We start from the raw sequence: 58,576 nt of genomic DNA, 5'->3' as shown, positions 1-58,576 counted from the left end.
GCCCCCCTTCAGACTTCGCCTACGCATCCGTGACTTCCGCATGGACCGGGCAGCCCCGGGCGATGTCCGGTGGACCGGTACCCGCCAAAAAATGCCCGGACCCTCCCTCTTCCCCACATCCCCGCATTATGCAGCTCAGGAGTAACGGTCCTGGAAAGGGTCACTTAATAACGTTGAGGAACCGGGGTGCTACGGCTCCCAGGGGCTCGCCTCTCCTCGTTTAGTGGGTGGCTGTGAAGAAACTAGGTTTATGCCCCTTCCCTCGTGGGGTGTATTTTTGGGGGAGAGAATGGGAAGGACACGGAGTATATTTCGTCCCCCTGACCTGGTGCGTCGGGGCGAGAGGGAAGAGCGTTTATTTTTGTAAACAGTGGGTGAATGTGAAGGAGCGGGGCGGGCGGGAGGGAGTCTTGGGCCCAGGGAAGTCTCCGCACGGAATTGCCCCCTTTCCCCTCCCCCCCAAACCTCCCACCATAGCGGAAGCGCCTAGGAGAGGACAGAACCCGCGGGATTGACAGGTCTCCCGTTCCAATCTGCTCTCTGAGATGTTCCAAATAAGAACGTTGATTTCTGGGGGCGGGACTACGGGCCCTCGCTGGGCCAATGAAGATTGGGCGGGAGTGAAGCTGACAATGTACGCATGGAATTGGAGGGAAGAGGAGTGTAAACACGGAAGTGGCTGAGGGGTGGGGGATGTGCAGCGCCACTGCTGCAGCGGAAGGGCATGGACTTAAGTTACATAGAAAAAGCAGCTTTGCTTAATAGCAGACGGCACAGTGAGGGCCCTAGGTCGTTGTAGCATGGCTTGAATATTATTTGCTTAATGTAATAATAAATATACATGTTCCTTTCTCCGGGTTCTGTGTCATATCACTGTCGATGGGAATTGGAAAATGAGAAATGTCCAAGGAATAGTAATGCTAAGAAAGGTCTTGCACTTTTTCTATCCATTGTTTTTAGGTAGGGAGTCTTGAAATTAGTTGTTTGGCTGCAAAACTATGTAATGCAATTCGATTGAGGATAAAACATGAACACGTGTATCTTTAAATTTAACGGAACTGGAATCATGTAACCATATGTATTGTATAACACATGGTGAATAGCCTTTTATTCTATGAATCGTAGTATTATACTTTTCATAAGTTCCAAAGACAAATCACAGTATTCTGAGTAGTAATTGAAATGAAGACTTTTAAGTTTTTGGACTGGAGACATAGCTCAGTTTGTAAAGTGCTTGCCTCGAATGCACAAGGCCCTGGGTTCAATCCCCAGCATCTCTCTCTCTCTCTCTCTCTCTCTCTCACACACACACACACACACACACACACACACAGAATTTAATGAATGCAAGAAAGCACAATGAAAACTTCCTTTTTATGTTTCGGTCCATTAATAATACAATATGAATTAATATAAATTTTTGACTTTATATTACAGTCAATAATTACAATTGGTTGGGTCAGTGATAATGGTGACTGCTGAATGAGAGAGGTTGTTTCCACTGATTGAATACTCCACAGAGAACCTTGAAATAGCTTCTGCAGTTAGATCTTTTAAAAAGTACAATAAAGGTGAGAGGGCTTAACTTCATCAGTAGGAGGCATTTTTTTCATTAGTCCTTGGGAATGATCAGCAAAATGAAGTGACCTGTAGATATAAACTGTGTTTGGTTTGAATATACAGAGTTTTGGTTTTTTTTGATAATGGTGTACTTCCCACCCCTCCCCCTTGGTGCTAGGGATCTGAGCCTGGGGCCACAGCATGCTACACAAGTGCTCTACCAGTGAGTTACACCCACAGCCATGATAAAGGTTTTTAAAGAAATTAAATGTCCTTTTCCAGCTTTACTGAATTTCTTTAGTACTGCAGATCTTAGTTATGTCTTTTACTTTTCATGTTCTGGCAAGCTGTGTACCTTGTTTTCATAGCTCCAGAGTGCGCAAATAAGAAAGATTATGTGTTATACAATACCATTTTCGATCATGATGATCTACAAAGAATATGTTTGGGGACAAGGGTTGTACTTCAGTGGTAGAGCACTTGCCTTGCACTGCGTTTGATAAGTTAGAAGAGATATCCCAGAAATTAAGATAACATGGTTCTAAATTTTTGTTGCTGCCAGTTTCTGTCATGTTAGCAAATTTTGTATTTGTAAAATGGTCAGGACACACTTTTTATCTCTGAGGGAGGTCATCAAGAGTGAGAGAAAATTCTTCCTCACAGAGATTTTATGATCTAGTTGAGAAGATACATGAAAATCTCTATGATGTATAAATGTAAGAATAGCTGTGGTGATTATAATAATAGATTGATGATTAGTGTGGAGTGGTAACTACTGTCACATATTAAAGTACAAGAGAATAGACTTGCTAATGTTTTCTTCCTTTAGAACTTAATTATCATGTATATGTACTCCTTCAGCCGTCAGTATTTATGCTGTCAGTGGGATGAAATAAATGAGCTTATTATATATCACTATCATTTATATACACAAAATATCTTTTTGTGGTCAAGACTTAACACACTTTATAAAACTTTCACTGACAACAGGATTTGTAAAAGTGAGCCTTGACCCTGAAGCAAGGAGTTGAGGATCTTTATCTAGTTATCACTAACACTAGGTTTTCCTGGTGACTTATGGCTTCATTTTCTCTGACAGGGTTAAGTAAATGACCTCTAAGATTTTTTTAAGCTCTAAAGTTATAATTGGCTCGACTATTTAATGGAAAGTTAAAGCTCTTCTTCTTTTTTTTTTTTAATTATACTACGAGTTTGTGGTATTACATATTTAAGAGGTTAGTTTATTTATAAATGGGTGACAAATTGGAATTTGAGGCTATGTACATACATTAAGTCTATTTATATAGTTTAATAATTAAGGCTTGGTTTTAGTATAGTTAGCTTAATACAGGAAAACAAATGTCTGGCATTAATGCTTAGAATTTATGTGAAAGTATTGTGTGTCTATGGTCTGGATTTCCTCAAAGATTTTGGTTTAAAATATGCTACCTTTGGGGCTGGGATTGTAGTTCAATGGTAGAACTCTTTCCTAGCATGTGAGAGGCACTGGGTTTGATTCTCAACACCATATAAAGGTTCATCAACAACTTTTAAAAAAATGCCACCTTTGTATCACCACATATGCATTCCTTGACTTCTTTTTCTTTCTTTCTTTTTTTTACATTTGAGAAGTAAAGGCATCAGAAGTTCTGTTTTATAATAGTTACTAAATGAAGGGGAAATTTTTCTCTGGAAGGTTTGCCTAAATATTTTCACTTGACAAAAGAAAAAGTTGTATTTTGTCAGCATTTGTCATGAAATTTGAAATTGTAAATTTTATTTCTGATTTACTATGAATTGGAATATCTAGTGAAGGTTAAGTATCCTTTATCTTGAAGTGCTTGGGACCAGAAGGGTTTCAGATTTCAGAGTTCTTAGGATTTTGGAATATTTGCATAAATGCCAGAGCATTTCAGATTTGGAGTGCTCAACATGTATCAATAGGAAAAAAAAAATAGCAGTATGTGAAAAAAGACAGGAAGCATGTGTTGAAATAAAAATTAAAATGGTATTAATTTTCTTTAAAAAAATTTTCCTTTGGGGGCTGGTGGTATAGCTCAGTGATAGAATTCTGTCAAACCTTCATGAGGCCCTGGGTTCAGTCCCTTGTATTATTAAGGGGTGGGGGTGCGGAAGGGGTGCTGGTTGGGAATTGTATTGAAATTGACCTTCAGAATTCATTGCAGCATTAATACTAAAATTTATATAAAAATGAGTTACAGAGTAACATTGTTGTGTAAAAAGTCAACCAGGATAATTCAACATAAAGCAATTTAATTTTGAAACCAATTTTATGGGCAGAGAAGGATGTCTTGACATTTAAAATAACTGTTTGTGTACTCTGTAGTTTAAATGTTCAAAAAATTGCAGCTTTTAAAAAATCCTTAATATGTAAGTGGACAAATAATGTTTTACTTATAGAAATGGAATAGTAATTTTTCATTTACATATTGATATTTATATTTAGAAGCTAAAACTCATAGAAATGAGTATAGAATGTAGTTATTATTGATTACATTTGATGATAAATAAACAATTGTGTACCTTAAAACCCATATTCTCTGATCTGGGGATTCTGAGAGTCCCAAGAGTCTTATCTGGGAAGTTAAAACTGTTTTCTTGATGATACTAAAAGATCATTTGTTTTTTCACTTTCACAAGTGTGCGAGGAGTTTGCTAAAGGCTGTGACACAGTATTCCAACATATTGAATGAAGGAGGTAAATCTGTCTGCCTTCAAATAAATTAAGTATTAAAAAGATGTTCAGGGATGGGAATGTAGCTCTGTGGTGTAGTTCCTGCTTAGCATGTGGGAGGCCCTGGGTTCAGTCCCCAGTGGTGTAGGTGTATGCATGCACAACAAAAAAGATTTGCAAAAATGTAAAAAACAAAGCTACTCTGAATTTTTTGTTTTAAAAAAAGTTTTTCATTCATTGTACTGTAATGTGTAACTAATTAAAATAAATTTTTTAAAAAAGTTTTTCATAAAAACATTTGTTTACAGGGCTGGGGATGTGGCTCAGTGGTAGAGCACTTGCCTAGCATGCATGAGGCACTGGGTTCTATCCTCAGCACCACATGAAAAAAAAATAGATAAATAAATAAAGGTGTTGTGTCATCCTACAACTTAAAAATAAATGTTTAAAAAAGAAATTTGTTTACAAGTAATCTGTTTATAAAAGTTTACAACATTTGTTTAGAAGTTTTCACAAAGGCGTTTGTTTACAAGTAATTATTTTAAAATTAATTAGTATTTTAAAATTTCTTTTGTTTTAATTTCAAATATGATACATATCTATAGACAAGACCTTATATTATCAAACTCTGGGGTCCTCTGAATAGAAACAGTTTGAGAAGAGCTGAATTACAGTATTCCTGTTCAGTCCCTGTTCAGTATGGTAGCCAGTAGCCTACTGAGTACTTGAAATGTGACTGAGAGTTTTAAATTTCTTTATATTGATTACATGTTGAAATGGCAATGTTTGGGATGTATTGGGTTAAACAAAGGTGTTAATTTTGCTTTTTGAAACGTGGCTACAGGAAAAGTTTATATGTGTTGCTGTTATTATTGGACAGCTTTGGTTTGGAAAATAGTATTTAGTTATTTTTCTTGGAAAATAGTATTTAGTTATTTTCTCTTTTATAGTTTATAACACAGATACATTAATTAGGTCAAGGGCAAAAAAAAAGGTAGAGTACCCAAACTTTTACTTTCCCCTCTTTTCATTGCCTTCATTTGTATTCTTTATTACTATTGTTGTTACAGCCTGTGCATGACATAAGTTAAGTGTGTGGTGGTTGAACAGTGATGATCTTGTGATACTGGTTTGTGGTGCTGTTTGTAGGAGAGTACTCTGTCACTTAATGGAACATCTTAACATTTCCCTCCATTGCTCTCAAATGAAATTGCTACTAAATTTTGTTTTTGACTTGAGAACATTGTTATGAACTAGATCCATTGCCAGCATTCTCTTATGCAAAGCTGAGAGGTATGCCTCTTGTCAGACTTAATTACCAAGTTTGGTATTTTGTAACAGCTGTTGAGTGAGTCTGGAATAGTCTACCATACAAACACCAGTTGATTAGAAACATAGAAATGGAACAAGAATATTCCTACCAGTAGTAAATGAAGACTTGGGCAATTTTTAGTTTTGGCACTGTGTTTAAAATGAAAATAGTTTTTGAAATGTATTTGATGCATTTATTTCTTCAAGGAGGATTGACTAGTAATATGAACTACTAGAAAATGATACCTTTCTGGTTACTTTCAGCTTCATTTGTTTCTATTTAAAAGGAGTTGCTTGTTTTTCCTCTGTAAATTTCATACACAGGTTTAAAAAGGATACTAGTCTCTCACATTTTAAATAAGAGGTAAGGAGTGTTATTTTTCAGCTATTGCTTTTAGTTTACTTACTTTGATTGCACAACACTGTTAAATTTATGCTTGTGCTTTAGAATTGTGTGTAGTTTGAGTTTAAATTTTAATTACTGATCTGAACAAAATAGTATTGAAAAAAAATTGTTTTAATTATAGAAACTTGTATAAAAGAGGTGGCTCTTAAAATTTCTGTTATCAAAAACTACTTGTTGCTGGGCTGGTGGCACACAATGAGGATGAGGCAGGGGATTCAAAGTTCAAGGCCTGTCTGGGCAACTTGGTGAGACTCTCCTTCAAAAAAATAAATAAATAAAAAGGACTGGGGATGTTCAGCTTGGTAGTAGCATACTCCTGGGTTCAGTTCCCAGTAGTGCAAGGGAAAAAAAATTACTTCTGTTAACAAAAGTATAGACATAGTGCCTGTTTTTACAAAATAGGTATTCTTGGAACTGTCAGTGGTACATTATTGTAAATTGAGAGTGAGCTCTTGGAATTTTGTGTTTAGCATTATTTGAGTTGGTAGATGAAAGTGAAAGAAGTAAGCATCGAAAAAGAAGTGAAATCAGTGGTCTCCTTGAGCTGTTGTCTTACAGAGTAACTTTTAAAATTATATTTTATTATACTTAAGTTTTTGACATCCTCTGAACTATTAGCTTCATGAAGCTAGACAACCTATTCACACTGTATCCCAGATTTGTAGCATAGGGCAGACACTGGTGAAATACTCAGCAACCACTTGTTGATTATCCTTAAACTGTTAGTTCTCTGGTCGATAATTCTTAGATGTCATATACATATTTTATATTCTCATCCTAAATTGAAGATATAAATTTTCTTATAATATGTATTTATCTTACCAAATAAATTTTTTAAAAAGGCATTTCTAGGATATAATATGTTGCACATTGGGGAGAAGGGAAAGGTCAGAAATATAAGAAAATAACACTTTAAAATTTTTTCTATAACAACAAGAAATTAAGGTTTTGAAAATATGCCTCAAACTACATAAGAATTTCAGGCACATAGTATGTGTTAGGCAAATTTCATTTTGTTCATAAATTAATTACTTAAAAATCTGGTAAATTACTAATACTGAATACTTCAAGTCTGATTTTAATATGGTAGAGTTTTAGGGTGTGTCTTAACACAATTACATAAGGCATTAGTTTACACAGGATAGTTTATTAATAGCACCTAAGACAACAGCTAAATTGCAGCACCAAGCAGACTTTTAAAGAGAATGCTCCTAGATTAAATTTTTAAAACCTGTGTGCGCTTTCCAGGTTCAGTAGTATATGTGAGTATTGTAGGGAGGCACTTTGAAAAAATTCCTGAGAATAGTAATATATTTTATACTTACTACTAAGTTTCTTAAAAATTTGAGCTAGAAGGACTGATTGAATCCTTTGCTTTAGTGAAGCTGCAGATAAGAGTAAGCAGGGTCACCTAAAGATAGATTTACTTAGAGGTTTGGCTGCCTCTCTGGAACCATTTAGCTTTGAGCAGATTTCCATAAATGGAAAGAGCAACTGGAGAGACCTAGTACCTTGGTTGAGAGTGTGGATGATGTGCAACAGGTGGTGGAACCGTCTCTGGATTTTTAAAATAAATGCTCCCCAAATGACTGGTGCTTAAAGCTGAAGCTTTAGCATTGGTGAATTCTGAAACCAAGTGGATTTTTCTCCCCAGTTATAAGTTTCCTGAAAATAAAGATTCATGTCATTAGTGAATAGAACTTGTGAATTTGAATATGATTTTATGAAACTTGTATAAACATTTACTTTCAGTTTCTTGAGAGGACATCTTGAGAAAAATCTATCAAATTAAAAACTGCTACACATATATGTTTTAGAGCCTTTTACCAAGGAAAGTATTCAGTATTTGAATATATAATGCAAAATTAATAAAACATTAAGAAGTTTGTCCCCCACTTCCCTTGGAAGGTCAGTGGGTTGTTCGACATTCAATACATAAAAGAACATTGAGAATTATAGCAGCTATAAAGTTGAGTTAAGATAGCTCCCTTGACCTCAAGGAGTCTATTAGTATCTTGTGGGAGTGTTAAGTTGTCACTGTTTATCAAGTTATTTATATGCCAGGCACTGTGCTAAGTTTTTTTTTTTTTTTTTAAATGGAAATCACATCATTTAATTCCCAAAACTATTTGAGGTTGAGGCTGGGGTTGTGGCCCAGTGGTAGTGCTTGCCTCACATGTGTGAGGCACTGGGTTTGATCCTCAGCACCACGTAAGAAAAAAATAACAAACAAAATAAAGGTATTAAAAACTATTTGAGGTAAGTAATATTCCTGCTTTTTGAAGAACATTGAGGCCCTAAAGAGATTGTGGCAGAGACTAGAACAATTTCACAAGTAACTTAATATCAAAGCATGAAAAGAAGCGGTAGAAGAGACACCCAAAAGGTGATGGAATTAGAAAAGGCTTTGTGGTGGGGGGATAACTGTTAAAGAAACTTAAACATCTCTTAAGAGAGCCAGGTGTGGTGGTGGGCCTCTGTAGTCCCAGCTACTTGAGGATGAAGCAGGAGGATCACTTGAATCCACAAGTTTGAGACCAACCAGGGCCAATCTCAAAATAATGAAACAAAAACAGAAAAAATCCCCAAGGTAAAACCTAGCAAAGTCAAGTGAAGTTCCGAGGAAAAGAACAAGGTTATTGTGAAGAAAGTTCCCAATTGTCCTATAGCTAAAGTTAATGGGTGTTGTTATACATCTCAGGCAGCCCTGCTCATTCAAGAGAGTCTCTGTAAATTAAACTAATTTATTAAAATCACTTAGAAATAAAAAATGTTTCTGACCGATTCTGTTAAGTATTTTCTTACTTGTAGTTTTTAGTGGCAATATATCAAAATATATAATTGACCTTGTAGGATTGTTAATCTACACCATCCTCTCCCTGCTTCCCACCCTCAAGTTAATTTTGGCCTAAAATTGATACAGACTTCAAATTTCAAGGGAGGGTCTTTTTTTGTTTTCCTTTGGATAAGATCCAGAAACTTCTCATTAATTTTTCATCAGCCTCATTGGTTGCTTTTTAAATGCACATTCATTAAGTGTAAATACTACCTTATTTTGGTTTTAAGTTATTTCTGTAAGTATTATCAATAGAGTTGTTCACATAGAAGATAATTTATAGTTATGTCTTAAACAGTAATGTATGTAGTTCATTTTTAATTCAGTAAAACTTACTTTTCCCCCAGTGGAAGCCTCAGTTCATAGCAGTAATGCACACTGTACAGATAAGACGATTGAAGCTGCTGAAGCCTTGCTTCATATGGAATCTCCTACCTGCTTGAGGGATGCAAGAAGTCCTGGTATGTGAACTGTTCATCTTACTGTCATATTACTTCATATTAGAATGAAGACTTTTTAATGCCAGAGTATTATTGTTGGACTTCTCAAAGGTCTATTATACATAAAAACCTGAGAGAATGATTGATCTTTATTAAGGTTCCCAAATCCTACTTTGAATACTTAATCTCATAATAAATGATGCAGAAAATGATACTGTAGGTATATAGATTTTTATGAAATAGCCTTTTATGTTATGTATGTATCCATAATTCTGGGTAAATTTAGGCCTTTTAGAGTCCTTAAGAGTGGCACATTGGGCCATTGCCTTCTGTGACCACTATCAGTCCTTTGTTCAGTTATAAACAGGCAATAATTCTAGGGAACCCTTGATGGTGGAGTAGGGAGCTTATGCCATTTCCTTCATGCCCCTTCAGCCTCTGAGTTAACTTTTTAAATCTCCTTTTCCTTTTTAGACTGTAGTGCTAATTTTAATAAAATGTTCAAATATTACTTTGATTTGATAGAGATAGATACTTAATACCAATTTATGATAAATGCTAAGAGCAGCTATACTTTTTAATTCAAATAGGGATCCCTGTGTTTTATTCAGGGATAGGAGAAGTAAATTATGGCTTATTGGTCAATATATTAATCCATGATAGTATATCTTTAAATTTGAAATAGAAATGTCAAATACAGATTAATCACGCATATTCAAAGGAAGCCAGAGCAACATTAGTGTGTAATACCATACAAGATAGCAATTTGTATGTACTGTTTTTATTGACCTAAAAACCAGGACTATTTCATTAAATATGAATTTGAAATATTGAAATGTAATCTTCATTGATCTGTAATGAACAGTCTTCTTTTTTATATTCTAAAATGAACTATAAGTGCATACTTTTTACTGAATACATATTTATAAATCTGATAAATTTGCATATATTACCTAAAGAATAATTATGGATATATGGAAGGAAAGTAATTACTAAAGAACTGTTAGACCATAATTTTAAAATGTTTTCCCAGCTGTCAAAATTAATCAAAAGTTTACAGAGAGCTTAAAAGTGTGAAGAAGCCTGGTGTGGTGGTGCATGCCTTAATCTGAGCTACTTGAGAAGCAGAGGCAAGAGGTATTGAAAATTTGAGGCCAGCCTCTGCAATTTATTGAGACCCTGTTTGAAATAAGAAAGGGCTGGGGATGTAGCTCAGTGATAGAACACTCCTGGATGGTTCAATCCCCAGTAACACCCAAAAAAAAAAAAGTGATTGTTTACCACCTTTAAGATAATTTCTTTCACTTTTATTTTCTTGCATACTTTGGATCATATTGAATATTCAACAAATTAATTTCTTTAGTATTTAGTTTTTATCCTGCTTTGATTCATGGTAAACCTTACTTCTAAATATTGAACTATCCCTATAAGAAATATTAATAGGGGTGGGAAATTTTAATTTTTCAACTTTTTTTTATAGTGGAAGTGTTTGTTCCTCCTTGTGTATCAACTCCAGAATTTATCCATGCTGCTATGAGGCCAGATGTCATTACAGAAACTGTAGTGGAGGTGTCGACTGAAGAATCTGAACCAATGGATACCTCTCCTATTCCTACGTCACCAGAGAGCCATGAACCAATGAAAAAGAAAAAAGGTAGAGAATATTTATAAATTTCTGAGAAAACAGATGACTTTTTTTTTTTTTGCTGGCACTTTTTCCCCCCCTTTAAGGGACACACACAAAAAAATAATATATGCTATCTAGTCTTAAAGACAAATTGGGGATGGGGTTGTGGCTCAGCAGCAGCGTGCTCGCCTAGCACGTTCGAGGCCCTGGGTTCGATCCTCAGCACCACATAAAAGTAAGTAAATAAAATAAAGATATTGTGTCCAACTAAAAAAAAAATATTAAAAGACAGATTGAGTTTTTTGTTTTTATTATTTTTAAAAAATTTGAATGGCTTTACTTTGGTGCCATGAGTTTCTGGACTTGAGCCTCACTGATGACAAACTGAGATTTTAATTTTGTGTTTTAACATTTATACTGTTTAAACAAGTTTGTATTTAGGCTCTAATGGTACTTATCTAAAAAGGAGCTTTTAAGCCTGGCATGGTGGTATAGTCATATAATCCCAGCTACTGAGGAGGCTGAGGCAGGAGGATTGCAAGTTTGAGGCCAGACTGGGCAACTTAGTTTGAGGCCAGTTTTGGCAACTTAGTGAGAACCTGTTTCAAAATAAAAATTTTTAAAAAGGGCATCTCCAATCTCACATGGAAACAGAGTGATACCAGTATTCTTTCCTATTGAAACTAAAGGAGCCAAAATTTGAAAGGAGTAAAATCCTAAGTTAGGTACTCATCTAATTTTAGTTTCTTCCCTGTGTCTTTGCATTTAAATAGAGGGGGAAAAGAAAGCAAAAATAAGGTAAAGGTATGTTAGAAATAATGGTATTTTCTTTTATTCATTAAACCCAGTTTAATGAATAAAATTCATAAATTGTTGCCGTGTACTCACTGCTGTAAGGAAGAAATGGACAGAGCACCAAGCTGGGAGGTGGTGTGCCTCAGGGATAGGGCACTGGCCTGGAATGTGCAAGGCCCTGGGGTCCACCCCTCCCCCATAGTATACCTGGAGGTAGCTGGGTCTTGAGAAAGATAGGAAAGAGAATTTAGAAGCAAGAATTATTTCCTACTATAAATGTTTAAAACCAAATGACATACATATAAGCAGCTTTATTAACTCACTACCCACTAAAAGCCTTTGGCTGGTTGCATGTAACAAAAATAGAACAAAAAAAGATGGGAAAAAACATGAACAGCGGGGGTCATATAGAGAACCAGGATGTGTATGATATAAATCAGGAAATAATTTGCCAATTTACTACTATATCTTTGAAAGCTCTTCTTGAATGACCATCTAAAAATTACATATAACTATTCTATACTCATTGCCATTAGGATGTCAGTGAATCATCAGAGTGCCATTACTTTTGTTTTTTCAAGTACATTTTATTTTTTAGTAGCAGAGCTTTTTTATTTTCAGTGCCTTTAATTACTAATGTATGTAGTATATTTCCAAGAAAGGATAGGCTTCAGTGTCAGTGTTTTAAAAGTTAATTTGATAGAGCCCTCCTATTTCCTACTGAGGAGTACTCTGTTAATTTCTTAAGGAACCTGATTTGGAAATGCTACCTTCTAAGAAAAGAAATTAAGCCAACTGTTTTATTAGACAGGATTTCATTATGTGGCCCAGGATGGTCTTGAACTTGTGTGGTTAGCTGGTCCTCCCACTTTAGCATCCTGAGTAGCTGAAACTGCAGGTGCATGGCACCACACCTGATTTAGCCTCTTTTTCACCTTGGGCTTTCATGCTTGAATTGAGGAGATGGTGAAGATATTAGATTTATTACTGACAGAATAAGTATTATTTGAGAAATTAAGCTTTATTCTAATAAGGACACCAGAGAACTTGCATTCTGGTTTTTGTAAATGCAGAGTTTCATTTATTAGTTACCAAAATGAAGTCCTAGAAAATATCTATTTTATAATACGTATTAAGACAATTTAGGTCTTTATGTGGTTAATCTAAATAAGCCTTGCTAATGGAGAAGAGAGAATGACATCAGAAATCCTAACTGTATGACAGTCACCAAATCAGTAATTTTTTTAATCTGAAAACATGATAGACTTGTTTCCTTCAGACTTCCTCTCTGCCAAGTAGTCATTCATCTGTGCTGAGGATCTAATGTAACTCATTTTAGACTTATGCCTTCTTTAGTGTAGATTTAGCCCTTGCTTTTCTCTTCATTGTAGATGCTAGTCTGTCTGAGAGCCTAATGACAGAAATGAGAAACAAAAGAGAAAGGCACAGACATTTATTAGACATATAAAACAATCACCTGGAATTTTTTTTTTAAACTCTTAAAATATATGTGCATGTTGAGGAAGGGGAATTTAAACGCTTTTGCTTAAATTCTGGTGAATCATCTGTTTCAGAGCAATAGAGAGTGTTTTAATATTTTTTATTTTTCCTCATTTGAGCTCAGAGGACTTTATAGATCATCATATCCTCTGCAATAAGTAGAGCTGTTTCTAACAATCCCATAGAAGAGAATACAAAAGCCGGACATGGTGGTGCAGGCCTGTAATCCTAGTGGCTGGGGAGACTGAGGCAGGAGGATTGTGAGTTCAGAGCTGGCTTCAGCAACTTAGTGAGGCCTTGCCTCTAAATAAAATATTTTAAAAAAGGGTTGGGGATGTTGCACAGTGCTTAAGCGCCCTGGGTTCAATCCCAGGCACCACAAAAAACATTATACTAGGACTTGTTGGTATTGCTACATTAATGTAAAAAGGTTAGCAGATTGAGGCTCTGACCATAAAAATAGATTGGTAGTATCTTATTTGCTGCATACCTTGAAGAGGAGCTAGCTGCTTCATTTAAAATTGCAGAAGTATTTTAAATGTTGCTTTTAGAAGCAACTATTTACATACATATACTGAGTATTTTAGGCCATATGTTAATGTGTAGTTAAATTAATAATATGTTATCAGAGGGTCAGCTAATCATACTTCTGTTATTTTTCCTGTTTTCGATATCTTATTTTTTTCAGTTGGCCGTAAACCAAAAACCCAGCAATCACCAATTTCCAATGGGTCTCCTGAGTTAGGTATCAAGAAGAAACCCAGAGAAGGAAAAGGTAATTTGGGGAGGATTATTTTGGAGATGAGCATTTTCTTTCTCCCCCAGTTAGGTAACATGTTTACATTAGTGGTTTAAAAAAAAAATCATTTCTACTACATGTGTATATGGGACTACAGTTGCTAGTAGTGTTTCTAAATTAGGGATGGATCAGCATTACCTGGGGAGCCTTATCAGAATATCTAGACCTGGTCCTCCCTGTCATCCCCAACCTCCACTGGGATTCTATAGCCATAGCAACACTGGGGGGGAGTATCAAGAGGTCCTGACATCCTTAGGACAACTTGATGCACATCCTTCTTAGGGGCGCTGGTTTTGGGGCGCGTGTGTATATACTAGCACTCATCCCCACACAGAGCCACTTGAATTGAAAGAGGTTACAACTAAGACTTGTTTCTGAAACATACTTTTTTAACTTGTTTAAAGCAGTACAAGAATTTAGGGCAGGCTGAATTTAATTTTCTCATCAGCAAATTTCAGTCATGAGACAAAACTTAAGATTTGAAAAACTTTTTGCTTGAAAATATGTGTATCCTCACTAAAAATAAAAAACTGCAATAAGCTTCCCCCACTCTGTTTTCTTAATTCATTGAGTAAAATGACTTCAAGTAACATTTCAGTAGTGGTTTTAGATATATTTTGTCTCATAATCTGATAGCCCCAAATTAATCACTTTAATGAATAAATGTTTTCAGACTAAGATTTGATAGATAAATTATAATTCTTATCAGTGTCAGTGGTATCCTTACACCCAAAGACCTTATGCTTACCCAGGCATGGTGGTACAAGGCAGTAATCTTAGTAATTTAGTGAGGCCTTCAGTAATTTAATAAGATCCTGTCTCAACACTTAAAAAAATAAAGACTGGGTATGTAGTTCAGTGGTAAAGCCCCCATGAGTTCAATCCCCGGGATCCCACTCCCTTCACCTCTAAAAAAGACCTTATGCTTAACTCTGGAGAAAAATTTTGTGATGACCTATTTTTACCAGTCAAATCCTCCTCCTGCACCCCTTGTTTTTTCGGTGTTGGGGAATGAACCCAGGGCCTCTCATATTCTAATAAGCGTGCATTCTACCATACAGTTACACCCCCAGCCTAAAAATTGCTTTTCATTAAAATTTCAGTCTTAAACTTGAGGCAGATGTTACAATGTGGACACTTGTTTTAGGCAAACCTGGATTCAAAATCTAGCAGTGTCTCCTCCTTTACAAAATGACATAGGCTTTACCTGACAAAGAAGGCTTCCCTTTCTGAATCTTGTTTTCCTTAAAACCAGAACTAGGATTGTTAATTAACTTGGATGGAAACTTGAGTGGAGTTTTTAAAGATAACCAAGCAATGTTGATGAATTTAATTAATTCAACAAGCATTGAAGCAAACTCCTGCTATGTATTAGGCATTGTCTCTGCTGTATAAAAATTTCTTCCAGCATAAAGCCTCTGCTCACTTTTACTATGTCTGCTTTAAGGACCTGATAATCCCCTGGCTGTGAATAAAATAAAAATGCCCCCAGCAACAAATTTTAATGTAGTTGATACATGGTTCATCGGTTTCTAGGTTAATGATGCTGATGTAATAGAGCTTCAGAGATAGTTAATGTAATATTGTGAAAATTGAGGGTCAGTCTTTTTAGGTTGAGAGATGCATACTTGGTTCCACTCTGGAACCATGAATTTGTTTAATTGTGAGGGAAATCCAGATTAAAAATTAAATACCAGAGGAAGAGTGTCAGTGTGTCGATTAAAGGAGAATTGGGTTGGCAGCTTGGTTTGGAAGCTTCTCAGGTAGCCTGTAGCTTGGGTCTGGGTTTAAGGTTATGGAGACTGCTTGGTGGCCCAGTGGTGGTGTCTTCTCCTTAGGACGCTTCTGTTCTTTCATCAATTTCAGAACCTCTGCTTCTGAAGGCTCCACAGGGAATAAAAGAAACCTGAAAAGCCTGCTTTTCTCATGACCCCTGCCCACTTCTCTTCCCTTTTCCAGTGGGTGGGCGGGGTTTCTTTCTTCTTTTGGGGATTAAGTTCCTTATTTTATTTGCCCAGATTCCTTCCTTTTATGCAAACTTCAGCCAATTTCTAAGTCTTTGTGATGTTTTGCCAGCCTGCTTTATTCCCATTCCTGAGGCCCCATTGTTTTTTGTGATTCATTTGGAATGTAATTATGCATTGCCTTCTGATATACTGTTCCTGTAGTGTTGTTTAACTTATCTACTTTTTGTTTCTTGTCTATTAAATTGTAAATACCTTGAGGTAGAAACCAGGTTTTAAATTTTATTCTGTATCCTCCACTGCACTTAAGCACTATATGTGATGAATAATGTATTTCCTCAGTTTCAGATTTTAATATTAGTTGTGCGATCCAGAGCTAATGATGTAGCTGACATTTGATAAATACTAATTTTAGGGATCACCCTATTTCTTTCTAGTAGTCCATTTAAGAAGCTCATGTTTAAGACTGAAGCACAAATGTCTTATACAATGAAATTATTTAAATATATTACTTATTTTTGTTATACCGGTATAACCAGCAGAAAGAGATGAGAGGAGTTTTTTAAAAATCTGGTTTCAAAGGCAATAATTTGTTGCTGGGTTCAGTGACACACACCTGAAATCCTAGCTACTCAGGAGGCTGGAACAGGACGATTTCAAGTTTGAGACCAGCCTTAGCAACTTAGTGAAACCCTGTGTCAAAATAAAAAAAGGACTGGGGATGTAGGATCTTAGGATCGAAAAGATCCTAAGACTGATGCCAAAAAGTTTCTCACATTTTATTATATATTGCTGGCCTATTTAATAAAACTAATAGTGCCTTTTGATTAGTTTTGATATGGAATTTAGGCTTGTATAATACAATAAACACAGGTATATGTTAACTTATTCAGATTTCAGACCTTTGCAAATTAATAAATTTGATTGTTTAATTCAGGTTAACTTTTGTGCTAAGAATTGTGTCTTTCTCTTCACTAAACTCAAACTCTAGAATTCAGTGATACATGATAGTACAAAACCCAGGACATTTATTTTATTAGTATCATAATTGGAAATGTGCAGTTTTTAAGATCAGCAAGCAAGTATATTTAGGATTCTATTTTATATTTATTTTGGAAGGGGTGGGTATTGGGGATTAAACCCAGGGACATTCTACCACTGAGCTACATTCCCAGCCCTTTTTATTTTTTTCATTTCAAGACAGGGTCTCACCAAGTTGCTGAGGCTGGCTTTAAATTTGCATTCCTCCTGCTTCAGCCTCCCACATTGCTGTGTGCCACAGAGTTCCGGTAGGCATTCTATATTATAAAAAAGGATACTTTATTTGCCTTTAATTGTGTTAATGAATTGTTTTTGCTTTGTTTTTAAAGGAAACACAACCTATTTGTGGGAGTTTCTTTTAGATCTACTTCAAGATAAAAATACGTGTCCTCGATATATTAAGTGGACTCAGAGAGAAAAGGGTATATTCAAGCTTGTGGATTCAAAGGCTGTCTCTAAGCTTTGGGGAAAGCATAAGAACAAACCGGACATGAATTATGAAACTATGGGACGAGCTTTAAGGTAAGAACACAAATGAGCCAGTTTTCAAACTCAACTTGTATATATCTCTATATTGTCTGTTAGCTGTTTAAGAGCTCAAAAATCCCTTAATATAACTTTAGAGGGTATTTTAGAGGAGCTTCTTAGATTGGGAAATAGGTAAAGAGTGAGGAGTTTGATCCACATGCCTATAATTTCAGCATCATTGAAAAATACAGAAAAAAAAATCCTTTTTATAAGCTGTAGGCCTTTAAAAAAATTACCCCCCCTCAAAAAGTTTCGAAAGTTACTTAGCTTTTTAATTTCTTGCAATTTTGTTACAAATGGATTTCTCTTGACATGAAAAATTTTCTAAGTTTTGTCTGTTTGAGAAATCCACAAAATTTTCAATGTGGTGGGCATACTAAGGGTATTATAAACAAACACATTGGGTTTTATGTGATAGTAGTCACAAATCCCATAGATTCATCTCACTTAGTAAGTGTGACTCAAGTAATTTGTTCATATAATGTCACATTGTTTTCATAACCTTTGTAAATCCTAATAGAATTTCTTCCAGTAATTATTTCATTTAAGAAAGAGTTGTGGCTGAGCATGGTGGCTTATGCCTGTAATCTTATCAGCTCTGGAGGCCGGAGGCCTGAGGCAGGAGGATTCTAAGTTTGAGGCTAGCCTCAGGAACTTAGCAAGACCCTGCCTCAAAATAAAAATGGGAATATAGCTCAGTGGCAGAGTGCCCCTGTATTCAGTCTCCATTATTGCCCCCCTCCTACATAAAAAAGAGTCAAATTAGCCACCTGTTTAACAGATCTCACCATTATAGGGCCTATGGTATCACGTTCTACTTCATTTCTGCTGCATATCTGAAACCTTTTGAGCAGTCCACGCCGTAAGCTCTTCCTTCTCTTACAGGGATAGGAGAATGTATGCTGGTGTTTGCTGTGCATGTTTTTGCATTTTTGGACAGGGGGCTGATAATACACTTGATTTATTTAGTAATCTTTCCCCTTTTCAGATACTACTACCAGCGGGGAATTCTTGCAAAGGTTGAAGGTCAGAGGCTTGTGTATCAGTTCAAGGATATGCCCAAAAACATAGTGGTCATAGATGATGACAAAAGTGAAACCTGCAATGAAGATTTAGCAGCAGCTGCTGATGAGAAATCATTAGAACGAGTGTCACTGTCTGCAGAAAGTCTCCTGAAAGCAGCAACTTCTGTTCGTGGTGGAAAAAACTCTTCTCCTATAAACTGCTCCAGAACAGAAAAGGGTGTATCTAGAGTGGTGAATATCACTTCCCCTGCTCATGATGCCTCCTCCAGGTCTCCGACCACTACGGCTTCTGTGTCAGCAGCAACAGCTCCAAGGTGAGGGGCATATAGTTATTTGTAACGTGTACTGTTTTTGGAAAAGGCTCCTCGGGAAATGCCCCTTTTGTTTAGTACGTATTATAACATTCTACAAACCCACTGTTGTCAGGACTTTAAAAAGTGCTTGATATTTTAAATACTCTTGTTGTTAAAGTAGATGCCTCAAGTAACTTGAATTGGTTTTTCTGGTTGCATAGATTTTTTTCCTTTTCCACAATGGTGGGGTTGAACCCAGGGCCTTGTACATACTAGGCAAGAGCAACACTGGATGGACCTATAATGTGGGTTTTAATTTTTTCTTAAATTTGTTTTGTTGTATTTCATATTTTAAGCTTGGATTGCCAGTTTATCTGTAAAATTTTACACATTTTGGAGTTTTATTCATCTTTTTGCACAGACTCATTTCCTAATTAAGCATCGATTATAACCAACTTTTTTCTTAATTTACTAGGACAGTTCGTGTGGCAATGCAAGTACCTGTTGTAATGACATCATTGGGTCAGAAGATTTCAACTGTGGCAGTTCAGTCAGTGAATGCAGGTGCACCATTAATAACCAGCACTAGTCCAACAACAGCGACTTCTCCAAAGGTAGTCATTCAGACAATCCCTACTGTGATGCCAGCCTCTGCTGAAAACGGAGACAAAATCACCATGCAGCCTGCCAAAATCATTACCATCCCAGCTACACAACTTGCACAGTGTCAACTGCAGACAAAGTCCAATTTGACTGGATCAGGAAGCATTAACATTGTTGGAACCCCATTGGCTGTGAGAGCACTTACCCCTGTTTCAATAGCCCATGGCACACCTGTAATGAGACTATCAGTGCCCACTCAACAGGCATCTGGCCAGACTCCTCCTCGAGTTATCAGTGCGGTGATAAAAGGGCCAGAGGTTAAATCAGAAGCAGTAGTAAAAAAGCAGGAACATGATGTGAAAACTTTGCAGCTGGTAGAAGAAAAACCGGCAGATGGAAATAAGACAGTGACCCACGTGGTGGTTGTCAGCGCCCCTTCAGCTCTCGCCCTTCCGGTAACTATGAAGACCGAAGGACTAGTGACATGTGAGAAATAAAGAGCAGCTCCACTGTGGACTTTTAGACTGTTAGTGGTAGTACTGACATAAACGTTTGCAAGGGAAGTCATCAAGAAAAGTCAAAGGAAGACTTTAAAACATTTTTAATGCATATAAGAAAACAATCAATCTTACTGGAAATAAATTACCTATCCCATGTTTCAGTGGGAAATGAACTACACATTGAGATGCTGACAGAAAACTGCCTCTTACAGTAGGAAACAACTGAACCCGTCAATAAGGAAAAGGATTGAAAGGGACCAAGCAGCTCACTACAATATCAAGTTACACTAAGACTTGGAACACTAACATCTGTAAGAGGCTATATAGTTTTCAGTGGGGAGGGGTTGGGATGGGTGATCTCATTGTTACATAGAGCAATTTTTGATGCATTTTATATGCATACCAGCAATTATTACTGTGTTCGCACAGTACTCACTTAACTGGTGCTATGTGAAGACTCTGCTAATATAGGTATTATAGAATGTGAATTGAAGAATGGATCCAAAAGCTTCAGAAAGAGGATAGCAAAAAAGATCTAGTGCGACTTTTTTTTTTTTTTTTTTTTTAATATCATATAGCTTAAGCTGATTTAAAACAAAGGCCTTAGACTAATTTTCGGTTTTCTTTCTTGAAATAAGCTAATGGCTTGTTTGTGTAAAGCTTTTTTATTAAAAGAAAAATTTTAAAAATCTTGTACCTAGCACAGTATTGTTATAGAATTTACATGTAACATTTTATATGGTAGTTTTAAGTCTGTCAGTTTCTTAATTGTGGACAAATTAACAGTTGGCTCTGGCCTTTTGCTGTAACATGCTTGTGTCATTCACTCAGCCCTGGTATCTGTGCAGACACGTCAGTTTCAGTTCTACTGTCACTTGGAAGTTCAGGCGCAGCATGAATTTTTGTCAGGTAGCTCTAGTACCTGGCATTTGTTTTCTTTCTTTTTCTTTTTTTTTTTTTTTTCCTTATTTCTTTTACTTTTTCTTTCTTTTTTAGTTAAAAGTTTAAGAGGGAAAGTACCAGTGTTCAGATTTGAACTATAATAGTTTGTATATTCAACATTTGAAGTATATTCTATTTTGTTGTACTCTTGTTTCAAAGTGTATTCAAGTAGGTTTTCTGAAATATAGAAATGAAATTTATCTTGTCTCTGGTGATATTTTTAACAATATTTACAAGTGTGAAGAAATGCCACTTCTGTTGCTTCCTAGTATAAGAATATTCGGCAAACATCTGCATGCTGCCAAGTCCTTCCTAATTTTTATCATGAACTATAATGATCTACTTTATGTAATTTAGTATTTTAGTTAGCCACACTTAAAGAATTTATATATGTGACCCACTTCAGAGTCAAGCCATCTGGTTCTCATTCGGAGGGTAAGAAGTACAAGTAATTCTAGCCCTTTTACAGGTTAAGAAATTGGTACCAAAAAGATCACTTGAATTGCCTAATTTCACACAAAACTAGGTCCTGTGACTCTGCATCTTAATGCTCTACTACAAAGAAAATTTGTTTATTAGATGAATGGATTCTTAATATTTTTGACCTTTATGCATTTGATGATACTACTTAGATTGACAAAAGATTTTTTCTTTGGTTCAGGGATTGAACTCAGGGGCACTTGACCACTGAACCACATCCCCAGCACTATTTTGTATTTTATTTAGAGACAGGTCTCACTGAGTTGCTTAGTGCCTTGCTACTGCTGAGGCTGGCTTTGAACTCATGATCCTCCTGCCTCAACTTCCCAAGCCGCTGAGATTGCAGCTGTGCGCTACTGTGCCTGGCTCCAAAAGATGTTTTTAAATGCTCCTGTTTTAATCATTTATCTTTTCCATACACACCTGATAGTACTTCTGTGGGGTTGGGTATTAGGGACTTAACCCATGGGCAATTTACCATGGAACAAATCTCTAGTCCTTTTTATTATTTTGAGACAGGGTCTCTCTAAGTTACTTAGGGCCTCACTAAATTACAAAAGCTGGCCTTTAACTTTGATCCTCCTGTCTCAGCCTCCTGAGCCGCTGGGATTAAAAGGTGTACTGCACCCGGACCTGATGGTACTTTTTAATAAAAGCATGAGTCTCACTCATCCTATTTGGAAGTTAATCTCAAAGTCCACCTCCCTTTAGAACATTTCCTAAATGTTTCAAGTTGTGAAAATTGTTATTGTATGTTTTGGTACCTTCTGTATTATGTTCTTTTTTTTCCATAATACTCCTTTTGGTCAAAGATTATATTTTATTCCATCCCTGGCCCCCTCCCCAGGAAATGATCATATTAGAGACACTCAGAATAGACACTTTGGGATTTTGCTAACATTTACTAAAAATCAGTCACATACTATGGAAGATATCTAAAGACACTTGAATTTCAAGTGAATGCCATCTTCCTATGCTGTATCCATTACCTCCACCACTCTGCCTGAAAATCTTAGTGTCTGTCTTAAAATAAATTCATCCAAAGCCTGGATTTGGGAACATATAGGTTGACAATAGCTATTGAGTATCAAACAATCAGTTGCATCCTCTTCACATCTTAAAGTATGGCTTTTAATCTCAGCCCTTCCAAACTATCAATCAGTGTAACTTTTATTTGCCTTTTTTTTTTTTTTTTTTTTTTGTCTAGCATATTGGGGGAAAGCCATGTGGCCATGCCTCGACACTCTTGTACTCTGTGCCTCCCCAGCTTCAGCCGTCTGTCCTTAGGTGGCAAAGATGGAGCTTGCACTGCTTTCAGCAGTATGTCCAGCACACCTCTTTACAGAGAACATGGTCACTCACTAACACACCTTCACCACATTTCTGGAACCCTTGCTACAGGGAATCAGCCACAGCTGTCATCCTTTCCATGTCTCAGGAAGCAGCCACCTGCCTTCTATTCTCACCATCTTTCCCTTTGCTCTGCCTTTGTCCCCTGGTTCCAACAGTCAGTAGCCTATCATTCTGTCTTTTTAAATTGAATTCTGGCTTAGACTCAGTTTTCATTGAGATCTCCAATAATCCAATTTCCAAATCAAGTCAATACTTCAGTATTTCATGGGATCTCATATCTTTGGTCTGTGCCTCAAAAGTCCTTTAGTTTTCTATGGTAATCTCTCTGGTTTCCTTCCTTCCTTAAACACCACCTTACCATCCATCCTTTGGGTTTCCAGAAAGGTTCTATGACTCCTTTCCTCAGAATTGTGAGAATTAACAAAGTTTATCCATTCATTAAATTCTATTGTGCCTTTTAAATATCTTCCATTCCTATCCTCCCTGTCCTGGTTGCTTGGTCCCAAACCTCCCAGTAATAACACTGGTGAGATACCTGCTGGTGAGATACCTGCGGAAAGGTTCTAAAATGCAAATTTCTTCACTCGCACCACTGGGATTGCTTTAAATTGATTGGCTGTACAGCTGCCAAACATTTAAAGTCCTTTGATTAGGTCTCTGCCTGTCTTCCCAAGACTGTTTCCTTTTTTTAAAATATATTTTTTAGTTGTAGATGGACCCAATACTATCATTTGTTTATTTTTATGTGGTATTAAGGATCAAACCCAGTGCCTCACACATGCTAGGTAAGCACTCTACCACTGAGCCACAACCCCAGCCCAAGCCTGTTTCCCTTTCAGACATCACTGGGCTGGCCATTCTGAAATACTTCATTTCCCCAACCAACACAGGCACCTGTTCTTCACTGAGCCTCCCAGTAATGGCCTCTCCCTGGATAGCACTTTTCTCCACTTTGATTTGAGTTATTTCATTTGCTGAGTTGGCAGTGACTGACATATAAGCAGAAATTTCTGAAATGGGCTTGGAAACCATCCAGGGTGCTATTCAGTGAGCTCTGACTTTTGAGACTGGGGTGAGCCAAGTGTACAAACACAGGAGAAGATGAAAATGAATCAGCAGTAGAAGTTGAGGACTGGAGAATAAAAGGACAGATGAAGTATGTCCTAAGATGTGACAGGCAACAGCAGCAAGTGCTGTAGGAGCGGGAAATCGAACTGGTCAAAGAAAAAGTGACAATGAGGTGAAGCCAAAATGTCATAAGGATGGCACTGGAACATTACTAGTGGCCACACCTGACATTGTACACTTAGGAAGCATATGTTTCTGATCACTTTGTGTAAGCAAGCTATGTTAATTATTAATAACCAGATAAACTTCTTCCCAAAGACAAAACTTTGGCCTTGAGGTTTCCTATGATCCTTTCACTGTAAGTCTCCCAGGAGGTGAGAATAACCAACCTTACTTTAGTTTCAACCTTACTTTTAGTTTTGCCACTGTTCTGGGGCTGGGGTTGTAGCTCAGTGGGGGAGTGCTTGCCTAACGTGTATGAGAAACTGATTCGATCCTCAGCACTAGATAAAAATAAAGGTATTGTATCCATCTACAACTGAGAAAAATATTTGTTAAAAAATCCACCGAAACTGTTCCCTCTACAGATTTTGACTGTTCACAATACTGAGACCTCTGTGATTGTGACTTGTTTTCTTCAGTCCCATTGTTATAATAATTACTGCCTCTCATGATGAAAACTGTAGGAACTTGGTACACAGTGAAGCCAGCCCTAAGTAGAGTAAGATACTGTTGGCAAATATCAGTGGATTCAATTTACCTCCTCTGCATCAGTTACAGCAAAGACTATTTTGAGCATCCAGCACTCTTTGAATACCTCAACTAAGCAGTAATGCTGGAGTTCAGAACTAAACAATATTGCAGTTTCCAAAGTGAGGACATAATCCAAGTGAACCAACTGTTGAATGCAAAATACCACCAAAAACAACAAAAACTGATGAGTAGGTTGCAATCTAAAAGAAAGTTGTCCTCTCCCACGATACTGTTTCTTCCATCCCACTTTAGTATGTTTAACTTTGAGAAAATCCTTTCTATGGTAGATTTCATTTAATGAAACAAATCCAATTGCTGTTCAAAAAGGTAAAATAATGAAATGAAATCACCATCCAAAACAGTAAAATAAGTAACATGCAAGTTGAGGTTTTAGGCCATTACCACGACCAAACAGTGCTAACTGCTGTACATTCCAATTACTTGGGACAATGCTGCTGCTCAGGGCACATTCAATACCAGATACGAAATGACAGTGTTTGGGGTGGCAGCCAGGTATTGATTGGTATTTTAAAAGTATCTCTAGGCAATTGCATTGTGCAGCCAGGTGAGAACCTTGCCAGGCAGCTACAGCAAGCAGAGTCTAAGGATTAGGGGCTAACCTGAGAGTTCTTAAAGCATGCACTGGGAAAAGATAGTTTGAAATATATTAAGCATAAAAAATGGTTCTTTTTTTTTTTTTTTAATTTTAATATTTATTTTTAATATTTGGCGGACACATCTTTGTCTGTATGTGGTGCTGAGGATCGAACCCGGGCCGCACGCATGCCAGGTGAGCGCGCTACCGCTTGAGCCACATCCCCAGCCCAAAAAATGGTTCTTTAAAAAAAAAAAAAAGCTTCATGTTTTACTATATGTCCTATTGATTTAAAAGCCTTTTTCTCACACTTTAGATATGTATATCTAAATATATACATTTTAGTAGATGCACACAATACCTTTATTTTATATATTTATGTGGTGCTCAAGATCGAACCCAATGCTCACATGTGCTAGTCAAGTGCTCTGCCACTGAGCCTCAGCCCAAGTCCTCAAAATGTATTTTAAGAGGCAAATGCCCTGTCAAGGTCACACTAGTTTTTACTTTCATGAAGTGTGGAAGCAGTTCCCCAGATTATCATAACTATTTGGGCAGTGGCAGCAGTAACTCGGTTTTTAATTTTAATAATTTTTTAGCAACCTTGGAGAAAAGCTGGGTGTGGCATGGCAGGGAGATGGTAAGTTCAAAGCTGGCCTGGGCTACTTGGTGAGATCCTGTCTCAAAGTAAGAAGGCCTGGGGATGTAGCTCAGTGGTGGAGCAACCTGGGTCCAATTCCCAGTACACCCTTCTTCCCCCAACACAATTTCAGTGAAGAACCTAAAGTTCAGAAAAACTTTTGAGTAAGCTCAGCTGGTCAGTGGCTGACCTCCTGGGGTTCCCAGTTTATTTTTAGGCTCAACCCCATCCTGTCCATCCAAAACAAAGGGGGTCAGGGAAGAAAACAAGGTTAGTAAATGTCCTTGATTTCTCACAAATTGATTCACTTCCCTTCTCTCTATCACTGAGCTATGCCCAACCACAGCTCTTATTTTTTGACAGGGTCTTGCTAAATTGCCCACGTTGGCCTTGAACTTGCAAGCCTCTTGCCTGGGTCTCCTGAGTAGCTGGGATTACAGGCATTTGCCACAGCACCCATCTCACAAATGGTTTTTAAAATGTTGCAGAATTTGCTGGGTGATTTCTTCAGGTACACCAAAGATTTGTTTCTCATAATATATAATATGCCAGGTGAGGTCAGATTGGGGGTCACATGTGAGTATCAGGAGGCTGGGAAGACTTGAATTTTGAATGATAGAAGATTTAAAACAGCTATGTGGCAAATGACTAAAAAAAAGTGCTTGTCTTATTCTTTAAAATATAGGTAAGAAGCTGGGCAGGGTGGTGCATGCCTGTAATTCCATTTGCTGGGATGATAGAGGCAGGAGGATCACAAATTTGAGATCAGCCTTAGCAATTTAGTGAGACCCTAAAAATAGAGCATGAAAAATAAAAACCAAGGTTCAGGGGGTGGCCAGGGAAAAGCTGCTATTCTGAAGGCCCAAGTGGCTACAAGAGGAAGAGGACATGGAACGGGACATGGAAACATCTTCCAAAAACGAAGATGATTTTCTCTGTTGAACAGAACTTTTGCCCTTCTTTTTTCTTTTAGATTATCCGAATTCATCAGGGTAGGTGGCTGTATGTATGTCCTAGGTTTTGTTTTGTTTTTTGGTTTTGTTTTGTTTATTGACATCTTTCTCTTTAGATCAGAGGAAATGTCAAACTAAATTTGGTTATTTTGTTTTTTGAGAAAAAAAAAGGGGTTGAGGGTACGGTTCAGTGCCCTGGGTTCAATCCCCAGTACTGAAAAAAAATTTTTTTAAATGCTGTGAATAAATAATAAAAGTTAATAAAAAATAGAAGAAACTAGGCAAGAAAAAGGGTGGTAAAGAAAATTAATATGCAGAATGCATGCGGACAAATGTTATACAATGTTTAAAATTCAGCTATTAACTTTGGTTTCAGAGTACATCTTCCTTGCCAAAGCAAAAACAATCAGTCGAGATCCACCTAGTCCAAGTTCACCAGATGCTTAGAGGCAGCCAGGCTCTGTCAGGACTGTCAGGAGGCAGGGCTTCCACTGCACTCTCCTTTTAACGTGAATGTTTTCTTGGAAATGAGGTTTCCAAAGAAGTCTGGGACCTGCAGCTGTGGGTATTCATTCAAAGCAGGTATTTCTACATTACAAACCAAAGCAGGATTGACAGAGTCTCTCAAGACTTAAGAACTAACTCAAAACTGCAAATTTCTTGCCATTCTATCAGCCCCTCAACCTATTTTGGGCTTAAATTTCTACAACACTATTGATCCTGACCTTTCAAAATGGTTATTCTCTTTGGCCAAAAACAGGTGTGGTTAGGACATAAAGCACAGGGTCATTCTTTCCCTCTCACTTTGAACCTTAAGTATTATTATCCAATGGCTTACATATGAATGTATTAACTTCTCTTTTTTGTGGTACTGGTGATTAAACTCAGCAGCACTTTACCACTGAGCTACATCCCGAGCTCTTTCTATGGTATTGCTGAGGCTGGCCTCAAATTTGTGATCCTTTTGCCTCAGCCTCCCAAGTCACTGGGATTACAGGTGTACACCACAATGCACATAATTCATAATCCTTTGTGGATATCTCACAGGAAGGTAGATTCAATGAGAAAGCCAAGGCCTTACAGATGGGGTTGTTTAGGGTCACAATGCTGCCTTTAAAGGATAGCCTGTGTACCCCTTGACATGACTTTTCTCCTCTTATTTCAAAAGCTCAACACCCAGGCCTCCACCATTCGGCTGGTGACTGTTTTGCAGTTAACGAACTCCTTGCTCCCTATAATACCACTCTGCCCTCCACTTGTACTCACTGAGGCTAAGGGAACATGGTGAAGGGGGACAAAGCAAGCACTTTGGAGTCAAGATGGACATGGGTTTGAATCCTCAGCTACTTTTTTTTTTAATACCACTGAGTTTCATCCCCAGCCTTTTTATATTTTATTTGGAAACAGAGTCTCACTAAGTTGCTTGGGGCCTTGACAAGTTACTGAAGCTGGCTTTGAACTCGTGATCTTCCTGCCTCAGCCTCCAGAGCTACAGGGATTACACTGCACCAAGCCCTCAACTCTTACTGCCACATTGCTCAAATTATTTGGCCTTTTGTTTTAATCATATGCAAAGAACTAAATGTAAGGAACTCAACTTCTAAGACTTATTTTAATAGTAATCAAATTGTATGAAATAAAAAAGGAAAAGCAGAGTCTGGGGATGTGGCTCATGGTCAAGTGCCTCTGGGTTCAATCCCTGGTACCAAAAAAAGCAAAAGGGCTAGGGATATATAGCTCAGTTGGTAGAGTGCTTGCCTTGCAGGCACAAGGCCCTGGGTTCAATCCCCAACACCACATACACACACACACTGGAAAACCAGGACCAAAAAGTACCTAGGAATGGAATGGGAGGAATCTATGCATAGAACCTACTTAAAATTTTAGAATCTATATTTAGTGCTGTGCAACAATTTGTTAACTTACCATTATACCTTCAGGTTACTCTGATAGTCCACAGAGCAAAGCTGTCACAAAAACAGACTTACAAGACACACTCAAAACATGAAATGCAACACAAGATTGATATATTCTTCCAAAATTCTCAGACCAGAATGCTCACTTAATTATACTTCAAATGAAGACAAGAAAATGCAAACAACAGAAGCATTTCATTAAAGTAAACATTCAGCCTCCTGCCACAAGTTGCACAGTGGGTTTATCTCAATCTCCTTACCTTATTTTGTTCACTTACTGATATTTCCAGAAACCTTTTTGCCCAGTGGTCTTCCTACCCACCCCACATTCCCCCCAGCCCTTGCTGTTGGTGATACTTGAAGTTCTAAGTAATTCTGGCTTTCATCCTCACCTGGATTTGCCTGCTTAAGGCTCTCGTAATTTCTCTTCAGGTTGGTCTGCTTTAGGGCAGGTAAACTGCGGAGTAAAGCACTCTGACCCTACTGTTTCTCAACAACACATGACACCAGACATCTAAGACTCTCCAGTGCTCTGGTGCAGTGGTTCTCCCTGCTTGCTCTTCTTCCCAGGTAGTCCCAGCTCTTCTATGTACAAAACCACTGAAAACCTCACTTGTTCTGAGAGTGATTCCAACTTGGAATGTTTGGATGAGCCATGCTGGGGACCTGCAGCCTGGGCACTGAGGGACCACATAAGCAAATCCTGGGTGCTACTGAGCCACAGCCACAGCCACAGAAACCAGGGCGTGCCCACTGTGATGTGAGGTTCCACGTAGCAGTGGCTAGAGCGGATCACCACGTGACCACATCAAGAATCAATCTGCTCCCAGATTCTTTTTGAACTAAAAAGACAAGACATCAACAGCACAAGCTTTAAAAGGTCATTTATTAATCTTAAATATTTACAACTCATACAATAAAATATGTACCAGTTTACTCCTGATGGGTTATGTTGTTTGGAAGAGGCTTTACCTGTTATCTTTATCACTTTTATTTCTGATGGTTAAGAATTGTGGGTTATCTTTTAACTTCTTACATTCTTCTTCGTAGATGTTTTAAACCACAGTCATCTGGCTTTCCTAGGAAATTTCTATGACAGCCCAATTAGAAGCTTTCTATAAAGTTTCCCATCTCTGTAATCTTAGCAGCTCAGGAGGCTGAGGCAAGAGGACCACAAATTTTGAGGCCAGCCTGGGCAACTCAGAAAGACTCTGTCTCAAAACAAAAAAGAAAAAGGGCTGGGGATGTAGCTCAGTGGTAAAGCACATTTGCGCTCAATCGCCAGTACCAAAAACAAAACAAAGAACCCAAAACAAATACAAAACAAAATAGCCTTCACATCTGTGAAAAGAAGGTCCCCCTGGCTTTCTTAGCCAGGGCCACATAACAGCTCCTAAATAATCATGGTTAAAGCACATTCCAACACAAAATGATGATACTGACTAACTTTCAAATGTATATGACTATTATCCCAATGGAAAAAGGACAATACCCAGCAGTGATTAAATAATGGAAAACTAACTGGAATTTCTTCAAGAAACACAATGGGAAACATAGAGGCAGAGAGAGCAGTATTGGTGAAGAGCGCATCAGTCCCCATATTCAGACTTAGATAACACCCTCCCCACCCTCCAGGCTGAACAGCTGCTCTGTACACGTTGTTAGGCCAGAGGGGAACATTTTAAAGCTTGAAGAAAATCACTATAAGTTACTTATAACTTGTGTCTTGCACGGACTTATAACTTGTGTCTTGCACGGTTCTAAAACGTTTATGATGCTATAATTTAGTTTTACATGAAGATATAAAAATAATAAATATTGCCATGCATATCTTGATGACATTTGAAAAACTCACAAATAAATAACTTGAAACGCGCTCTAGCGAGATTTTCCTACATACTGAGTGTTCGCTATGGAGGAGGCGAGCAAGCCCGCAAGTTTCTAAGCATTTGCAAACTGAGAAGCTTCAAGCGAGCCCAGCTGAATGCCCTTAAATGACAGATCCAAAGGGAATGCTCAGGAGGGAGGACAGAGAAGCCGAAACTGGAGTGCAAACAGCTTTTTTGCTACAGGTTTTCATTGAAAAGTTTCGTGAACTAACGGGATCTTCCCAAGGGCATGCTGGAAAGGCAGGAAGGGAGCAGAGCCTGGGGACCCTCCTCAGGCAACTTCCTCTCCTATTCAGTTTCCGGAACATCCCTCGTTAAGACTCCTGTGATTAAAGGCCAGATGAGCTTTCATAAAAGTGCGTCGGGTTCCTCGTTAAAGCTGAAGTCACACACCAGAGAGAGGTGGTCGGAGGGGTAGTTGAAGGAGGGGAGCCGGTTGGGCCCGATCTGCTCCTCGGTGAGCAGGTCCAGCGCCGAGCGCACGCTCAGCGCGTGCCTCGAGTACCAGATGTAATCCAGGGTGTGCCTGCACTCGCCCGAGGTCCGGATCTTCCAGGTGGTGTACGGGGGCTCCGACTGCCCGTCGGCGCTCAGCAGCTTGTAGGCGCTGTTCAGGTTGAGGCTGGAGGACGCGAAGTGCTTGTAGACCTCTTCGGTGGGCTCCGCGTTGAAGTCCCCGCAGACGATCAGGGGAATCTTGGCCCCTTGGGTGATGTTCTGCAGGTTCTGGAGAAGGTCACAGCCCTGGGCCGACCGAAACCGCTCCCAGCCAGTGCGAGCTTTCAAGTGGGTGACAGCGATGCAGAACTGTCGTCCTGATTCTTTGCACTCCAGGGTCTGAGCAATGGCCACCTGGTTGGTTTTCAGCGTCATGGCCGTCAGCCTGATATTGGCACTGTTGACCAGCTTGAATCGGTTCTGGAGAAAAAATAAGGCACAGCCATCTGGTCCATTGTTGTGTTCAACGTCCAGACAAGGTGACCAGGGCTTTGGGAAGAAGGTGCCTTGATAGCCCAGTCGACTGAGGAGCGGATGGAAGGTGTCAAAATAGTGGTCCACCTCTTGCAGGCATAGTATGTCTGGCTGGTAGGCGAGGATTTCCTCCAGGATGAGACACTTCCTCTCTTCCCACTTGAGAGCTTCAACAGGGCATTGTACAAAGTTATCCTTGCCCTCTCCAAGTGCTGTAAAGAAAGAGCCAGTCAGTTGACAGCTACTACAGAACCATGACTTCAAGGTAGCCGGAGGCTCCTGAGGTCAGGTCCACTCCAGGCTTCTGCTTTAGATGCCCTGGGTGGTTCTTCTCAGTCTACACTCCACTAATCCCCCCAAATTAAATAACCTCTTAGCATCTAGATGAAGCAAGCAACTGACTTCTTTTATATCAAACTATTTTTTTTTTTAAACTATATTCCAAACTAAAAGATCTTTGGTTTCAGCTTTAGTTAGAGAACTGTTCTTTGCCATCCAAGGAACTAAAATTTGTCAAATGAAATAAATATATCTTACTCTATACATTAGTTTTAACACTGACTATAATAAAGCCATGTGAACTGATTTAGATGCTACTCAGAATGAACTTTAAATGGGTACTTTTCCTACTTATGAAGGAATACTTGGAAAAAAAGAAAAGAATCAAAGATTGGTAAAGTCAGCATATTTCCTTCTTTTCCAGAAGCTAAAGACATACATGCATCCATAAATAAATGGGGCCTTGTTTCTTTTCCTTAAAATGTCTACTGCTACATAAAAGGCAATGTACAGAAGGTTGATTGACACATCTGTTTTTTAATTCAGCAGAATCAGGAAAGGAGACCTTTCTACAGTAACAAAATATTTCAATGAACAGAGAGCTGAAGCTACATCTTTTTGGTCTCCAGTTATACAGCTGAGAATGAATTGGAAACGAGTCACAAAAACACCTAGGCTCCTCCACCCCAGTTCTGTCTCCTGCACAAAATTCTCCATATTACCTCGCCAATGCCACCTAACAGCAACGGACTGGAAGCTGGAGGCAACAGGCTTAAGGATCTTCTATTGAGTTGCCTGATAAAAAACAGTCACCCCTTCCTTCCACATATCTCCCCTGCACACAGACACCAGAGCACTGAGCATGTGCAGAAGCAGAAAGGAAGTCACAGCACAGAAGCATCAGGCATACCTTGGGCGAGGATGTTCCATTGCATGACCCTAATGGGTGGGTGGCTACTGGGGCAATCTGTCCTCAGATCCACAAAGTCCCTCTGGAACCGGGGAGGTCGAGTATGCAGGACAGCCCTGCACTCCTCGAGAAGCTCTTTAGGATCAATGGGCTCCAGATGTTCTGGGTCAGGTGACACCAAGTACTCTGGGTGCTGAGAGGCAGCGCTGCTGTTCAGTGTCTTGGCGAGAGCACTATAAAGTCTGCTCGTGCCGTTTCCCATGGAACACGCTACGGGAGAGGAAAGCACAGTTACATCAGCTCCTGACCCTGCTTTCTCCTGCCTCAGCTGAAAGGCAAGCAGTTATGTCTGGACCAACTGGGAGCTCAGTGGGCAATGGTGCCACATTCAGGTGCAAAGCCAGTTCTACAGGTCAACTGAAGGAGCTTCCAGGTTCCCGCTTTCCACCTGGACAGGTAATTCAAATACTGTAGTTACCACCAGTCTCTAACTAATATACAATTATTTTAAGGGACGACTACCTTGACCTTGATGGTCTCTTCTATCCTAGGATTTGTCTTTATGATTTATAACTCTGGTCACACCAAAGTACAGCCTAACAAAACCCACATTCCTTTTTCTATAGATCATAAGAAGCCCCTGAAGACTCGTTTGTAAAGAGTGACATGTTGGGAAGCTCACGTTGACCCTGGGGAGGTGCTGGGGTATGGCAGGTTGCTGCCCTGCTCATGCCGTAAAGCAAGGGCTGAATTTACTCCACAGCCATTTCTCTTAGGTGTCAAGTGCACCATCAGGGCTTGGGCTCTCCCTAGGATTCCTATCACACTGGGCAGCATGCTCTGCAGTATCAACTGCTGGGTTTTCAAAATTCCAGAAAAGGAGCCAGCAGGTTTCCATCCAGGATGCACCTTTTCCTGACTTGCCCGCATTTCCTGAGACCTTAGAACGAGAAAGGGCGAGGAGAGGTCCAGAAAGTGCCAGCGCCTTCACACGTCTTCACACGCACTTTCTAGTGCTTTGCTTCTCAATAGATCACACTTCATTGAGGACAGAGCTCAGTCTTCAACGGGGGAGCACACGGGAAGTGACAGCCATCAGCTCGCCCTAACCATTCAATGACCCTTCTAGAAGTCGACTGTTTTCTCTTCATTTTAGTATAAACTCTCTTGAAAGACAAGTCTTTGGCAGGCTGATTGACAACCTCTCAAACCAGCAGTCAATCGAACTCACTGAGGCAGGCCACAAAGCAAATCTGAATAGTCAAATATTCTTGACCATCAAGGTCAATAAGCCTACCATTAAGAATGTGCTCTTATCCCCCTCCTCAAAACTAAGAAACGGTACACGGGTCTTCCCAACATACATTCAGCTGTCTGGGCATCTCCAAGAAAACGCACCTACGGAACACGCGTGCACAGCTGCTTCCAGAGGGTTTGATTTCAGCATTTTAAATCCATTTTAACTGACTTGCCTGCTTACCTAGTGTATGAGACCAAAGGAAGAAATTTTCTACTTGGCTGGAAATGTCACTAGAAGTTTGTCCAAGGAGGCCCCAAAAAGGGGGACCTCAACTGAAGATGACAGGGCCCTGGACATATGTAACAGGTAGGTGTGGTGGCGCGCACCTGTAATCCCAGTGACTCAAGAGGCCATGTAAACAGCAGAATCTCAAATTGAAGGCCAGCCTGGGCAACTTAGCAAGAGCCTGTCTCAACATAAAAAGTAAACATAAAAAGGGCCTTGGAATGTAGCTCGGTGGTAAGGAAACCCTGGGTTCGATCCCTAGTACTGCAAAAAAGGAAAAAATAATTTCAACATGAGTCATATTAAGGCACAAGAGATTTATTGAAAATGCAAGTGTTGGTAGTCAGTGGGACAGCAGCTGGCCTGGACAGGAGGTGGAGCCAGGGCAGGGTCAGGCCACTTGGCACCATTTTGCCCTGTGCTTGGGCGCTGCCCTGCCTCTTGCTCCTCTGCAGGCTAGGATATGGCCACAAGGACACAGCAGGGATGCCTGAGTTGCTGCTTTAGCATTCAAAGGCTTCATGGGTGATTACTGCAGGCCAATGGTTCATGGGCACCTATTTTGTGAGATGTGGTATTTTTCTCTGTACCCCCAAATACCTATCTCATCCATACCACTTTCAAACTCTTCTTGGTGACTGGGGTGTAGCTCCACGGGAGAGTACTTTTCTAGCCTGTGTGAGCCCATGGGTTCAATCCCCAGCAAAAAAAAAAAAAAAAAAAAACCACAGAGCTGACGCCTTTGTGGCTCCTGAGAGTGGTCTTCAGATCTGCAGCAGCAGCAGGAGCACTGAGATCGTGGTCCCCAAACTGTGTGCCAAGGAGCGCCAGGGCCCCAGTGCAAACTCAAAAGGGCACCGTGGTATATTTTCAAGATGAGACAAATTGTAATGCTGGACATCTGTCAAGCTGCGGGCATGCTACCAACGTGAAGCAGACGGGTTTCAACAGCATGGCTCTACATTCCTCTGGATGACATTATGTCTTTGCCAAGCTGTGCTTTGGGGCTGTTATGACATAGAGGGAGGACAATGAAATACAACTCTAAAAAAATCCCTCCCTAGGCCAGCTCTCTCTCTCAAGCCTGTCACTCCCCAAGTAGTTTTTCTTCCAGGCCCATCACTCCCCAATTTCTGGAAAATGTGTAAATTTAAAGCTATCATAAATTCATTGACTTATTAAAATTACCTTGTGGGACTGGGGCTGTGGTGCAGTGGTAGAGCACTTGCTTGACATGTGTAAGACACTGGGTTTGATTCTCAGCACCACATATATAAATAAAGGTTCATTGACAACTAAATATATTTTAAAAATTGCCTTGTGCATTGTTTATTAACATACATAATGAATAGATTAAACAAGAGAGATGATATTTTAAGAAACCTATAATTAAGGGTACTTTCCAATGTTATCTACTGATCAAATAATAGAGACCATGTCAGCCTAGGGATTCAGAGAATGACCAGACCACCATAAACCTGCTTATAATCAGATTGATGTCATCTCCACACACCTTCCCATGCCCCCCCAAGTTAATTTTAAAAGAGGAACTGAACTGGGAACCCCAAATCCATCTCTTACTTTCTAGATGGCCCACATTTGCCCTTGAATGTCTCTATATTCCTAAATTATATGTCTGTGTCTCTAGTTGATATACCCTTAAGATCATTTCTGCATGTTCTGTCTCAAGAGCCCCAAGAACTATACTTGTCTTAAGTTGAAGTCTCCTTCTCTGGGAACTCCTCAATCTCTCCAGTGGCAGTTATTGTGATAAAAAGAAAGTATCATGCAAAAATGAATGTGAAAAGGGGTGATGCTGTCCAACAGGAGTCCAGTATTTGAGGGTTGGAGAGGGATGTAGCTCAGTGGTAGAGCCATGGCCTACTGTGAGACCCTGGGCTTGATCCCCAGCACAGGGAAGAAAAGAGCAAGCCTGACATTCGAGGAATTAGGGAAAGTCAGAAAAACTATCCTGAATCACATCTCCTTCTATCAATCTGGACAAGTTAGAAAAATCAATTCCAGATTAAAAGAAAAAAGATAACAGAACATCATTCAGAAGATGCCCAGAGGCAAATCAAACTGTGCCCTAGTTCAAAGTGAACTAAAGGTCATTTAAGAAAATGATACAAAGTATGAAAAAGTATTCCAAATCAGAATTAGAAACCCAGAAATGAAACCCAGCAGACATACAGCCCACAAATTCATCTTTACCAGCTGTGGCTTAGGTAATTTTTCCTTATAATGTCAAACTGATTTTATAACCTTTGTAAATCAGAATAGAATTCCTATGGTGTCAGTAAAGTATTCTGTATTTAGATTAAATTAAATCCTTTAAGAAAGAGAAAGGATTCGATATGGTGGTGCATGAATATAATCCCAGTTACTGAGGAGGCTGAGGAAGGACGATCACAAGTCCCCAGACTTAGCAACTTAGAGACCCTGTCTAAAAGTTAAAAAATAAAAAGGCTCAGATATGATGGTATACGCCTGTAATCTCAGCAACTCGGGAGGCTGAGGCAGGAGGCCCTAAACAACCTAGCAAGGCCCTGTCTTTAAAAAAAAGTGTGTGTGTGTGTGTGTGTGTGTGTGTGTGTGTGTAGCTCAGTATTTAAGTACCCCTGGGTTCAATCCTCAGGCCCCTCCCAAAATAAAAAGGGCTGGGCATGTGGCTTAATCGTAGAGCACCTCTGGGTTCAATCCTTAGTACTAAAAATAAATAAATAAAGTTAAAAAATAAAAATGAGAAAAAGAATGTGAGAGAAACTGACAAATACTGAAAATAAGCAAAATTGATCCCTTGAAGATGAAAACTAATGACTATTTCAAAGTAGTTAAAAACTAGATATATTGGAAACAACAACACATGCCTGAGAATATCAACCTAGAGTGACCAACAAGTGGATTGCAAAGAATATGAAAAACATTCTTAGGCATCGAGGTAACAAGAGCAAGCAACTTAATAAGGACAAATTGTGTATCATCACACTTCAATTGTACAGTTTTATGCTTGAAGAACATGAAATAACATGTTTAATACCCATAAAGAAAGAAAACGTGAGCCAAGGATTTTATATCCAGCAAAACTGGCACCCTGTCTCCAGGAGCTGTAATCAGAAACTTGCTAAAGTGGTGGTGGGCAAATTGCAGCCAGGTCTTTTTGCACAAGTTTTTAAGCTGAAAACAGTTCTCACCCCCCACCCCCAGTACTGGTGGTTGAATGGAGGGCCTCATACATGCCAGGCAAGCGCCTACCATTGAGCCTCACTGCAGTCCTTTTTTTTTTTTTTTTGAGACAAGGTTTTGCTCAGTTGCCCAGGCTGGCCTTGAACTTCCAATCCTCCTGCCTCAGCCTCCCCAGTTGCTGGAATCACAGGCATATGACATTATCCCCTGAAGTTTTTACATTTTTAAAGAGTCGTTAAATATACACAGAAATGTGTGACAGGATCATTTTTGGTTTACAATGCCTAACTATTTATCATCTAGCCCTTTTCAGAAAAATTTTGCCATCCCTAGAATTAGAGAACAAATCTGAGGGCTGGGGATGTGGCTCAAGCGGTAGCACGCTCTCCTGGCATGCGTACAGCCCGGGTTCGATCCTCAGCGCCACGTACAAACAAAGATGCTGTGTCCGCCGAAAACTAAAAAATAAATATTAAAAATTCTCTCTCTCTCTCTCTCTCTAAAAAGAAAAAAGAAAAAAAGAGAACAAATCTGAGATCAAAATGACCTGAGATGATGGTATATAACATGTAGCTTCTCAGAAAAAAAATCAAGTCTAAACCAGGCTCAAAGGAAGAGTATAATATGGGAAGGTTACAAGACACAACAAGGGACATGTAAAGAGTTAGTCACCAAATGGGGGGCGGGGCAGAATGAGGACCACACATCCAACTAAAAAGTCCTAAAATTGTTTTTAGCGGCCATGAGCAGTGGTAGTGGTAGTGGTATTGCTATTCTGAGACTGTCGTGTATACATGAGAGGAGGCAAAGGTGATGTGCTGGTGTCCTGACTGCTGGCTTGTTGTGGGGCTGGGGTGGGTATGCACTGAATAGGCTGTAGCTCTAACACTCAAAGGAAAACATCCAGCCAGCTCACCTTACACTCACAGCAGATTATTAACTCTGATCAACCAACCTATTTGTGATGCGGCCTCTGGAAGACCTAGTGGTTTTCAAAAATTAAATCTACCTCAAAGACAAAGTTTGAGATGAATCAAAACATGAAGAACACACAGCAGCCTGACCAAGTATTAAGGCCTCTATGGGATAGACAAAAATGGAGTCCAGTCCCAGGAAGATCGAATGAGAAATGCATCTAGAACAGATGGAAACATTTCAAATCTGTTTGTGGGCTCTTCATATACCATCTTCATTACAGGCATCAGAGACATCTTTCTATGAACAAACTTGGATGTTTCATCCAGAGTGACTACTGTTCCCATCATATTGTGACCCAGAATGGACAATTTCTGTTGGGTGTGATTCTACCACTCAGGTATGAAATAATGCCCTGGAGTTTGTCTTCAGAAAGTTTTGCTGCATGGGTGCGGTGGCACACTCCTGCAATCCCAGCAACTAGGAAGGCTGAGGCAGGAGGACTGCAAGTTCAAAGCCAGCCTCAGCAGCATAGGCAGATCCTGTCTCAAAATTAAAAAATAAGGGCTGGGGATGTGGCTCAGTAGTTAAGTGCCCCCCGAGTCCAACCCCAGTATCCTCTTACCAAAAAAAAAAGTTTCACGGGCCTCACTGTATGATGCACACCTGAGATCCCAGCCACTCAGAGGCTGAGGGAAGCTGACCTGTTGCATGATGAGCATGTTATGAAGACGGAGACACAGACGGTCCTCATGCAGCCTCCTGGAAGGTCTGCTCAGGGCCAGGCTGTGCTCCCTGCACTTCAGCCACTGTCCAATCTTAATCTAATCTAATGCCACAGTCCTTGAGGATCATCTCCAGGCAGCATGTGGGGTAATTTTACGTTCTTACTCCCTGAGTTCTGGGAAGGGCACGCCATGCCAATAAAACTCGTGCTAATCTTTCCCCCACGAAGTTAATAAGTGGTGAATGGGCATCATCTCTGATCTAATGAAAGAAGAAAAATGCAACTCTTCAGATGGCCAAAACACGATAAGGCTAAAGCAATTAGGATGATGAAGAGTAACCAGAACAAGACTTCAAATAAGCAGATGAAGACAGGGGACCTGCGCAGGCCCATGCACGTCAGTGCTGTGCCGGTCACCTGCAGCCACCCCCATCCGTGCCTTACTAATTGCACTCATTTTTTCCAAATATTTCAATGACCACTGTGTGACACACTACTCCAGCCTCCTGGAGACACATTAGTGAACAAAACAGACCGAACTCTCTGTCCTCACTGAGCTGTGTCCTAGTGGGGAGAGACAATACCATATTAAGAGATGAAAAGCTAACAATAACCCTGCATGATTTTTTCAAAAGATCAAATAAAATCTCTCCCCTCTCGTCTCCCCTCTGACCATATGTAATTTGTCATATGGAGAAAAAGAAGGAGAAAGGATAGGGAACCCTAGTGGACAGAGCAGTGCCATTTTACATGCTATGCCCTTAGTGGCCTCAACAAAAGCTGGCATTTGAGCAGAGAACAGAGACTATAAGGAAGTGGCCTCCTGGTGCAAGAGCCCTGGCAGAGGAAGAGCAGGCGGGAGCTCAGAAGGGGCACCTGGGCAATCTGAGGAGGAGGATTAGCACAGCCAATCAGGAGGGGAGGTCAGCCAGGCAGCATGGCCGAGGGCTGCAGGCCACTGGGGCCCTAAGGCCTACCAGCTCCAGAGGTCAGCCAGTGGCACAGGCGGCCACCCTGCCAAGCACAAGACAAAGTAACCAGAGTGCCACCAGGACTGGTCAACCGAGGCGCAGATGGGGAGGGCCTCGTGAAGGGGCATCACCTAAACCAAGAGGGTGGCAGCGCAGCACCATGGTGGAGCATGAACCATGAGCCACCGACACATGTTCTGGCTGACACTCACTGGCTGATGGATTTAAAAACACCCTGCATTGTAGGGAGATGAGGAGAATCCACTAGGGGACACTCACAGCAGTCAAGGCGCAGGGATTCGGTGGTGGCAGTGAAAGTGGTCGATTTCTGCACAAGGCTTGAGGAGTCGGCAAGTTTTGTGGGTGACTTGCACATAGTTCGTGATAGGAAAAGCAGTCAAAAGGCTGGCCAAGGCCTCTGGCCGAGCACAGGACAAGGACGTTGCCATGACAGTGACAGGAAGACCTGGTCTGCAGAAGGGTCTGCAGAAGACAGGGTTCAGCAGCTAGTGACTGGCATTCCCAGGGGAGGTGCAAACAGACAATACACAATTGGGAGATGTTAGTGCACGGAAAAGACCCAAGTGGATCATTTTACTTATTTTTGTTTGTGGGTTTTGTTTGTTTTGTGGTCCTGGGATGGAACCCAGGGCCTCATGAATGCTAGGCAAGTGCTCTACCACTGGGCTACACGCCAGTCCTAAAGTGAGTTTAAGAGAAAGGAGGCCAGCTGGGTGTGGTGGCACACGCCTATAATCCCAGCAGCTTGGGAGGCTGAGACAGGAGGATCGCAAGTTCAAAGCCAGCCTCAGCAATTTAGCAAGGCCCTAAGTAACTCAGTGAGACCCTGTCTCTAATAAAATACAAAATAGGGCTGGGGATGTGGCTCAGTGGTCGAGTGCCCCTGAGTTCAGCCCCTAGTACCAGAGAGAGAGAGAGAGAGAGAGAGAGAGAGAGATAAGGAGGGAGGGAGAGGGGAAGGAAGCCAAAGGACTGAGTTCTAGAACAGAGGGTTAGTGTAAAAATCTGCAAAGGCAATGATGACATGGCCAGAGAAGGAGAAAAAATTAGAAGCATGATTTTCTTGGAACCAAATAAAGACAGTTCATCCAAGAGAAATTACCACCTGCATCAAATGCTACTGACAGTTCAAGGAAAACGATGATGGAGAACCAGAAACACTGGAAAAACTCCAGAAACACTGGGGACTCTGGTGACATTAACAATAGCAGTTTTTTACTTTGGTGGAGTTGTGGGGAGAAGAGTATATAAGACAGAGCAGAGAAGTTATTTTGAAGAAATTATACCTAAAAAGGAGAGAAATGGAGTAGTGGCAAGGTTATTTTTTAGAATTGGCAACTATTATACCACGTCTGCTTGCTACTGTGCACTAGAAGGAAGAGCCAGGGGCAGGGGGCTTGACTCCTATGATGGAGTGAGGGAGACGACAAATTCCCTCCCCCAAAGCAACTACAAAAACTTGGGACAAAATATCAAAACGAGTTACTTCAATTCTAGAAATGGCAGCTCTGCTGGGGCCTGGACAGCCACCGGGGCCTGGTGCTGAGAGAAGTTTCAACAGAACGCTGGTGCGTCAGGATGGCAATGGTGCTGAACAGAGAGACTCAAACTGCTGCTCCTCCATGTGTCCAATCTGGGGGGTACAGGTGGGGACTGCTGGGACCTGAACCCCTGACCTTGCGGATGCTAGGCAAGTGTTATCACTGAGCTACATTCCCAACACCAATCAGTGTATCCAGAAGTTTCTGGATGTTGCCAAGACAGGCAGAATATTTTTTCTATACAAAAAAGATTGCAGTTAACTGTGTAGAAACCAGAGCACGTGAGAAAGCCAGGGCACTTGAAGCAGGGACTGGGAAGTCATCAACGAGTCACAGCACAAAAAGCAGCTGAAATTCCTAGGGCGCCTCAGCCTACCTGGGAGCAGGCATCTGCCCTTACCCCTGTCAGCGGAAGCAGGCCCCAGCAGTCTGGTCTGCATGGTATCCCCTGCCAAGTTCTGCCACACTGACTTAGCAGGCATGGCATTTTGGAAGAACTCTTTGCTACAGAATAATCAGTTTCTGTGAGTTTAATGTTCTTACCTAAAATTTTTACTTTTTATTTTTGAGCTGGTAATTTCTTTTCCTTTTTTTTTTTAAGAGAGAGAGAGAGAGAGAGAGAATTTTAATATTTATTTTTTAGTTTTTGGCGGACGCAACATCTTTGTATGTGGTGCTGAGGATCGAACCCAGGCCGCACGCATGCCAGGCCACATCCCCAGCCCCAAGCTGGCAATTTCTTAAGTTTATAAAATGCCTCTATATTTGGTAAACCGAGATTTTTTTTTGTCTTTAGCCAAGATTAAACTCTTAGTGTGATGACAGATTTTTTACTATTTTTGCCTTGTTTTAAAAATTGTAATTTTTGTACAGCTCCCTCCTTTTTATGCTTCCAGTTGTAGAATTTATGATCTGAGGGGCAAAATTACAATCATCTGAGAATCAGGGGATAGGAATTTGTTTATAGGCCTTTTATGACAACTGCCCATCCATGGTAATGCAGAAAAATTTGTAAATTTGCTGCTTCCTTTGAATTGTGGGCACATGGTGCACGCCTGTGATCCCAGCAGCTAGGGAGGCGAGAGCATCACAAGTTCAAGTCCAGTCTCAGCAACTTAGGGAGGTCCTAAGCAACTTTGCACGACTCTATCTCAAAAAACAAAAACAAAAACAAAGATACTCCCCCACTGAACTACTTCAAGAAGAGGAGTCTCTGGGAGATGTCTGTAGTGTGGATATTTTGTAAAGCCCCCATAAAAGGGTCAAAATATGCTGGGGTAGTGTAGCGATATTATAGTTGGTCCTTGAGGTGGTACTGGCTTAATTTGGGTAAGTTTACATTGGGGAGCTGCATTAGGAGCATGAGATGCTAAATGTTGTAATACTCTGCAGTAATCAGGGTAAGTAATGGCAGAGCCTGTCTCCCTCTGTGTCGGCTGGGACACAGTGTGAGGGGTCAAGCTTACACCGATGTCTTTTTTATTTCTGAGTTTGGTTTGCTTGTGTTGGTTGTTTTGCTTTTTGGAGCAGACAGTTTCCATAAGGAAGATTCTTGCTCGTGGGCTTGATTCCCAGTGACCAGGGCGTGCTGCAGAGCTCAGCCCCAGAGCGCACACGGAGTCCCCGAGTCCCCGCCGTGCGCTGGGGAAGATGCTCTGTCCTCTTGGAGGAGTTATCCTGTTTTGCGGTTTCTTACTGGATTACACCCTTTGCAAAATACAAACACTCCACTGTGCCCTGAACAGTCGCGGTCTGGTGGCTCCTTTGTTCCCTCTCCCGAGGCTCTACTTTCCGCTCAGATCCTGTTCTGGCCTTGGTGCCACCCGGTCCACGAGGCTCCGATGCCCTTCCCACTCATGCGCAGGGATCTGGACTTCAAAATCTCTTCCCAGTCTTGTCTGCTTCTATTTGGGGCTTAGTGACCTGCACCTGCTCCGGGCCCCTCCTGCCCTGTCGGCCCATGGGCATTGGGCATCGTCCCCTTGACCATGGGACCACACATTTCTCAGGGCACTCGTGTTCATCATACATGATACCTACACTGCTCCCTTTGTCCTCGTGCTCTGTGGGTGGTATCTGGCACATGGACCTGTTATTACCAGCCTGAAGCAGATGAACCCCCTCGGAATGCACAGGTCAAAGGGACCTTTAGGAAGCAGCTCTTGGTCACAGGGGGTTAGCCTGGTCATTTCATGTGAATTATCATCTCTGATTGGTAATTTTAGATTTCTTGATTAAAAACACAAATAAATTGGTTAGTTTGGGGTCATCTTTCAATAATATAGGTGTTTGAATGGAAGGATTGGAATCTGTTCTATTTGGTGCTTACTGAAAATATTTTGAATTAGTATGTACAAATTATTGCAATTTCTTTATTGAATTCAAAAGTTTTATCAAATAACAATTTTTCAGTCTTGGGAGAAAAAAGTTATTTCAGGGCTCTGGCCATTGACCAAAAGACAAGTAAAAACTCATGAAGGTTATTGAAGAACAGAGATAGTCTGACAGCTGTGCCCAGGGCCGCTCCCATTTCCTCCACCCCAGTTCTACGGGAGTAGTTTAAGTAGGGCAGGGAAGGTGTTGCATCAGTAAGTTTAAAAAATCTTTCCACACAGAAAAGCCCAAATGCTGATGGCTTCACTGTGTGAATTTGATAAAAGAGTTAAAAAAATAAAAACCAGCTTAGGTGTTAGTCAAAAGATGAATAGAGGGGCTGGGGTTGTGGGTCAGTGGTAGAGCACTTGCCTTGCATGCGTGGGACACTGGGTTCGATCCTTAGCACCACATAAATAAATAAAGATATTGTGTCCATCTACAATTAAAAAATTAAAAAAAAAAGATGACTAGATAAAGAAAGTGTGGTATATGTACACAATGGAGTTTTACTCAGACATAAAGAAGAATAAAATTATGTCATTGCAGGAAAACAGATGGAACTTGAGAGTATTATGCTAAACAAAATAAGCCACTCAGAAAGTCAAGGGTTGTGTTTCCTCTTGCATGCGGAAGTTAGAGAAAAAGGAAAAAATAGTGGGAGTGGGGTTGGGTGAAAATAGAAGGGAGACTGCCAGGTTTGGTGGTGCACACCTGTAATCCCAGCAACTCAGGAGGCTGAGGCAGGAGGACTGTAAATTCTTTTTTTTTTTTTTTAGAGAGAATTTTAACATTTATTTTTTAGTTTTCGGCGGACACAACATCTTTGTTTGTATGTGGTGCTGAGGATCGAACCCGCCCGCACGCATGCCAGGAGAGCACGCTACCGCTTGAGCCACATCCCCAGCACAGAGGACTGTAAATTCAAAGCCAGCCTCAGCAACTTAGTGAGACCCTAAGGCTTAAAAAGACTGGGGATGTGCTCAGTGGCTAAAGCAACCCCTGGGATTCCATCCCCAGTACCAAAAAAAAAAAAAGGGTGGGGGGAGAACATTAGAAGAGAGGAAGGGAACAGGGGGAGGGAGGTAGGAAAGGAAAGGTGAGGTCCTGGGGCCTGAATATGTAACAACAAATCCCACCGTTTTATATATCATAATGTGCCAATAAAAATAACAACAAAATAATAAATATGACCAATCCTACACAAATTCCTATTTATTACTTCCCATGTACAGTCACTAAGGTAGAGTTTGGCAGGTTTTTTTTTTTTTTTGATAAATTAAAAAGATTTTCCATATAGTCCCAAACTCACACCCCTGTGTATTTACCAAAATTAAGTGAAAACGAACATTCACATATAAATCCATATGCAAATGTTCACAGCCTTTATTCACAACTGCCCCCAACTGGAAACAACCAAGATGCCCTTGAGCATGTGAACAGATAAACTACAGGAGATCCATAAAATAAAACTTCACAGAGACACAAGGGAACAGCTGTCGACTCAAGAACATGGTGAATCTTAAATGCATTCTGTAAGTGAAAAAACCTTGATCCAAAAAGCCACATGTTGTGTGATTCATTCATGGTGTTCTGGAAAAGTCCAAGGGAAGGAAGGCAGATGGGTGGTGGCAGGGGCTGAGGAGGGAGGAGTGGCTGGCTTCAAAGGTGATGCGCAGGGGAATGTTTAGGTGAGAGAACTGCTCTGAGTAGGAACAGCATGGTGGATGTTGACTCGGTGCATGTCCAAGCCCACAGAAGAAGCCACTGCAAAGAATAAACTCTAATGGATGCAAAATATAAACCAGGAGGTCCAAGGACCTTGAGAGGAAATGGAGACCCCGATGAAGGAATCTAATGATATTGCAGATACATGGACACCTTGCCAAAGTAGTTCAGGGAAAGAGGAGTTGTGAGCTCAGAAACTTTGGAAACAGTGTTTGAATGGGAAACTATATGGCTAAAGACAGAGAACGGCGCACGAGCACAGTACTCTAGTGGTAAAGCTGTTTCTGGTGGGGGAGGGAGGTAGTGATAACTCTGGAACTGCTTTACACCTACTCTGGGGATGGTGAACAAACAGGTAAATGGATAACTGTTTGGGTTGTCAGAAGTCTGTCTGCCACAGAGAGGAGTTCTAGGCAATGGAGGGAAGGCTAGAATGAACCACTTGGTACTGCGCTAAAGTAAGAGACATCAGTAGGAAGTCATGTTTACCTTACTATATAGTAGGATGTACACATAGCAATAATTATGGTGTGCATGTGTGGCTTTGTGTGTACACGTGCATTTCCTAGTTCCATTTCTTGAGAGTGAGCACCCAGTGGCAGCAAGCACACCCTGTGCCCAGATCTTGGTTTCTAATACCATTCTCAAAGACAGACAAACAGAATCTGGCTCCTTGGAGAAATGACTAGGGCAGCCGGGTACAGTGGCACATGCCTGTTATCCCAGCAACTTGGGAGGCTGAGGCAGGAGGATCATGAGTTCAAGGCCAGGCCCTAGCTACTTAGTGAGATCCTGTCTCAAAATAAAAAATGAAAAGGGCTGGGGATGTGGCTCAGTCCAAAAAAAAAAAAAAAAGAGTAGGACAGGAAAAATAAAGATGAACCAGACAAGGATGCAGCCCGAGAGTTCTCAGTGGTCAAAGCAGGAACAGTCGGAGCAGAACAATGCAGGGTTAGATTATAACCCCAAGGGTGACGTGTGGATGAGCCCAGAATAAAGATGATTGAGGAAGTGGGGGTGGGAGCAGTGGGGGCGACACCCTCTCACAGGGAGGGGCAGAAGGAGAGATCTGGCACACTTTATGTTGACCAGATGATCAGTGTCAATATGATGAGTGGCTGAATCATGTTAGCAGAACCTGATGTGATGTGACTGTCACTGCCGAACCCGTAACCCCAGACTCACCATGAGAAAAGCCTCAGAAAACTCTGGCTGAAGACACTTCAAAATACCGACCAGTGTTCTTTAAACTGTCAAGGTCTTGAAAAACAAGGAAAGACTGAGACCGTCACAGAGCAGGAGTCCAACAGACCCCATGTCTAAACGCACGCAGTGTGGTCTCAGTGAGGTACCAGGCAGGCGGGCTTCTCAGTCTGACAAATGCTCTTTGTCATGTCAGATGTAAACCTTCTGGGAAAGTGAGCAAGGGACACGAGGACTCTCCACAGCACCTTCACAACTTTTCTAAAATAATTTCAATATGAAAAATTTGTCTGGAGAACGGACCAGTCTCAAATGTAAAAGCTCAAATTGTACTTCAAGAAAAAGCACAGAGAAAATCTTTGTGAATGTGTTAGGCAAAGAGTTCAACAGAGTCCCAAGAGTATAACCGTAAAAGAAAAAAAAAATGGATACATTGGATTCCATCAAAATTAAAATACATTAGCCAGGTACAGAGACTCAGGAAGCTAAGACAGAAAGATTGCAAATTCAAGGCCAGCCTGAGCAATTCAGCAAAAGTCTCCAAATAAAAAGGGATGAGAATTATACCTCAGTAGTATAGCACCACTGAGTTAAAGCCACAGTTCCATAAATAAATAAGTCAATTAAAAGATAAAATGTTTTGCTTTAAACCATTAAGAAAGTGAAAAGGTATGGTAGTGCATAAAACTCAGGAGGCTGAGGCAGGAGGATCACAATTTTAAGGTCAAGCAACCTGGAGAGACCTATCTCAAAATAAAAAAATTAAATAGGCTGGGGATGTAGCTCAGTGGTAAAGCTCTTGCCTAACATGTATGTAACACTGGGTTCCATCCCCAGCACCAAAAAAATAAATAAATAAATAAAAATAAAAAATGTGACAAGACACAGAACGAGAGAACATATTTGCAAATCATAATCTTAATGGACTTGCAAATCAGGACTATTCGGAGACACCATCACATACCTGCTGAAATGGCCATAGTCAAAAGGACCAAAGAGTGTGGAGGATACAGTCTCCTCCTGCTGCAGGCAGGCGGTTTTCAAATGCCTCAGCCATTTTGGAAACAGTTTTGCATTATTTTAAAAAGTTACACATCGGTTTAGCACATAACCAGATAATTTCACTTCCAGGAATCTATTCCAGACAAATGAGAACATATGTGCCCACCAAGAATGGCTCACGAATGTCGCAGCAGCGGGAATCTTCATGATGCTCTGAATGGAAACAACTCAATGAGCATCCTGGGCCAGTAAAACGCAGCAGGTCCACACAGCAATGGAGGAACTCCTGGGACAGGAGCTCACACCAAGAAAGGCGTGTCAGAGGCCTGACTCTGGGGGAGAAAGCAGACCCCTGGATGCGTGGCCTGGGCGGCCTTGAGGGATCTGGGGGACAGAAATGTTCCCAGCCTGGACCGTACTGGTGGCTGCATGGCTATATAAATTCATTACAAATTACTGAACTATCACATTGTTATTTTATGGTCAGTACATAGTCTTCAGTAAAGCTGGGGGAAACGGATGGATGGATTAATGCAGATATTGCCCAGAGTGGACTAACTGTGAAGGGAATGAGTCCAGGCCCGCCTTCTGCTCACTCTCCGGCCCCATCCTCCGGCCCCTTACTCTTGCCCTTCCACCTTCCACCATGGGCTGATGCAGCAAGATGCGGGTCCCTCAATCATGGACTTCCCATTTCCTGGAGGAAATGGAAGAAATAAGTAGATAAGAAATAAATCTGTCGCTTGTTTGTTTTTGTTTTTGAGGAATGGGAATTGAACTCAGGGACAATTTGCCTTTGAGCCACATCTCCAGCCCTTTTTAGTTTTGGATACAAGTTCTCACTAAGTTGCTTAGAGCCTTACTACGTTGCTGAGGCTGGCCTTGAACTTGTAATCCTCCTGCCTCAGCCTCCCAAGTCATTGGAATTATAGGCTAAATTTGTCCTTTATAAATGACCCAGTCTCAAGTGCTCTGTAAGAGCAGCACAATGAACTATAAAACATCTTAAGACCATGGAATGCTGGATATGTGCCAAGCTCACTGCTTGCTTTGACTGCATTTCAATCCTCTTCGCAATCCCAGGAAGCAGCTACTCTAACAATGTCCACTCTACAACCAGTGAGGAAAAACTCTACAACCATCCTCACTGCTTATCACCTAGGAGGGGGCTGGGGTACAGCTTGGGGTAGAGCACTTGCCTAGCGCGTGCCCTGGGGTTCCATCTCCAAACACACAAAAGGTCCCATTCATTTTTGTAAGTATCAAGCATTTAAAAAATTTCCTTTCACACACAAATACATGTCTATTTCCAAGATTTCTTGCCATTTTACAGAAACCGTATGACTTAATAAGAGATCCCTGTCTGAACTTTAATAAAAAGATCTTCAAGCCAGGTATGGTGGCTCACACCTGTAATCCCAGCGGCTTGGGAGGCTGAGACAGGAGGATGGCAAATTCAGAGCCAGCCTCAGCAAAGGTAAGGCACTAAGCAACTCAGTGAGACCCTGTCTCTAAATAAAATACAAAATAGGGCTGGGGATGTGGCTCAGTGGTACCAAAAAATAAATAAATAAATACCTTCATGCATTCAGAAAAGTTCAATGTTCAAAGCTTATTTCCTGAGGCCAAATAAATTCATCCAAATGGAAATTAAGGTATCGAAAAATACCAAATTGTGGCCAAAACCTTTGCTGAACTTCGTCTGGTACTCAGACTGGCTTCTAGGTCTAATTTCATGTTTGGAAATAAGCATTTTGAATTTGACCTCATATGTATTGAGTTTCTGCCACTTTGCTAGAAAAAGTATCAGCCATCGTTCTCAGTGCATACCCAAGTTATATGATTTACATAGGATTTACATAGGCAATAGACTCGTCAAAACAGCTGTATCTCAGGTCTTGGGAGTGGAGCCCGTGGCAGAGCACTTGCCTGGTCTGTGTAAGCACCATCATCACAACAGAAAACCTATTTCTTAGTGGCAAGCAGCCCACCCCTTGCCACTAATTCTATAAGCATATTTTCATATATGGCTAGAACTAGATGCTTTCATCCCTTCTACTATTAACTATTACCAATACCTCACTTCTACTTTATTTCATTAGAATAAATATCTTTTCTTACTCTTTTAATAGCCATTAAAGAATTGTTGGATATTTAAGATATTTTAGATTTCTTAAATACTGTAGTACAGATTGAATATATCTTTATCTGAAAGGCTTGGGACCAGAATGTTTTGAATTTCAGATTTTTAAAATTTTGGAATATTTGCAGATACATAATGAAATATTTTGTGGATAGAACCAAGTCAAACATAAGACTCATTTGTTTCATATACACTGTATGTACCTAGCCTGAAGGTAATTTCAGGCTATTTCCAGCGTGCCGTTGTTTTGACTGCAACTCATCACAGGAGGCCAGGTATAGACTTTTCCTTTGGGGAATCATACCTATGGTCCCAAGCCTTTCAGATAAAGATATATTCAATCTGTACTACTGTATTTAAGAAATCTAAAAAATCTTAAATATCCAACAATTCTTTAATGGCTATTATAAGAGTAAGATATTTATTCTAATGAAATAAAGTAGAAGTGAGGTATTGGTAATAGTTAATAGTACCTGCAAAGTTTCAGATTTTAGAGCATTTTTGGATTTTGGATATTCAGATTAGCAACATCAATCTACAGTAAATAAACTTCTCACATTTAGTCATCTGCTTACTTTCCTAAAAAATGGGCAAATCATTAAAATATATATATATATATATATATATATATATATATATATATATACATCCTTAATGATACCATTTACCACACACTTCTAAAGCAATCTAGGCAGACGGCAAGATCCTAGAGTAGTAAGCACAAGGAAATCATCCAAGATTTAATAAAACATTCCCATCGATAATTACAATGCTGGATGATAAAGGTCCAAGCCCAAACTGATCGGGGCTCACCACCCATCTGAAGCAGTCCTGACACCATGCAGGAATCAGACACCTCTCCAGATTTGTCCCTCTAGATACAAGGAACTGTGTGTTCCAGGCTGTGTTCAAACCGTTTAGTTGGTGAATAATTTTTCTCAGTTTGAGCTTACTATCTTGAAAGGGTAACTCAGCAAAAACAATGATTAAAAGTCAAAGAGTAAGCAAAAGGCAGAATTATCTTGGGTACACACCTGGGAAGCTGCCGAAGCTGATCAACCTTGGGCCCAAGAAAACCTTCAAGAATAAAGTACACAATACACCAAAACTGCGACCAACCAACGTCACAGGAAGGCATCATTGAAGCAGCAATCCAATGTTGCCATCTGCTGGCCAATTGTGGAACCGCCTCAGAAACTTCAGAGCTAATAAAATAGCTGGTTTTCATTATGCTTATCAGACCTGGTTCCTGAATAAATTTGGTCACCTTCAAGACAAGCCAGCAAAAATGAAGACAATATTCAGCAACATAAAACAGCTTGGATGTTGACTACATGGTATATTTGTTCCTTTCAAATTCTGAGACAGAGTCTTGCTAAGTTCCCAAGGCTGGCCTTGAATTTGTGATCCTCCTGCCTCAGTCTCCTCAGGTGCTGAGCTTGATTACAGGTGTACACCACCATACCTGGCACAATATATTTAAATAGAATTAATATAGATACAAGCTCCGTTGTTCAAATTAATGGAGCACAATTTGGTGGCTCTCATTTTCTTACACCTGGCCCGCACCCTTGGTGACTTGATCTCCAATCCTTATCCAGCACCTAGAAGACTCTAAGCTTCCATTGTTTGGTTACTGTGAAGATTGAGTTGAGCAAGATGGACCGGCTAGGTGACAGCTACACCTCTTCTGCTTAGTGATGCTTGTCTTCTGGACTTAAGAGCAGGCTACTGACATTTGAGAGAATGTGCCACAGCCACTTCCACATTCTTTTCACTGCTTTTTCTAACAACCCTGAGAACCAGGTGTCCTACTGGGCATTTTACAGACAGTGGAGAGTACCTGCACCGCGGATGGCTGCCTGTCATCATCTCCAACCGTGTGGCGCCTGCCTGTGAGGGAGCAGCCGGGGCACACACAGCCGCCTATCCTACATGCCAGGAATAGACAGAGGTCAAGTTCCACCTCCTCCACCCGTCAGACGTCATTGTCATTACAGCACACAGCTGGTACAGCACAAAGTGTACAACGCAGTGTCACGACCCACCTGGCATTACCGGAGATATCAAATGAAGGTCATGACTCTACCCAGAGTGTCTAAAAATACACGGCCCAACAAGGCAAGAGACCTTTCTTACCAGGCGTCAGTCACAGACTAGACAAGGACGCCTCAGTGTTTTCCAGAAAAGGCTGAGCTATACCTTCAGTCGCGACAGCCTCACCTAAAGGACATCTCTGAGGAAAAGGAAATCCCTCCCCAAGAAAAGCTGGTCTGACGGCAGCCAACCGCTGCAGCAAGCTGGGCTTTTCCAGAATAATCCTCTGAACAGTCAGGCCAGAAAACACAGACCAACACCAGTGACCTTCATCACTAGCATTAGTCAGTATCTGGGATACCAAGTTAAGTATCAGTATCTGGGATACCAAGTTAAGAAAGCCAGAAGCAGTATTCTGCTGACAGCACAGTTCTCTCCAGGTCAGGGGTCCACCAAACCCAGTCCAGGAGCTGCCGCACATGGCCACACCTGTTTTTTGCTGCCAGTAACCGAAGACATTCTTCTTTTACATTTCTGCTTAGAAAGTTTTTGTGTGTGGACTTGGTTTTCGTGTTTGTTTCTGTAGTACTAGGGGTGAACCCAGGGGTGTTTTACCATTCAGATATATTCCTAGCCATTTTTATTTTTTTTAATTTTGAGACCAGGTCTCACTAAGTCACCTAGGCTGGCCTTGAACTTGTGATCCTCCTGCCTCAGCTTCCTGAGTGGCTGAGACTGCAGGCGTGTGCCACCCAAAGTGTGCCAGCCCAAAGTATTAGTATTAGTATGGGAACTAACAGCTCACACACAATCAATACGTCCTTGGGTCTGTTGATCTAACGACAGTGAAATGAAACATACGTCTTTCTCCTTCCCAAGACTTTTCAGTAATAAAGTTCCTATGGCCAAATATGTTTAAAGAACAAAGCCACAGCCAGGCTTGGGGGCGCACACCTGTTGTCCCAGTCACCTGGGAGGCTGAGGCAGGAGGATGGCAAGTTCAAGACCAGCCTGGGAACTTCATGAGATCCTGTCTCAAAATAAGATTAAAGACAAACAAGGGCTGGGGATGTAACTCAGAGGTGGAATGCCCCTGGGTTCAACCTCAGTACCGTGAAAAAAAAAGGACAAAAGGCGAATATCCTGTGCTAAGAATCACAGCTAAAGTGTTTCTGTCCTGCCCAGAACAGATGAAATCAGGGCAAATGTACTAATTTGAAAAGAAAATGCCTAGTGGCGGACACATACATCTTACAGGTGTTTGCCGAGTCTTCATAGAGAGTACCCTCTGAAGAAGACATAGCTGAGTCCCGCACAGTGGTGCATGCCTGTTATGGGAGTGACCTGGGAGGCTGAGGCAGGATTAAGTTCAAGGCCAGTCTCAGCAACATAGTGAGGCCCTGAGCCACCTAGTGCCACCCTGTTTCAAAATACAAAAAAATAAAAGGGCTAGGGATGGGCTGGGATTGTGGCTCAGTGGTAGAGCACTCGCCTAGCACCGGCGGGACACGGGTTAGATCCTCAGCACCACATAAAAATAAAGGCATTGTGCTGTCCATCTACACCAAAAAATAAATATTAAAAAAAAATAATAATAAAAGGGCTAGGGATGAGGCTCAGCAGGAGGGTGCTTGAGTGCCAGCCCAGCATGCACGGGGCCCTGGGTTGAATGCCCAGCACCACCCCCCACACAGAGAAAGATCAGTGATATTGGAAAATAAGAAGGATGCTGTCAAGAAGCCAAACACTTGGAGGAGTCCCAGGAAGACAGGGACAGGTCTGAGTTCAGAGGAACCACAGTGGAGGGAACTGCAGGAGCTAACAAAGGCAAAGGTGGCCCTTCCAAGGGTGCCCTGGAGAGGCTTCAAGGTGAATCTGCCCACAGGGGGGCAGGAGAGGCCGAGGGCCAGCTGTGAGGCAGTCCATTCAAGAATGAAATCCGAAGCAGCCACTGGCCACAGCTTTCCCTCTCACAGGCAGAGCCTGGGAAAGATGGCTTTGGCTGCTGGGTAGAAACAGAAGGCGCCAGAGAAAGTGGGCGGTGTGCCACAGAAAGGCTTCCAAGGCTGAAGCAACCTGCAAGAGCAGACCATATCAAGATCTTGCTGTGGACCTGAGGGTACCTACCTACCAACCACCTGGGGACTGACCCAGGGACGCTCCAACACTGAGCCACACCCCCAGCCCTTTCTATACACATATTTATTTATTAATTTTTATTTTTTTGGTACTAAGGATTGAACCCAGAGGCACTTAACCCCTGAGCCACATCCCCAACCCTTTTATTTATTTATTTTTTTAAATTTTGAGACAGGGTCTGGCTAAGTTGCTTAAGGCCTCACTAAGTTGCTGAGGCTGGCTTTGAACTTGAGATCCTCCTGGCTCAGCCTCTGAGTAGCTGGGATACAAGCAAGAGCCATGGCACCGAGCTCCGTTTTTCAAAAGGCAAGAGGTTAGACCGTGGGACACAGAATGAAGTCCTCCTTGCTTTAGGGAAGGTAGAGGTCAGGTCCTCAGGAGGCTGCCTCATACATTCTCCAGGGAAGGCCAGATGCCAACTCACCAGACCCTCTTCCCACTCAGCTGACAAACTGCTCTTCGGAGAGGTGGAAGGAGAAAAAAAGCAAACATATCTACTTGCATTTAAAGCTCCTATTATAGACACAAAACAGATTTCCATGAAAGGGGGGCTACTGGAGAACTAGAAAATCTCTAGAAATGTAAAATGACTGCAAAACAGGAAATTTCAGAAAATGTCATGAAATAAAGATAAAGGCATTAAAAACATGAAGAGACATAGGGGAGAGATCCATAAGGCCAACAGTCTAACAGGGGATCAAGAACATGAGAACAAGAGGCAATATAGTGGTAAGAACAGTCCAAGAAACAATGGAATGTTCCCTGTGCTAAAGACTGCACCTGCTCAACAGGTGAAACGCCCTCCTGCCCATGTCCCCAGCATTCTGAATCCAACTAGGTTTCAGGTGTTACTCTGACACCAGGCAGAGACAAGACAGCCAGGGTTCTCAGAACAAATCCAAAATATCTTAATTCCTCTTTTCACAATAGTCCTAGTTCGATTACCAATATCAATGCACAATGCCCTCCAAAGTTCTGTTTATTAAAGTACGATAATAACTATTAAAATAACTATCAAGGCCCTATAAAGTCTGATTACTCATTGGACTCCTAACAACAAATATTGAGGCTGTGAGTCTCCTTTCTTCTCCATACCCCTCCTTCCAAGAAACCAGAAGATAATCGCCTCACTCTTTAGTGAACAGAACAGACAAACCTTGCTCATATTTATCCAGGGATCTACCTCGATGACAATGTCAGCCTCAAGTTCTTCTCACCAAACTGCATGAATTTGCCAACTCCTTCCTTTCTGTCTTGGGGGTAAATGCTCTTGCTCAGGGGGTCTGCTGAACTGCCTCGGGCCCCAAACTCACCATCTTAGCACTCTTCCAGAATCCTCTTCATGGCTTCTCAAACTTGTCAGAAACACCTGGGACACTTGTGAAATATACCAATTTGCCAGTTTTCTCAGGAAATTGATCCAAGCAGATAGGTGCAGAAGCAGAAATCCATATTTTAACAAGTGTCCCAGATGATTCTGGAAGTACCTCTTTTCCAAAGATGTTTCCCACTGCCCCCTCATCTACCACTTTCTTTCAGGTACTCCCTTCCAAAGTACCCTGCCTTCCTCCAAAAGTAAAGATTTCCCCACTGATTTGTCTTCTCAATTCCTGTTGCAATCAGCCATGTGGTACAAAGTAACAGTTGGCCTTTTAAGTGTACTGGTGTTCAACGCAGAATGTGGATATACTCTTTCATCTCATTTGCTTTTTCAGGTGACGTCTACCATTAGGAGTCAGCAAACAAAGTTCAATAATGTGCAAATGTTTGTATGTAAGTGGGCTGAAGATGGTTCTAGAGCCACGGTTATTAACTCAAGAGCCCCCCACAGTTCACTGTGTTGAAACTGTTACCACCAAGTGCAACAGGAAAATGATACCTTAGTTCTCCCACAAGGAAAGCAATTTAGTCTGTAGAAGCTTGATAATTACAAGCTTTCCCATTTCTTCTCATAAGCAGCTTACTCACAGTCAAGGGACCTCCTAAATAAAGCCACCTCCTCAACAGAGTTGGTATTTGCTTTTAAAATTGTACCAAGAAAAAAGCATTGTGTTCCAGCGGTGAGCGTTAATCCAGCCAACTCTTCATTATCTGAGGAGGGATCTGGGGGCCAGCACTGACATCCCACACAGCGCCCACTGCAACTCAACTAGTGCAGTAACTGTGGCAGCTGCTGCCTCTTTATGGGGGCTGCTGTCTTGGCTTGAGGAAAAACATTGAGATCATCTCCCAGTTCCCCTTTAAATCCTAAAAACCTAGCACTTGAAACTTAAAAGGGACTGATCTCATTTTCCCAGTAACTTTTTTGAGGTAGAGTCCAGGGTGCTCTACCACTGAACAACATCACTCCCACATTTTTTCCCCCCATGACAACAAGGAGTCACTAAAGTTGCTGACACTGGTCTTGAACATTTTTTTGTGGTGCTGGGGATTGAACCCAGGACCTTGTGCATGAGAGGCAAGCACTCTACCAACTGAGCTATATCCCCAGCCTCACGGGTCTAGAACTTGAGATTCCCCCCTGCCTCAGCCCCCAAGTAGCTGGGATTACAGGCCCACATCATGCCACACCCAGTTCATTTCCCCCAGTAACTGATAATTGCCAAGAGGCATAATTAGGAAAGCAACTGATTATCAAAAGGGTCCAACTGTTGGGACTCATTACCACGCCCCACAAAAGACTGGAGGGCAGAACAGCTTTTAGCTCCTCCAGAGCCTGTCTTACCTGTGGGTATAAATTTTCCAACTTTGGAGCATGTAACAATCATCTGTTTAGCATGCCTGAGGCCCTGGGTTCAATTCCCAGAACCCAATAAAACAAAACACTTCACTCCCCCAGAATCCCCACAAAACTGGAGTTTTATTATTATCTGGCTCAGTAATATGGAAACCCAGGGGCCCCCTATTAAGAATTCTGATTTAGTAGCTCCATCATCCTCATTTCTAAAAGCACCTGCAGGCAGGTTGTGGGCACTGTCTACTTTACAAAGGGCCTCTTTGCTCAGGCCTCTCCCCCTGGCTCCTGCTTTTCCCCAACAAAATGCTTTACATTAATCTCTTCCAATTCTAACCAGGCTTCAAGGCCTGGTTCAAGGACCAACCACTTGTACAAGCCTAAAAGGATCACCCCTACTGAAAGGGACTTTCCTCTCCTTGCACCCTGGTGCCATTTGCAAATCTTTAACCATAAGAAAAAAAGGTGTTTCATCTCACTGAACAGCTCTTTCTTCCCCAAGGCTCAGCTCTCAACAGTGGTTTAATTTCTTTTCTTTTGGTGCTAGGGATGGAAGGCAGGGCCTGTGCATAGGGAGCTCTACCATGAAGCAACCTGGATGGGCTGGGAGGTGGGTGTTGCTAGGTGGAGGAAAGCTTGCCTGGCATCTGTGAGACCACATTCCATCCCCAGCACCGCACACATGCTGTGCACCACACACGCAAAAGGAGCCCTGCCAAATCCTTGGATTTATCTTTATCTATAAAGTCAAGAGGATTTATTTATCTTTTAAAAACTTCATTAAGCACACCTATATCAGAAGCCTAATATTTCGCCCAGGTACAGTGGCAGATGGAGGTAATCCCAGCTACTCAGGAAGCTGAGGCAGGAGAATTTCAAGCTGCAGGACTGCCTGGGCAATTTGGGGGGACCCTGTCTCAAAATTAAAAAGGCCTGGGGTTGTAGCTCAGTAGTACAGCATCCCTAGGATCAATGCCCAGTAGTGGGGGTGAGGGTGGAATTGACTCTAAATTAACAGGACACAGAATGACAGAAGTATTAAAAGTGGGAGGCCGAAGATGGGTGTGGTGGCAAACGCCTGTAATCTCAGTGACTCCGGGAGGCTGAGGCAGGAGGATCCGCAAGTTCCAGGAAAACCTGAGCAATTTGGCGAGATCCTGTTTCCATTAAAACAAACGACAACAACAGAAACAAACAAACAAAGAAAGACAAACGATAGAAGACTTGGGATGTAGTTCAATGCTAAAGTGCCCCTGGGTTAAACCTCCAGTACAAAACAAAGAGTGGAAGGCTTAAAAAAAAAAAAAATCCAATAAATGTAACACCAGTCAACGGTACTGTCATCAACACGACTTTAAGGAAATTCAGAACATCTAGGCCATGCCAGCCACAAGATCAAGTTAAGTGTCGTCCAGTTTTTTTTTTAAATATAAAAATATTCCTAGGTAGTGCAATAAGAAGTGTGACCAACAGAAATAAATTGTAGCCTTGGAAAGGATTGACTTAAGGTAGGTCAAAAGCGATAAACACGAAAGCCCAACACGCAGGGTCCAGCGGAACCCGAGCAGCGTTCCAGTTCTCAGATGCGAGCCCCAGGAAAGCCGGGGTAAGGGAGCAGAGGCCAGGGAGCCGGACACTGCGGGAGAGGGCGGCTCGCG

The 58,576-nt window shown here is 41.0% G+C and overlaps 2 protein-coding genes and 1 long non-coding RNA gene across 15 annotated transcripts in view; 2 read left to right on the top strand and 1 right to left on the bottom strand.

Moving 5' to 3' along the window:
* Window positions 1-21,065, top strand: part of Elf2 (E74 like ETS transcription factor 2) — a 67,818-nt gene extending 46,753 nt beyond the window's left edge. For 5 of the 13 annotated variants that reach the window (XM_048812075.1, XM_048812074.1, XM_015479043.2 and 2 more), the window contains 6 exons: window positions 9,156-9,269; window positions 10,729-10,902; window positions 13,859-13,945; window positions 17,304-17,496; window positions 18,491-18,841; window positions 19,296-21,065. In XM_048812075.1, the coding sequence (XP_048668032.1) occupies window positions 9,230-9,269; window positions 10,729-10,902; window positions 13,859-13,945; window positions 17,304-17,496; window positions 18,491-18,841; window positions 19,296-19,920 (1,470 nt within the window). In that variant the 5' untranslated portion in view covers window positions 9,156-9,229 and the 3' untranslated portion in view covers window positions 19,921-21,065. The remainder of the gene's footprint in view (window positions 1-9,155; window positions 9,270-10,728; window positions 10,903-13,858; window positions 13,946-17,303; window positions 17,497-18,490; window positions 18,842-19,295) is intronic. The other 8 variants (XM_048812077.1, XM_015479044.2, XM_048812076.1 and 5 more) reach the window with 3 other exon arrangements.
* A 3,455-nt stretch (window positions 21,066-24,520) lies between these two features.
* Window positions 24,521-25,209, top strand: LOC125619349. The gene is made up of 2 exons (XR_007350850.1): window positions 24,521-25,032; window positions 25,085-25,209. It is a non-coding gene; the product is annotated as an uncharacterized LOC125619349 (long non-coding RNA).
* A 4,281-nt stretch (window positions 25,210-29,490) lies between these two features.
* Window positions 29,491-51,142, bottom strand: Noct (nocturnin; the record flags this gene model as incomplete). The annotated part of the gene is made up of 3 exons (XM_015478907.2): window positions 29,491-31,696; window positions 32,674-32,943; window positions 51,043-51,142. Coding segments are annotated over 3 exons (1,206 nt in total), but the record flags the coding sequence as incomplete, so codon positions are not given.
* Between the last annotated feature and the right edge of the window lie 7,434 nt (window positions 51,143-58,576).

Source organism: Marmota marmota, unplaced genomic scaffold (assembly GCF_001458135.2).
Source record: "Marmota marmota marmota unplaced genomic scaffold, marMar, whole genome shotgun sequence".
Taxonomy (NCBI): Eukaryota; Metazoa; Chordata; class Mammalia; order Rodentia; family Sciuridae; genus Marmota; species Marmota marmota.
Note: the sequence above shows the minus strand (reverse complement) of the source record. Positions and strands in the feature narration are given on the sequence as shown.